General features: G+C 31.2%; 5 protein-coding genes across 7 annotated transcripts in view; 3 read left to right on the top strand and 2 right to left on the bottom strand.

Annotated features, from left to right (window-relative positions):
- Positions 1 to 12840: 12840 nt before the first annotated feature.
- Positions 12841 to 21920, top strand: LOC129898852 (uncharacterized protein YKR070W). Of its 2 annotated transcripts, XM_055973560.1 has the most exons (12): positions 12841 to 13211; positions 13295 to 13398; positions 17043 to 17078; positions 18239 to 18312; positions 18499 to 18539; positions 19367 to 19438; positions 19534 to 19735; positions 20449 to 20544; positions 20636 to 20703; positions 20911 to 21106; positions 21183 to 21266; positions 21519 to 21920. In XM_055973560.1, exons 1-12 carry the CDS (start codon positions 13099 to 13101, stop codon positions 21576 to 21578), a joined length of 1146 nt encoding a protein of 381 aa, XP_055829535.1. In that variant the 5' UTR covers positions 12841 to 13098; the 3' UTR covers positions 21579 to 21920. The 2 variants fall into 2 exon arrangements, with proteins under 2 accessions (XP_055829535.1, XP_055829536.1); XM_055973561.1 differs by lacking the exon at positions 19367 to 19438 and having other exon boundaries at positions 18499 to 18535; positions 19611 to 19735.
- Positions 21921 to 26609: 4689 nt separating this feature from the next.
- On the top strand, positions 26610 to 30260 carry LOC129898854 (probable serine/threonine-protein kinase PBL7). 2 transcript variants are annotated; one of them, XM_055973563.1, is made up of 5 exons: positions 26610 to 26881; positions 27854 to 28104; positions 28295 to 28484; positions 28575 to 28966; positions 29822 to 30260. In XM_055973563.1, exons 1-5 carry the CDS (start codon positions 26761 to 26763, stop codon positions 30095 to 30097), a joined length of 1230 nt encoding a protein of 409 aa, XP_055829538.1. In that variant the 5' UTR covers positions 26610 to 26760; the 3' UTR covers positions 30098 to 30260. The 2 variants fall into 2 exon arrangements, with proteins under 2 accessions (XP_055829538.1, XP_055829537.1); XM_055973562.1 differs by having other exon boundaries at positions 26611 to 26881; positions 27851 to 28104.
- Positions 30261 to 31884: 1624 nt separating this feature from the next.
- Positions 31885 to 34412, bottom strand: LOC129900423 (uncharacterized). Its single transcript, XM_055975398.1, has 3 exons — positions 33405 to 34412; positions 32329 to 32871; positions 31885 to 32247 (listed from the first exon to the last, which is right to left on the bottom strand). The coding sequence occupies exons 1-3, from the start codon at positions 34272 to 34274 to the stop codon at positions 32149 to 32151; spliced, it is 1512 nt and encodes a 503-aa protein (XP_055831373.1). The 5' UTR covers positions 34275 to 34412; the 3' UTR covers positions 31885 to 32148.
- A 29673-nt stretch (positions 34413 to 64085) lies between these two features.
- On the top strand, positions 64086 to 65540 carry LOC129901232 (WUSCHEL-related homeobox 3-like). The gene is made up of 2 exons (XM_055976361.1): positions 64086 to 64491; positions 65233 to 65540. Exons 1-2 carry the CDS (start codon positions 64183 to 64185, stop codon positions 65428 to 65430), a joined length of 507 nt encoding a protein of 168 aa, XP_055832336.1. The 5' UTR covers positions 64086 to 64182; the 3' UTR covers positions 65431 to 65540.
- A 3756-nt stretch (positions 65541 to 69296) lies between these two features.
- The window catches only part of LOC129900278 (putative respiratory burst oxidase homolog protein H), a 4633-nt gene continuing 1840 nt past the window's right edge, over positions 69297 to 72089 (bottom strand). Inside the window, exons 6-15 of the mRNA XM_055975212.1 lie at positions 71695 to 72089; positions 71431 to 71523; positions 71219 to 71334; positions 71030 to 71132; positions 70703 to 70794; positions 70467 to 70614; positions 70106 to 70240; positions 69887 to 70015; positions 69584 to 69662; positions 69297 to 69471 (exon numbers count right to left, since the gene is read on the bottom strand). The exon at positions 71695 to 72089 is cut by the window's right edge and continues 412 nt beyond it. Coding sequence (XP_055831187.1) covers positions 69362 to 69471; positions 69584 to 69662; positions 69887 to 70015; positions 70106 to 70240; positions 70467 to 70614; positions 70703 to 70794; positions 71030 to 71132; positions 71219 to 71334; positions 71431 to 71523; positions 71695 to 72089 — 1400 coding nt within the window. The 3' untranslated portion in view covers positions 69297 to 69361. The remainder of the gene's footprint in view (positions 69472 to 69583; positions 69663 to 69886; positions 70016 to 70105; positions 70241 to 70466; positions 70615 to 70702; positions 70795 to 71029; positions 71133 to 71218; positions 71335 to 71430; positions 71524 to 71694) is intronic.

Below are 72089 nucleotides of genomic sequence, written 5' to 3' on the forward strand. Positions count from 1 at the left end.
AAATAAATGATGAAAGAGTAAAAGTTGGAGTAGCCTGTTTACTGGAATAAAGAAGAGGAAGAGAGGACAGTATAATTGAGAACATTAATTAAATGACTTTTCAATTTTTTTAATAATGCACATAAATATGGGAAACTGAAAAAAAAAGTAATGTACCTTTTCAAATTTTCACTCAATAACGTAGAAAGCTTGCAATGGTTAATTCATGTACTAATATGTATTTAATATTTAATATTTAATATTTAATTTATTAAATAATTTATAACAGTTTAATTTAATGTAGGGGTAAAATGGTAATTCATTTTTTGTCGAACATTCTTCCCACTTTTAGTAATATATGATGATTTAATGAGGTTCTTAATTATTTTACATTTTTCATGAGAATAGTTTAAGAATAATCAAAAGGGTAATAATGGAAAACAGTCTTTGATTTATGTCTTTAAATATTTTTTTGCTTAAGCGGTGTGTCATAACCTCAAAAATTCACTTAATATTAACTAATATATTAACTAAAGAGAGTATAGATTATCGTGAATAATTTGACTTAGTGATTTACTCCCTCCATCTCAAAAAGTGTTTTTAGCAAAATAAAATTATCTTAAAATAAGTGTTGCTTTAGAAAGTCAAGACAAAAAATAGTAACCGTTTCCAACTATATTCGTATATTAAATAACTATTTTTTAATAGTGCTCAATTAATAAGAAACATGTAATAAATAGGGCTAACTTAATAAGCTGTACCTTATAATTCTTGTTTTTTCTAATGGCCGTGAAATGAGTTAAAGCTATGCTTATTTTGGAACAGCAGGAAGTATGTTATTATTATGATTTGATCAGTTCTTCAATGAATCTGGAATTATTAATTAGTTTTGAGAGTTATATCCACTTCTGCACTCAATAATAAGAAATTAACTCGATAATTATTAATAGTTAACTTCTTTATTGAACTTTTTATCACATGCAAGTGAAAATGTATACAACTCCGATCCAAAGGATAAATAATCGCAAGGCTTTCCAATCAAGTGATACTATGGATCTGTAAATATTTAAATTGTATTGAATTTAAATTCGTAAATTAATTTGGACTATATTAAATTCAAGAAAATAATCCAAATGATATGGTAATTCAAGTCAAATTAAATGAGTCACTAAAAGCACCATGTGTCAAAGTTATGTAGCAATCCAAGTCAAATTAAATGAGTCACTAAAATTACACCAAGTATCAAAGTTATATGGCAATCCAAGTCAAATTAAATGAGCCATTAGAATCATGTCATGTGTCAAAATTATGTGGCAATCCAAGTCAAATTAAATAAGACACTAAAATCATGGCACGTGTCGAAGTTATGTGGTAATCTAAGTCAAATTAAATGAGCCACTAGAATAATGTCACGTGTATATGTAACATGTTCTGACCAATCAAATTAAAGTTCTTCACCAAGAGAATCTGATTGGTCAGTTTAAACCGACCAATCAAATCACACCAGCATACTACTCCCTACAACTATAAATAGAGGTCCTCATTATTTTCAAAAAAGGAGGGGGGGGGGGGGGGGGGGAGGGTTTGAAGAATAAGAAGCAAGAAGAGAACTCATGGATCAAAGGCCGCAAATCCTCTACAAAGCTATAAAGTTCAACTAATCAAATTCAAGTTCAAGTTCAAAATCAAGAACGAAGGCAAATATTAAAATTAGTACTAGTACTTCAGGGAAATTAACTGATCGAGACCTTGCTATGAATCAATTAATAACTTGAATGACCTTTAATTTCCACACGGATTATAATTTAGTCAACTCCCACTTCAATATTAATTATACTCTATCAAGTAACTATAGTACACAAAGAAGAATGATCGATGATGCTTCTTTGTTATCTTTACTTGTTCAGTATATGATTCGATACACTTCTTATTAGTAATAAATAGAATGATAGTTTTATTATATTATTCTTTAAAAATAATAAATTTAATATTTTAAAAAATACATTTAGATATGACTATAGTTAATAATAAAGATAAATTAGGAAGTGATAAATTATCTTTTGATTTTTCAAATCAAATAAAACAAAATAGACATCTATTTTTAATATAATGGAAAAGTAATTAAAAACGAATGACGAGAGTATCAATTTTCTTTTTCCTTCAACTTTATCCCTTAAATAGAAAAGAATTGTTATGAAAGACATGAGTTATGCCGAATTTTTCCTTTATATGACGATCTCTTTTTTTTAATTATGGGGATGTTAATTGTATTACCTACATAATTTTGTGCTACATATATAAATATCTGATGCATTAACAGTTAATTAATTTAAAAATTAACCTCTTTCGTAGTAAGAGTGTTAATTGAAACTAGCTTAATTAATTCCTATGACATTTCTATAACAACGTACCAAGAATAAATATACTAACTGGTTGGACGTTTCATTTATTAAGCAAATAAAAATAAAAATTGGCTGAAACTAAAATATGAAAAAAAAATGTTGCTACCTGGGTGTTCGAACCCACAAAGTTTGCTCCAGAATTTGCAATTTCATAAAAACCTTTACTGCTGGACCAAGTCTTTGGCTTGTGTATAAGGGGTTCATTATTAAATATATACTCATAAATAAACAAATTGATTCTATACATACGGTGTAATTTTTCGACGAAGGGGGTTCAGATTGAACCTCTAGGCTGCATGTAGGTCCGCTTCTGCGTCCAACCCCAATATTGTATTATTAAACTGTATTATATGTGTTTAATTATTTTACATAAATATTTTAGAGCACAACATAAAATGAATTACACTTTACAATAATTTTTTTTTCTATTTTTATAAAATTAAGAAAAAGTTATAACTTTTTTTGAGTTTTCATATTTAAAATTAAAAAAATAATCTCTCATACTCATTTTAAGTCAAACATTTAATTTTTATTTGATTAAGTAATAATATGATTATAAGTAAGATTAAATAAATAGGATTGGATTTTGGAAGTATTCTCTTATCCTTCTACTACATATTAGTGACCACAACTTAAGAAAAAATATGCCTTTAACGTACAAATCAAGAATTAAGAAAATCCTCATTATTACACTTTCATTTAATTATTTATCTTATTTTAATATATTTTTTTGGATAGTATAATCTTTTGTGTTCCTTATTTAGTTTCATTGAATAACGTATATATACAACAATGACGGCGACAGAACCCATAATTAAAATTTTAAAAATACTTTTTCTCATATTGATTTTAATATTATGTCAAACATGTACTTTCTCTATTTTATTGTCAGTGTTGAGCTAAAGTTGAATTTTATTTAGTTGCTTATATTTGATCCGATCCGTTCATATATGACCCGATCCGACCCGCTTATTTGTAGATACTATTAGCGTGCTTACTTATTTTTTTAAACCCACTCGATGAAAATCCTGGTTCCGTCACTGTGTACCAAGAATAAATATACTAACTAATGGATGTATGTATTAATCTTGATTTTGACTTTGAAGGATACTTATAGACTCATAACGACAACTTAGCTAGTCATGTCTTTATGGAAGTAATTTCTTCAATTAACTTGATCTAATGTAATGTTTAGCATCATATGAATAGAAAAAAGACGTGTACTAATTTATGACTTGCAACCTTGCAAGACATCAATTTTCACCCCTTTGCTTTCTTGTAATATCTTGTCACCTCTTCCTTTTCTACGCGGAGTTAGGGATTTTGGAAGGACCAATAATGATGTAGATGGCAAATTCTATTTAATGTTTTCTATGTGTTCATATTACCCAAAACTTCCATGCACTTACCTGTAATATTATTTTGGCGTGTGGGACCTAAGTACACTTAGTTTACAATGTAGATAATATAGTGAATTATGTATTTTAGTATAATATAATTTATTGACACCGTGCAACAAGTCTACCAGAAGACTAAATAATACACTTAAATTGAATGTTGAATTATTTACCTGGAGGATTAAGTATCAATTCCCACATAATATAATTTATTTATTTTTAGTAGTGCACCCACAACAAATTTTAGATTTGCCTATGGACCTTTTTTGTTTTTGTTTTTGGGTTATTTTTATTAGATTTAAGTTATATACCTCGATAGAATTTAATTTATGTTAGCATATTAGTACTTATTATCCATTTTAGGTTATTATTTAATGTTATTAAATGTAGTTACTTAAAGTATTTTGAATTTATAAGTGACATGATTAGGTAAACAATTGTCACCAACAGTCTAAGAGTTAAACTCATTTTTGTTCTGCATGAAGACGACTTTCTAGATAGTTTTTGTATAATAAAAGCTTTGTCAACGTTAGGCATTGTCCTAGCCTCCCAGGTTCGGTGAGTGAATGATGATACTTCGGAAGTTCAGAAAGCAGAAAAGGACAATATGCCAGAATTAATGATTTTTTTTTTTTTTTTTACGGGAACAGACCCTACACGAGGCTCCCACCTCTCGTGCACAGTCAGGGGTTAAGCAACACCCCCAAGCCTTAACATAAATAATCAAAATAAAATACAAGGAGGGGGACATAAACCTTACCTCCGATCCTATGGTGGTTCATAAGTCGGCTAACCTATTAAGGTCGGCTAACTCATCCCCGATACAAAAAGAGACTAACTATAACTAGAAAGCAGTAAACCTGTGAGAGGACTCCTCCCGGTACAATTCAACTATGAAAGCATAAATGAGGGAGACTCTCCCCTTCCATGAGAAAAAAGAAAAGTAACCTACACTAGTCCTATTCCAACTATGCTACGTACCAGACATAGCTACATTGAAGAAGAACAAGTATACGAAACTTCTATCTCGCATGGGATGGGAAATTCTTTTCATCTTTGCTTTTTTTAGTCTTGTCGTACCAAGAAAATCCAGGTAAAATATGCCTTTGTATCAGTATCATGATTACCAGCTAAGGAGGCTGAAAGGATAGGAAATATATGGAACTATAGTAGCCAACAGCCTTTGAATATTTTCCTACAAACAATATTCCAATTATAATGAATATTTTATTATAATATTCATATTAATTAATGTCTAATATTCAATCTTACAAAATAATTTATAAAATAAATAATTAATATTAAAAATAAATTATATTTCAAATAATTACCATTTTTTAAATATATTAAAAATAATAAGTAAAAATTAAATAATTTTAAAATATTAAATAAGTAAAAATAAAAGGAAGTATTACTTTCCCTCCGTTTCTATTTACTTATCAAATATTTTCTAATTTGATTTCTCTTTTTAATTGTCATTTTTGACAAATCAAGAAAGAACGATTTTTTTTATTATACCCTTAATTTATTATTATGGATTTAATATCTTTAAAAAATATAGTGAGTAAATATATTTAAGACTCTATCAATTAATAGGAGCAAAATGATAAACTTATATACTAATCATTATTTTTTTAATAGTTATATTAAATTAAAATTTGATAAATAAAAAAGAAGGAGTACTATTTAAGGAGATTCCAGATACTACAAAGGGTCCTACATCATACCCTGTTTTTGTGTGGGGGCCATCTTCATTATGCACGAGGATTGACTTTTACAGTCTTTCTTTTTTAAAACTCTTTAGCTTCCTCCGATCATATTTATCAGTTCACTATATTAAAAATATATATTTAATAATATTTATTTAATTTATGAAATTAAGATTTATTTTTATATTTAATTTTTAATTTACTTTCACTGTTAATTATAGTCATTTCTCTATTATTTTTTTAAGATATTATATTTATTATATTTAAAGTGTGATATGGTAAAAAATTTCTTTTATTTATGACTTTTTATAAAGTGTACAAAATCAAAAGTTGATAAGTATTTTTGTTGGACGGAGGAAATATTATGAAAGGTAAAAGTGAATGTTGAATATTGTAGACGTTTATTGTCCGAATTTTCGACAATTTAGACCGCAAAGTTCTCTCTTCCTCGTTCGTTGAACTGAGAATATTGAATATTTGTAGACGTTTATTGTTCGAATTTTTGAGAATTTAGGCCGTAAAGTTCTCTTTTCCTCGTTCCTCGATCTGAGAATAAGTTAGATAAAATTAGAAAAAGAAAATAAAAAAGAGGAGGAACACCAAAGAGAATAATTGTGATTTAGTTGAATTGCCATTATGATTATAGACACTATTTAATGTTCAATTAACCTTCAACAACGCACATTCAAATTCAAATGCAGCTATGCCTTTTTCAAAACATGTTTTTAGTTATTCAAAAGCATATTAAAAATGTTTAATTAGTTGTTTACCACTTATTGCACTAACTAATCTACATATATTTTACTCATGTTTGCATCAAGAAGGCGGAATATTACATGATTTTAATTAATTGAGGATATATCTCATAAATAACAATCGAACTGATAATAAGAAATTGAGAAAAACTTTATTACATGTCTAGCAAAAAAAATGGATGCTAATCTTACACTTTTGAATCCACATTTATGTGAGAATAAAAAAATGTGTTAGCTGATTTAGAGGGTGGTCATCCACACGAATGATCCGATATCGACCCCTCTGTTTAAAGGGTAGTCATCCAAGACTTGAGATTGATTTTCTTATCTTCTGAGTCGAGCCTATCGCATATGCTTGCCTAATGCAGTGGATTGTAGAGTACTCGTCCAAAAAATAAAAACCGTGGCAAAAACTGCAAAAGCAGAGCTATTTTATAATTTCAAAATTAAAAAAAAAAAGTGTCACACAACTTATTTGTCATGCGAGACACCTAATAAAAAAAAATTCCGAAAATGAAAGCCTAAAGATCGCTAAACATAAGTAACAAAAAGACAAACTTGGTGGGAAAGTTATTGCAACTCCAAATTTCTTCCCCTCAAAAACATTACTATAAATTTCACTCCTCTATCGTTATACCTCGCCTCACACTTTCTTCAATCTTCACAAAAGCCTTAAAAAGCTTCCAAGTTTTTTCCATTACTTCTTCAAAATTACTAAACCACCCCATATATTCCCCTGCTCCACCCGAATTCCAACCTCTGTTTTTGCTCTGCGATCTTTCACTTTCCAGAATTCTTCCAATTCATAAAATCGACACGAATGGAAATTCCCCCGCCGAACAATAAGATGAACAGACGGCAAATAAGACCCCCGCCGAGACGAGGAGAAGTGAAAGCTGCGATTTTTAAGAAACTGTTGAAATCAGCAGCTTCGGGTGTCATGATGATCGGCGATTATTGGAAGAGATGGAATATTAGCCCAGATGATGATATAGTGGATGGTCCTCAGAAAGCTAAGCCTAATAAATGCTGATTCTTATCATTTTCGAAAAAATCAACCTTTCCCCCCCCCCCCCCCCCCCGTCTATTTCCAGCTAATGAACATAGCTTAAAAATGGAAACTCTCTTTCTTCCGTATCTCAGTATTTCTCAGTATTATAGCTCATTTATAGTTTATTTTGTTTGCTGTGCAGAGTATATTGTCATGTTGTACCACTTTGTCCGTCTCGTTTCAGTTGTGTAAGCAAGATATAAGATACACTACTTATTTTTCTCCTTTTTTTTTTCTACATTTATTTTACTTACATATATTCCCTCCGTCGTGTGATCCCGTTTGATCGACCGCGGAGTTTAATATATAAGAGGAAATTTTGTTATGTTTATCAAATTATTTTTATTAAAATTATTTTAGTGCTAATTTTTAATTAATTTTTCTTTATAAAAAATTGTTAAGTGTGATTAATTAAGGATAAAATAAGGATGATGTCATTAAATAGTTGTCAAATTAGAAAAGATGGTATTCTTTTTGAAACAAATTTAAAAGAAAAGAGGACATATGGAGTAATAAGCGTGTACTCCATTCGTCCCATATTAGATGGGTATATTATTAAAAATATTTATCTCATATTACTTGATCACTTACTAAATCAAGATATAATTAATTTTATTTTTTCGTTTTACCCCTATAATTAATATGTTTGAAAGTTTAAACAAATTTTAAAAATCTAAAATTTTTATTTTTCAAGAGGCTAATTAATATAAATAAAGCGAAAAATAATAAAATTAGCCAATTTATTAATGATTTTTTAATTACCGTGTAACATAAAAAATGTCAATTTAATATGAAACGGAATAGTAACTTTGATATTATTTTACATACTCTCCGAATTTATATAACAATCACTATTCAAAAAGTAAAATCTTACGTATATATAAAAAGGAATTAGAAGATTTTCGAATTTACATCGAGTTTGATAGTATAATTTTAATTTAAATCGAAGATCTATTAAAAATATTTTTTTTTTTATAAAATAAGGTTAAAATTACGTATATCATTCTTAAAGTTTACTTATGAAATTATTAAACTTTACTTATGAAATTATTATACCGAGACACTATTATTCTTTTATCGAGCTTACTAGATAGTCATTTGTTTTTCCAATAGGAGTAATAAAAAAAAATTAAAAAGAAAACTACTATTTTTAGCTTTATCAGTGTGAACTAAGTTGAATTGAGTTGACCAAAATGTGAGTAATTTTCTATAGAAACTTCCTTGGACTTACTTCAGTGACTTTTGTACTATGTGGGGACGGTGAGCCTTATAGTCCATCTGCCGTGGCAGCATAGCACATCACCATGATATGTCAAAAATTGCTTCTCGAAATCGAATTCTCAAGAAATAAGGTGTCGTTGACAAGTAGTTTTTGAAAAAAAAATTGAATTTTTTTGAGAATTAGTATTTATTCATATAATTTATTATTATTTGGCAAACATCCAAAGTTTCTAAGTTTTAGAAAAAATTAGAATTTAAAAATTCTGAAAGTTTTTAAAAATTTAAAATTATTATAAATTTTTAAATTTTATAAAAACATCTATCATTTATTAATTTGAACTAATATTTATCTACCAACTTGCTCCATTAACGAGGTCAATCAACACAATTAAATAACATCTCTATCTATTAATAAAAAAATAATTTGTTACTACATCCTTTGAAAAAAAATAGTTTGAGTGTGACAAGATTGAGAAAAAATAATAATTTATTTTTAATTAGATTTATGTATTGCTTTTTTCCATATTGTTATTTTGTTTTTGTTGATTGTTATTAATTATGTTATAAGATACTTTTAACAGAACACGTTCATTATAAATGATAACACAAATTTATGGGTATTTTTAATAATTTTTAAAATTTTAAAATATAAAATAATATTTTTTGAAATAGTCAAATATTCTTAAAAAATTTATGGTCAAACGGATGATAAAACTTTATCGAAACTTCACCTAAAAATAATTTGCCAAAAATATTTAGAAACTTGGGCCAAACGCTTACTAACTGGACAAGATTCTTTAGTGATTTAGAAGAATTAATGGAGCAACACAATTTTCTAATTCCGGACCTTGCTGGCGACTTCACTATTCTAGTAAAATTAACATATGAAAATATGAGTCGTTTAAGTCATTTAAATTTCGGTATGTTCTACTGCGAACAAGGTAAATATTAGCTTAAGTTGATTCATGATAAAAATATTTTTTATTTTTTAATTTTATATGTTTGATATAATTATTATAAAGAAAAAATACATTTAATGATTGATTATAAGAAAGAAAAAAAAAGATTTGGTACAAGTATGATAGACTGATTTTATAATCCATTATTTAGCTCATTGACTTAACCTATTCTAGCTTAAGTAATATTTAAATTGGTTAATGGATACTCTTTTGTCCTTTTTTATTTGTCAGATTTTGACTTGATACATCTATTAAAAAAAATAATGATTGGTATTATGAGTTTACCATTTTGTCCTTATTAATTTATAGAGTTTTAAACATATTTACTCACTATATTTTTCAAAGACATTAACTCAATATTAATAAATTGAGGATATAATAGAAAGAAAAAATTGTCCTTTCTTGAATTATCAAAATTGACAAATAAATCAGAAAATATTTATCAAGTAAATGAACTAAAAAAAAAGGATGTAACATAAATCGGGACAACAAAAATATTAAATTGAACCTAAATTGCTCCTCCGTTAACCATGTGAAACCACGACAATAGACAATCACCAAATCAAAAAGATTGTTTACGATTTAAATTGGATTTTAGTTACGTTTGTTTATATGGATTTCAATCTTAAGAAATGGACTTTGAAGGAGTGATAAATAGAATTTTGTGAAATTTTTTTGAATGCATATTCATCTCCACTGTTTTGTATATGTACAAGTAACTATTAGTTAAAAATAATAAATCGAAAAAATATAAAACTATACACTTGTCACTCTCTAATTTGTACATCTTATGAGAAGATTATCAACTAATTAGAACATGTAAGAACTCATCCTCTCAATGAATATGGAACTGAAAATCCCTTCACACATCCAAAATTGAATAACTCGAGCGTGAATATAGACTATAACCCTAGAATTTAATATTATGAAGTTCATAACTTTATTTTGATATCATATTAAGAAATAGACATAAAACCTAATTAATCATAAACATCGACTCATATAAGAAAAAGAAAACAACAACTATTCCGTCAAGAAATGTGAAACTTAACATTAAAAGCTTTCTATAATGTGGAAGATGGAAGTCAGCGCCACAAGTTCTTTATTGACTTGTTGATATGGTTTTCAACTAAATGAACCTTTTCAAATTTTGAACTTTCCAACTCAATGAACCTTTTCCTCTCAAATTATCAATATGTCTTTTCATCTCTATAAACCGATCTTTTCACCAACTTAACATGTGGTTTTTAAATCTGAACCTTTCAACTATATGAACCCTTTAAAATTTGAACCTTTTCAACTCGGTTTAACAATTATTTTTTCTTAATTCAACAATTTGTTTTTCCATCTCTATGAACCTTTCTTCTTCTTTTTCCAACCTAATGAACCTATTCAAATGTAATACTATAATCTCTGTATTTTAATTTATGTGAGATATATTTATTTTCATCTATTCCAAAAAGAATAATATTTTTATAATTGTAAATAATTTAATTTTAAAATTCATCATATAAATGGTTAAGGAGCGTTTCTAGACCACAATTTCAATAGTGCTTTTGTTTAGATTTTTTTTTTTTATCAAGTTAAATGATATTAAGTAAATTGACACAAAAGAATTAAAGGAAAAAAAAATAGGTACCAGCTTTTGTATAGTGTCCACGTAAGCACTCCAGATATGGAATTCTTTCAATATCCACTCCACAGCCTTGGGAACCAAGTAAGTAGAATTTGCAATTTGGTCCTTTTTTGAACTGTTATAAAGGTGCCCTTGTCCACCCTTTAACGCATTCATTCAATCTTCAGCCTCTTCATTTTAGATATCCAACTTCAAAAGCTCTGTTATATTCTGCCCTGCTCAACACAAAATCCTCTTTTCTTTTCTTGATAATTGATCAGAACCAAAAATTTGTAAATGGAAATATCGATGACCAAGTCAAGCCAGAAGCTGTGCTTTCCTCCAAAAAGGGGACAAGTCAAGATGAAGATTTTGAAGTCTATGGTGAAATCAGCTGTTGAATTGGCTTCTATGGGAGGTCGATCAGGAAGGAAGAACAGAAGTGGAGGGTCCTCAACCTCGACCTAGACGCCATCATTAGCAACCCCTTGTGGTTACGATTCCGATGCTGATTCTGACAGGTGACTTTACACAAATGATGATGATGATTAGCTCAAATATTGCAAACTTGGGGACGTATTTGCAAATATTTCGATGTGGGAAATTTCATTTTCCCCAATTTTCTCCCCCCTTTGGGGCTTCCGCTTTTAATTTTTTTTTTTACCCTGAGAGCACGAGAGGTGCGGGTGGAGATGGAGGTGGCTTTGTGTTCGATTTTATATTTTCACTACGTTTGGATTTAATTAATGTAATAGAAGTGAAAAAGAGCCTGTATTTGTGTAATGAAACTTTTGATTATTTTTTAATGATTGATCATGGTCATTTATTAAGGAGATTGAAGATTTGCTTTTCTCATGAATGGTATATGCCATAGGCTCTTTGTTCTTTTGGTGAATGCCAAAATTTAGTAATTCTTTTGATTTTATATTCCGTTTGTTTTAAGTTATATGATACTCTTTTTATTTTGGATATTTTAAAATTTTTAATTATTTGACACATGCACGTGTAATATTAATATTTTTAAAATTAAATTTTGGGTAGCTAATTACATATCAAAGAATAAAAGATAAATTTCTCATGGGTGGTTGCATTGTCGTATGGTGACTTATTTATTGAGGCTAAAATATTTGCATATCATTTGAACTTACGAATATAAACTATAAAATAGATCAAAGAAATTTTAAAAAATTATGCCTCAAAAATTTTAAACTCAAATAAACATTCATCATCTTTATATATTACTTCCTTCATTTCATATTAAGTGAATTTGTGAGGCAATGTATACATATTAAAAAAAATAATTAAGAACATAATTTGAACCATATTTTCCATTATTGTCCTTCATAAAATCATAAATATAACTTTAGAAATAGTGTGATTTATCTCCTAGAAAATATAAAACCTCAATAAATAAAATGACAAATATGAAAAAAGTTTCAAACATCTATCTTGAATTTTGAACAATTCAATTATTTTGAACAATAAAAAATTCTTCAAAAATTTATTTAATATAAAATTGAGGGAGTAACATTTAACAATTGACGTCATTTTATTTCTATCTGACTTTCACATTTTTTTGTAAAATGAAAACCCTTAAAATATGCTCAACATCATTTTATTTTATCGATTAATGTGTTTACTTTAATTTTCAAAGAATTATAATATTATTTTAGTCAATCTAAATCTTCGTATGAGTTGAAATGAAGGAAATTATTAGTAGCAATTAATAAGTAAAAGAAGTAACATGAATTTTCAACAAGCTTTTGCGAATTTGATTGTCTATCATGCTTAGTGTAATATGAAATGATTAGCCAATCAATTCCCCCCTTAGCCTTCATGGTCTTTATATTTTTCGAACCATCACGAAACTAAACTCCATATATTCTTCAATTGGAATGAAACCAGCTCCAATAAAGCAGTCGGGTTTTACTGTTGAAAAGATTCTGGGCAAAGGCGAAAAGAGGAATAGGAGCTTCTTCTCCAATACTCCAACTTTCGATCACAGAGAAGATGAGAATTCTCCAGATCTTAACAAGAAAGCTTTCTTCTTCGCAGATTCGAAGCACAGCTTCTTCACTATCTTCAACTTTCTCCTATCGTCAACTTCACTCCCCTTCCAATCCGTACTCAATTTCTTCTCTATCTCTTATTACTCTATGTGTTTTTGCGATTGTTTTTATGAGAATTCATAGTCTATTTGATGCAGAACCTCATTCGGCATTGCGTTCGACATTGACGGCGTTTTGCTCCGTGGCAGCAATCCTATCGGCGGCTCTCCTCGAGCTCTCAAACGCCTCTATGATGGTTCCGGTACGACGTCGTTTTGACTATCACATTTTGTTTTATCTTTTGTTCTTATTTTATCTTTCTAATAGAAATTTTATTGATGTTCGTGATTTTGTCAATGAAAATGAAATTAAGAATCTTTAGAAGCTAGAACTTAGGAGTGGTAAGTGCCTACTTATTTTGCAAAGGCCGAGATAACAATCTAAATAGGCAGAGGCCATCTATCGCTCCTTAAAGTTGCCCCAAGTATCACTCAAGACACATGGGAGTGTGATACACTCATTAGCTGCAAGTGAGAGCCTCATTTTGCCAATTTTTATATGATTTTTTTCCTTCTTCTTGTTCTTCTCCATTTTCTAGCTATCATTTTCCCAAGCTTAAACTCTTTTCATGGTGAAATAAAATTTGATGATGCCACAGACAAAGAAGCAGATTCAAGTGCCCAGAAATTTCAAACTTAACACCTTTTCTTATTTTGTTGCCCTTCTTCCTCTTCGAAATAGTTTGAGAAAAATCGACAGAAATTTTTAAAAGAGGAGAAACTCAGAAAGGGAAAGAAAACATATTTTCAATGAACAAATCCTGCATTCACATCAAACAGTTTTAGCATTCCAATCCATTTGCATGCGTTCTCACATCATAATCACAGAAAATCTCCAAATCAAATAGAAAGCCATATAATTTTAGTACAAAGATTAGGACTCCATATTTATGTATTAAAGCATTGATTTTTGACTTGCATAGACTCAGAAATCCAACAAAAAAGAAAACCCAGAACAAAAAAGAAAACCCAGAAAAATGTCAAGCAAATGCACTACCACATTTACCAAATCAAGCATTCAAACAACTTCTTATCTCACAACACTCACAAAGTGACAAAAACAAACAAAAAAAGTTTTCTCGTTTAACACATTTCGGAGGGGGAGGTTGGGGTGTGAGGGTGGGTGGTGGTGATAGAGAAGATGATCTGGGTGGGGAGGGGTTAGGGTTCGGGGGTGGGTGGTGGGGGTGGGGGTAGTGTAGAAGACGATTTGGGGTGGGGTTGTGCTTCTCATATTATATTTTATTGGCGGAACGACCTGGGAGGCCCTTATACTTGGTTTCGTTTGTAAGTTGGACCCTTATACTTACGACTTTGCCAACTGAATCCTTAAACTAATCGAAACACAATATTTTAAATCCCTTTCTCATCCGATTTGTGTAAGTGTAGTACACTCTTTTTACACGTAGAATTCCACGTCATTTTTAGTGACACATAAGATATTAAATATTAAAAAATAAAATAAAAAAATAAAAAAAGGATAGTTTTCTAAATTCTGGAAATGTTGAACATTATGTTCTTCATATTTGCTCCCAAATTGAGAGCCAAATTCAAGCTAAATAGATCAAATTTTTGTGTATTTGACTTGAATTTTACATTACAAGTTTACAAATACAAACCCAACAAATCCTCATCACAATTTTGAATTAATTTCATAAATTAACAACAACAATAACAACAACCCAGTGAAATCCCACAACGTGGGTAATTTCATAAATTAACAAAATTCATTTATTGTTGTTCAAGCTTATCAATGAAGTTTTTCAATACCCAATATCACCCTTCACATTATACAAACAAGATTCAAAAGATACTCACAAAATTAAAACTTTTGAGGATGAATACTGGACATAACCACTCCCTTGGTTGGGGGCTGTGCCGCCCTGCCTTTCGTGTCTGCCAGCTATGAAGTCTTGGTGCGTTGTCGTACTTAGAAAAGGATGGTTCTAAAGTAGGTGCCAAGCTGAGAAAAGGCGGAGTTCCTTTCATTACGGTATTTCTGAACAAGGCAGTAGACCTATATGAACTGAATAAAGATAGGGATGTCGCTAATCGCCTACTCGATTGACAGGCATAGCTTTGATAGCTGCTTTATCTGAGAATCTAGCTTCGCTAACGCTCGGCTAAGTCTTGAACCTTCGCGTTGACCGTTCGCTTTCTCAGTAGCATTTGGGATTTCCTCTCTAAAGCACTAATTCCTAGCGTTCATTCCCTTGGGCTAGCTATTCATGCTAAGGGCAGTAGGTGAAACCATTTCCTCACTTCATTCTTATATGATATTTGTTGAGAACGAATTGGGGAAGGGTAGTACTATAAGGCACAAGGCGCATCCACTTCGTCATCTCAGACTCTTTTTGTGCAAAGAGGTAGAAAAAGCTGCGATTGCTCTTGCTCGACTCTTCATGGCATGGTTGGCCGGGAATGAGAACAAAAGGAGAAAGTGTGGCGGAACAAAAAATGGCCAAGGAAGGCATTGATTTGTAGAAAAATAAAATAAAATTTGAGAGAGTATTTAGAGATAGGAATAAAAAGCTTAGTTGGGGGAGGGGTGGGGGTGATGTTAAGAAGAAGAAGGGGATGGGTATGATGGGTGGATCCATAGAAGAAGAAAAAGTGGGTTGGGAAGATAAAATTAAGGGCTGTAGGTGTGTGTATGAGGGGGGAGGGGGGGTGGCGGGGGGATGAGGGGCTGGAAGAAGGAGGTTCTTCCTTTTTTTTTTAATTAAATTTTTTTAAAATAATTTTTAATGTAAAATATTTAACCTCACTCGCTTTGAAACGCGTGTAATAACACATTTTTTCAACTCAACAATATCAGTGCCACGTAAGCTCGATCAATAGTCAGAAGGGTTTAAAATATTGTGTTTTGGTGAGTTGAAGGATTCAGTTGGTAAGCTCGTAAGTATAAGGGCCCAATTTACAAACGAAACCAAGTATAAGGGTCTCCCAGGTCATTCCGCCTATTTTATTTTGAAAAAGTAGTTAAATTTTTTTTTTACTTATTTGGATTAAAAAAGATGTCACACGTCGTTGAGTCATTGACCTTTATTTTCCTACTCAAAATTCATCACTTTAGAATTATTTTTAATATTTATATATGCCACATGTCTTCATTTAATTCGTCACTTTTACACATCACTGGCGAGTGTGTTACACACACATTACATATTTGATGATTGTCAAAAAGTGTCGAAATGACACAGCGGAACCCGACAATAGGTATTTAAAATGAACAAAAGCCAGTTGAGATATCTAAGTGAAATTTGGTGCCAACTTTAAGAGGCCACCAATGGCTAAAGAAATAAGAAGGATAAATGTTCATTTTTTTTAATTTTTTAATTTTTTTGTTTTAGCTCCTCTTAAAGAAATTTTTGTAATATTCATGATCTTATAAGGCCTCAGGGTTAATGCAAGAGCAAATGAGAATGATATTCCATAATAAGCTCTAGCCACTCACTCATTTTTTTCCCGCTTATTACCCCTGAACTTAACATGTTTTCTTCATCGTTGATGTATTTGGCATGATAGAAAATGCTTGAAGAAACTATATTTCTTAACAAATTCATTTTTCAATGTTCGGTTATCAAGAATTGTGGGAAATTTCCATCAAAAGGGGGAAAGTGATATGCACTGGAGTCATTTTTCCTTTCAAAATATCTGATATCCCATGTTTTAATAATATTTGGACAATGTTATCAATCTTCTGATATGAAGTTGTCCTCTTCACTGTGATGTTGTAGCATTACCATCTAAATACTACTGATTCATACTTTTATGGGCTTGGAGCTCTGTAAAAGCACGTAACCATGATTAGGGAGGTTAACTTGAGTAGCTTTTGATTGTGCAGGTACTCTGAAGGTTCCCTACGTATTCTTGACCAATGGTGAGTGGTTTATGTTACCTGTTCTTGTCCAACATCCATTTGGTAGCATTGCAACTGGTTTTTGTGCTTTCGTTCTTTAGCTACTTAAAGTAACAGCACCGTAAATGCAATTATTTAAGTTCTATGTTGCAAGTTCTGGAATAGGATGGATCATGGCTTTTGAAGATATCTATCTCAACACATTAACTCGCTAAATTTACAGCTCAAACTATCTCTTTTGTGCCAGTAAGTAATCTGCTCTGAGAATGCGCTGTACTATCTTATATGTGATTCCTAAGTGTTGCCTGAAGTTGACCATTTCCTGAAGTAATATGAAAGCAGAAGAGAACTTCTCAGTTGTCAGAGGCATGGAACTGGGGTATATACACTTGTAGTGTCCTGTAACGTTAATTGGGGTTTCACTGACCTATTTTTTTTTCCAAACTCTCATACTTAACGGTAATATGTGAATAGTGAGAATCCTTGTTGAAATGAGAAAAGTTAGTACTGTAGAATTGATCTTTTAGGTGGTTGAAGTTGTTGATACCAATATCCCTTAAACCATTGATGATTCATAGGATGTTAGTTCTCTCCCCAATGAATATGTTTTGGCAGTTCTATGAACATATTAAACCCATTGTCATCGGTTAGTATTTGGTTCCTAATTTCATAGGGAGATGAGTGCAGGGTTTGCTTCAGAAATATCTCTTCGTTTAGGACATTCCACAGTCGATCAGCTTCCCTGCTGGTTTTGCACTTGCACTCATTTTGTCTTGGGTTTCCGCTTTTTATACCTAACAAAATTGAGTGAAATCAAAAAGACATGTTCTTTTTTATGTGTTTTATGCATCAGGTGAACGTGAACTAGGTCTATCGATGAACTTATTAAAAAAGAATTAGGTTTATTGTTGGAGATCTTTTATTGGATCTAATGATAGATATTGCGTGCAAAATAATGCCAAACAGGTGCCGTGGTATCTTTCACTTAGTAGAATCACAGTCAATATTCATTCATCCTAGACTAGTTCTCTTATCTAAATGATTCATTTTTCCTTCTATGAATCATTGAGACAACCTTATTGTAACCTACTGTTCTGAACTTTGGAGTAATAGGCGTGCATTTTGAGAGTCTATTACTTATCAGACGAAAGGGGCTTAATGTGGTCTTTTATATTCAATAGGAGGTGGTGTTCCTGAATCTAAAAGAGCAAAGGAGTTGGGAAGATTGTTGGATGTTAATATCTTACCTTTACAGGTATATAAATTCTGAGAGACAGTGGTGAAGTTCTTTCTGATTATCCAAAATTAGTATTGTCTTGATCATAATCTGCTCCTTTTCTTCAACAATTGGATCTTTCCATGAGTTGGTAGTCCTATTATGTGCTGCTTGCTCCATGCTTAAAGCCTCTCATGTATTTTGTTTGCTTGAATGGATCTGCAGGTTATACAGGGGCATACACCCTTCAGACAGTTGATGAGTAGGTAATCTTTTGTTTGTTAGATCTCATTCCCCACTCTCCACATTCAATTATAATAAAGAACAGTTAGTAAAAGAAAAGAAATAGCCATTTCTTTTGTGCCGGTGTACTTGTACAAAAATGTAATGCGAAAGGATGCACCTTCTTCTGAACTGAAATTAACTGCAATAAACTTTGGAAGCACCTAAAAAGCATGAGGCATGATTACCATTATACCAACACCACATAGTTTGAAGTAGGACATAGCTTAGTTGATAGAAGGACAAGCAGGTCTTTAATAAATTGATCACTTATGATTCATCTATATAACTACAGTTCAAAAACTTATTATCTTATTTGAATAAAAGAAAGAAAAGAAAAAGCTTAGCAAATAGTTATCCATGTAATTAGTCTTCCAGAGCTGACTTTGGAAGTGCACGTAAAATTTTCTCCTGTTCCAAATTGGATGTCCAGAAATGGTTTAGTATGGACATTCGGTTTGAAATGAAAATAATGCCTTAACTAGAAAATATTTGTCCCATTTATTTTGATTTTATGCATTAATTTTCATGACTTGCTAAAGCTAAAATGCTGAAGTTCCTAGTGTTTGTCGGTGCATTGAGTATGAGAATTGAGAAGTGTTAGATGCAGACACAACAACCAAACTTAAGAGCCCAAAGTTTAAGCATGGGGTTCAACCTATGTACTACAGATATAGATTTGCAGGATGGCACAATAGGGTTACAAGGCTTTATTTGCTGGACCTAAAGCTGTTTACATTAATTAGGAATCAAGTTTGAAAGATCAAAATTTGCTTTGATTGTCTTTAACAAGTTAAATCCATGTTAACAGATTTGAGAATGACCTTGTTGTTGCTGTTGGAAAAGGAGAACCTGCCGAAGTGATGTCTGAATATGGTTTTAAGTATGCTCCCTGGTTTTGCATTTTATAGATGTAGGTTGAGGGTGCATTCTTCAAATACTTAACAATTTCATATACTACTATGCTTTAAATTTCAGAAATGTTCTCTCCATAGATGAGTATACATCTTATTTTGACAACATTGACCCATTGGCACAATACAAAAAATGGACAGACAAGCAGGATGGTAATCAGAGTAGCAAGTCTAAGCATATAGCTTTGAGCGAAGATCCGTGCTCGCAGAGAGTGCAGGCAGTCTTTGTTGTTAGTGATTCTGTTGATTGGAGCAGGGACATCCAGGTATTCTTCTTTATACTCTAATAGGCTTAAACTTGCATTTGCCTGGCAAGTTAGCTCTGAAGTTATATGTAAAGAAATAAAGATTGATTGACACTTCCATGCTATACTTTTTTTCTCATGCTTTCTCCTTTTTTCATTTCATTTTTTGGTTTGGGGTAGGCATTGATGAATTTTCTCATATAAGAGACATATTTTATCTCAGTTAATTTTGGCTGATAGAGGGGTCAGATAGTATTTAGTGCATTTGTTGGTAGCTTGGAGATTAAAAGCTTGACTCTTGCTTACAAATTGGCTGTTTTTGTGCTACTTCATTAAGTGGTGTTCCTCTCCTTGTACCTTTGAATCCAGAAGCACTTGGCATATAATTTGAAGCTAGTTGGATGTACCTTTCAACTAATTCAACCAGACGCCAAGTGTATTTGGCTTTGTGGATTTCTATTAAGGAATTAGTGATTTGCAGAAGCAACTTGTCAACCAGATCTATCCTTCAATATTTCATAATCTATCTTTCCCTTTGATTTTGAAGTCTTACTGTAGAGTCCCAGTCAGGTTCATCCAACTTCCAGAAATCTTGTCTGTTCCTCTTGTTTCTTGATTTTTTTTGTGCATTTGCATGCATCTCCATGTCTTGCTACATGGAATTAATGTGCTCAAATTTGCCTCATCTCCACCTATTGTAGTTTTGCAATTTTAACTAGAGAATTCAATTTTAGGTTCTCTGTGACATTCTAAGGACTGGAGGGCTGCCAGGAAAAGAGATTGCACACCAGCCACCACTTTTTTTTGCGAATGACGACCTCGCCTATCAGGTTTTTCAATGCTAACCAGATCTGATTGTCTTTGCTTTCCTCAATATATTCATAGAGAATGTAACCTTTGCTATCTAACTTTTGACTCTAGGCCTTGTTTCCATCTGAAAGACTTGGCATGGGTGCTTTCAGAATTGCAGTAGAATCCGTCTTCAATGCGTGAGCCTCATTTTCAAATATCTTGAGACTTGATATTATATCTGACAATTGAGAAAGTAGCTTGCATATAGTGTCATTATCTTGCTCTGATTATAGATTAGCACAAATCTTAATATTATGTGAAATATATGTAAGATGGATATAGAGATGATGTAAAAGAAACTGCACCTTGCTGTAATGCACTTCTGAGACCCGTTTTTGTTACAGTATCCATCCTGCTGCTCTGAAGTATACGTCATATGGGAAACCAAATCCTTCTGTATTTAAAAATGCAGAGACAGTGCTGATGCATGTTCTACAATCATGTCACAATAACCATCAGATTGATGGTAGAAAGCAGTTTTTCAAAACCTTATATATGATTGGTGATAATCCCTCTGTTGATATCAAAGGAGCTCGACAGGTTTGTTCTCTGATTTATTTATGCTGCTACTCAGCTATTTCATGAACTACATATAATTCTGAATTATACCTTTTAGGCTGGAATTCCTTGGTTCTCTATTTTGACAAGGACTGGTGTCTTCAAGGGGAAAGAAAATCATGACGATTTTCCAGCAGATCTGGTGGGTAAATGACATCTTTGACCTATGACTGCATCTACTTTTTTCTTTGTACAATAATGCATAACTGCTTTCTCTTTAATTCCCTCTTCAATCACCCACTCGACCTGGAAAAGTAGTTTGTGAAGCTAATAAGTTGATAGATGGTATCCACTCACACATTTACAGTATGGTCCATTTCTGCATCGCCATTAAGGAAATATAATAAGGTTCACTAAGGACACATTGCCCAAACATGATCTTCATTTGGCGCAGGTTGTTGACACTGTGGAAGAAGCAATAGACTACATTTTGAGCAAGGAGTGTATCTCATGACGCACAAGTTTCACCATATTTTTACCTTAGATGCGTTAATCGGACTAATTTCCATGAGGAAGATGGTGGACCTCCTAGCTTTGCAGATAAACATTTATATGCCTCTTTTTGGCGTGTTTTTTTCCCACCTTCAAATTTGTTATTATTGCAATAAAACATTGGTGAGAGCTCTGCACCTGTTGAAGAAACAAGTGCCGCAAACCTGATTCTTGGTTCTGAGAGAAAAGTACATGAACATTTTAGCATGTCACTCCCAGACCCCAGTTGATTCCTAGTTCAGTTCTTTCTTGTTGTAAACGATCGTGATATCTATTTTTGTCAGAGGGTCATTGTTAAACTTCAGGTAACTTTTTTTTATGGATTAGGCTCTGGCTTCTTTTTTTTTTTAGGATTTTAGTTTACAAGTTATCTGATGGATGAGTTTTGCAGAGTAGACATTGCTATGTTATACCTTCATACATATATACATTTACTGTTACGATTAGTGAAGTGTTAATAAAGTGACATTTAAAGAGAGAGGGTGTTTAGACTTGAACTCTTAATGATTAAAGCTTATAAATATTTACTATGGGTGTTTAAAAATACAAATAATATAAGACCAAAAGATGGTATTAACATTAACAATAAGTATACGACGCCAGCAAGTTACCACAGCTGGTTGGAATTAGAATACATTCACTATAGTGACATCAAAGCTCATTGGGCATGACTATAAAAATGTCTCGAGTGGTTTGTATCAGTAAGATTTTTTGAATTCCTATCAAGTGGTAACTATTTTATTTTAATCCCAACTCCTTTTTATTTTAGAATAGCTATTGATTTTTGACTTATGTCTGAGATTTTTGCAGATCTATTTTTATTTTAAAATAATAATGAAAAAAGATTATGGGGTGACAAAGCTGCTGAAGTTATAATCTTGGTCGGAGAAAAGTCTGAAAAATCTAGGAGATAATAATATCATATTAATTCACCGATAAATCATAAGACATTTGGAGTGTTATAAATATCTTCCAAACCTATAAATACGTAAGATAACAACTTAATATATAAACAAAATGCATGGCGCAGCATCTGAATAGCCATTTTTGCATTTAAAATTTTGATTATAGTTTTGAGTCATTTTCATTAAAAAAAAGGACATTCCATTAGTTGCAGCAATTTTGTCTACATAATTTGTTTGACTAATGCCCAGTAGCTTTGCTAACAATTAAAAAAGATAAAACAATCACCCTCGTTTCAGTCTTAATAACAACTGTCTATCTAATTAAAAAAAAAATGTCCGGGAATTTGTAAACTCGACGCAACTATACGTGCACTCTTATTTGTCACTTCATTAGTAGTTAATCAGTATTAAAACTAATCAAATTCCTTTCTTTATTATGCGAAAGTGTTGGGTAAATAAGAAACGATTATGTTTTCTCCTAATTCAACTACCATTGCATATCGTTTGTCTCACTCAAAATGTTTTTTTTTGAAACCCCGAAAAATCCGTAAGGTCTTTCAGAACCTCTGCTTTAGACCTTTTCAAGTAAAGTCCGAGACGAAACTTCCAATTCCTACTTCTCATCATTGTCCTTCGGATCACCTGTATGACTGTATTTATAAAACAACTCGCAAAATAAATAAAAGATGTAAATTATACTAAACAAGTACGACAACTTGACTAAAAAAACATTAACAAGAAAAATCGATCCTGAATCCTCCTTATGAGATATCATATGATGCACCAACCTAGCTACCTTAACGATTCTCACTCAATAATGTTACTCCATATTAGTTAGTTTAATGTATGTTGTTTAGGTGATCCACTTTCGGTACCAAAAGCACACCAAGTGGGATATTACTACTTATGCTATTTAATAACTAGACACGTGGAATATGGACAAGAAGTGTTCGCACCAAATTTGAGATTAATTTAATTTCAAGAACCAGTTAAACTATTAAAAACTAATTTTTATTGATTATTCTTTAAGTTCATTTTGTTTTCTATTTCTTCTTATTGGTCTTGAATCATATTATGACATTTTTAAAGAAGTCTTACTCTGATGTTTGAAATTTTAAAAGTTATAGGGAAAAATTTCTTGAAAATTTTGCTGTTAAATTTTTCGAAAATCACTTGTCAGAATTCACAAGCCAATTTTACGACATTTGATTCTTAACATTTTCATCCATTTTATATTATATGTAAGAATGAAAAGATTCGAATGAATTGTATGTGGTTACTTTATACATTCATTCAATTTGTGTTCTTTCTTGTCATGCAAATTTAAAATAGTCAATATATATCAACAGAACAAGACTATACCAAAGACGTAGGGAATTGAATATCGTTTTTATCTTTTATTTCTTTCTTATATTTTTATTTTACACCTTGGCGGCGGCTGGCTGTTTTTTATATATTAAATAATATAGTAATGTACAAGTCCTTTTCTTGACAAATAGGAGTACAGTTGGTAGAGACTTTTTTTTTTTAAAAAAAAACAAAATAATATGAGGGCAAAACAAATTACTAGAAAATAACAAACTGGCATATATACGTTCATAATTCATTTGAGGGGTATTGGAGATAAACCAAAATAATCGAATCATAAAATAAAACATATTATGTGGTTTGATTTGGTAGTGAACTTTAAAATAAATTTGGTTTACTATAAAAATCGAACCAAATTCAAATATATATTGAAATTTTGTAATTATAATTACTTTATAAAAAATTTCTGTTCTTTCATGGATTTGGATCTTTAATTTGTGGTTTGAGACTTACTCATGAATCATGATGCTTGCTCCGCTCTTTTTCAATGTGATTTGTTTAGTATATATTACAAGTACGTTTTGGTAATAATCAAGTTTAATTTGTTTTTTTTTCTACTACACGAATAATAATTTTAATTCTGACATATTGGTTTATCTTAATTATTTTTCTGCTGGTGGACTTATTAATTCAATGCTGATTTTTCCCTGTGTTCTCTTTGAATCCTTTCCCTAATATTCAGCCAACGTTACTGAAAATGACAGGTTTTGGTCAAAACCTAACCTACAATAATAAACAACTGAGTCACTGATAGGTTTCACTCGTCGATTAGCTCTAAAATGAAAGCCGCGTCTGTGAAGCTGAGCCTCAAAGCAATGATGAAGTTATGTTCATGAAATCTATAAGTTATGAATTTGAGCCATTAAGATAATTCCTAATGGTTGCATTAAATAGGTCGTCTAAATTATATTTGTTTCGTGGTGGGACACTTTTTAAAATCCCGCTAACGCGAGATGCATTGTGCATCAGATTACCCTTTTATCCTTTTTGAATAGCTGCATTGGCACATAAGTAACTGTTTCACTCATAGTATAATATTTTTAAAATATTTTTAAAGGATATCATTCTTTTTGACGGTAACGAAAATTGAGATGAGGTAATATTGGTGACAAATAAGAAATAAAATAAAAGCTAAAAAAATTAAATAATTCTACCAAAAATATTTACACAATTAGATTACTTAATAAAAAAAATACTATATTGTATATACTCCTAATATATCGATAAATTGAAATAAATATCAGTAATTTGCTATAATACTTAAAATTACACTTTTAGGGTGAAAAAGGGTTAAATTTTTTATAAATATACAATGATATAGCTTCATTTGCACCAATATAGCCAAGTATTCATTTATATATAAAAAAAATAGTCCAAAATAAGCGATATAATTAAGTACATACAATAAAACTATTTTTAACAAAATGGCCACACACAAACACATATATATATATATATAGTGTATACTTATGTATAGATGATGTATAACTATATTTAATTGACGTATATACATTATTGATGCAATAAAGTATACATTGCATATACATTGTTGATACAGTAAACTATACATGGCAGATTAATTTTTTTTTCAATCACAACCAACTCAAGTCTCTTCTAAACAATTTCAAAATTTTGATATGATCTCCTCTCAATTTTTGGGTCTTTTGATATATTATTCATTCAAAATAATTCACGTTTGTGGCACGTCGATTTTTAAAGTCAAGCTTTGAACATGGAAGAACAATAAGAAGGAAGAGGAGGAAAACAACGAAGAAATAAAGGAAGAAAAATAATCCATTAATGGCTGACAGAAGAAGATCCAAGAAGACGAAAAAGAAAGCGCGAACAGCATTTTGCTTGCGATTGAAAAGTGACTAACAAACATGGGTTGTCGTGGAGTGGTGGGCTACTTCACCGTTAACCAGAGGTCTCAAGTTCGAATTTTGGGTATGAAAAAAATTCTGTTGGAAGTACCACCACCAAATAAGCCCTATAGTGCGTGATTCGAATTTAGTTGGAGCTCCGATACGGGCTCGGACACAGGATGGAAAACCAAAAAAAAAAATGACTAATGACCTATTTTGATAAAAGTTGATAATTAGATTATTTTGGGTAAGTATTTATAGCTGAAGGCTCATTTTGCTTAATTAAATACTTCGCTACTACATACTCGGACATTTTCATTTTATTTGACAATTTTTTAGTAGTTCATTTAAAAAGAAAATACATATTTATATTTAGAAAATAAGTTAAATTTGACGATATACCTTTTAGTTGTGATAATACATTTCAATTATTTTTATATACAGTAAAATTATATCACACATAACTTAAAAATAAGGGATGGATCGGAGGAGGATGACACTAAAGGCAGATCGGGACTAAATTTTTATAAGTCCAATGTTTAAGAATTTAACTTTATAAGTTCTTATTTAATATTTTTTACAATTTTAATAAATTTTACGTTCAACATTAAAAATAGTGATTATGAACCCGATATGAATTTATTGAATCCGCCCCATGGGCGACACAGCTCACGTTGGTAGTAGATGAGTCAGCTATGATAAGTTTATGTCGACGAGCTATGTTGATGTGACTTTGTAATATGGTTTGACCAAAAAAAATCTAGGTATTATTACGTGGTATTTAATGTGAGGATCAATTGTACCAGAAAAAAATGTTACCCATTTGCACCACAAACACAAAACCCCAGAAAAAGACTACCAATTAACAAAGAGGACGTATAAAAAAGGTTAAAGCTATGTGTTCTCTCTTTCTCCATTCTTCTCTTCTTATTTGAGCAAAAAGAAGAGGAGAAGAAATAGTTACTAAGAAAGTGAGAGTACATATATAGTTAAAGAAATTAATATCATGGGGTGTTTCCCTTGTTCTGGAGATGGAGATGCATCAATAAAGAAACCAGAGAAAAAGATATTTCAAACAAGTAGTAATCATAAATACAAAAGGGTTGATCACCCACACCCTAAACAAGGTATATATAAGATTATGTACAAATGATTTGATTAAATTTTGATTTTGTGAAATGGAGGGGGGCTTTTTTGGATTTGGAAAATTTCAATCTGGGGTTGTTGGAATTTCATCAAATGTTGAATTTTCCAAAATCAATTTTTGTTTTTGTGTCCTGTTTAATGGATATTCGGTGGGGCTCATCTCATCTCGAGCTATTATTGTTGCATGCATCTACGATTTTGTTCTTTTCCATAAAAAAAATGACTTCGTCTTACCAAACATACCTTATACCCATTTTTTTTTACCCCTTTTTGGAGCAAATAATTTTTTGCTGACTCGAACCAACAACTTAAGGATGAAGGTAAAGGGTGTTTACTATATGAGCAATCACGTTTTAGCTATCTTATTGCCATTTGAATTTCGTTTCAAATTTTCTTCTTTACAATTTTTTTAATTACATCGAGTTAGGAGAAGGAAAAATGAGTAAGGAGATTATCGGGGAATGAAACTTCAGCAACAAGATAAAAGTTTAGATAGCCGAGATTCCTCTAGTTTCGTGTTTCCAAATGATGTCTCCCATTTATTTATGTGTCTCTCTCTATGCCTATTTCTTTCTTTCTTTCATGTTTACAGGGGTTTGAAACTTTTGATTTTTTTTATTTTTTTTTGAGATTTTCATGGAAGGAATTAAAATTCGTCGTTTTTTCCTGATAAGAAGGAGGTTGAATATTCTGATTTCTGATTCAGGGTGTTTTCTAGTGTAGCGGATTGACAACAATTTGAGAACATCATTTCTTGGTTCTTTGGACTTTTCTTTGTATATGTTTGACTTTTTCAGAATATTTGGTCCTTTCTGTGTATGAATCATTTTTTTTTTTTTGCTTCTTTCTGTATTACAAAATTTGGGCATCTTGCTGGAATCAGTATTTTTGGCCAATTACTATTAATGGGCTCCTTCATTTAAACTCCCATCTTTTTTTTTCTTGTTCAGTAGATAAGCCGGTGGCGAGCCAATTTAAAGTTGTGAAGAATGAAGAGGCTAAAATTGCAAATCGATCTACGTCTAAGAAAGATGGGGGTTATAGTAACATCCCTCCCGCAGATGGAAAAATAGGTGGTGCTAAGGCACAGAGGTTTAAATTCGATCAATTAATAGCTGCAACAGAAGATTTCAAGGAAGATTACTTCTTGGGAGAGGGAGGTTTTGGCAAAGTATATAAAGGTCATTTGGTGGATACTGGTGAGGTCAGCTCAACACCATTCTCGTCGTAAATTCTTCAATAAACAACAGGATTGTTTGAATATCTCTCCTCTCCTTCTATGAATTTATATTCCCTCCATCTTTGCAGGGTCATTTAAAGTAAGTGGGTGGTTTAACATTAGGATTAATTGGTCACCTGAGTTCGTTTTTCTTTTATATTCTATTCTAATGCAGATTGTAGCAATCAAACAACTCGATCCAAATGGATGTCAAGGAGTTAGGGAATTTGTTGTTGAAGTACAGACACTAAGTAAGGCTGATCATTCTAATCTTGTTAAACTAATTGGTTGTTGTGCTGAGGGAGATCAGAGGCTATTGGTCTACGAGTACATGTCTCTTGGTTCATTGGAAGACCATTTGTTTGGTATGTTATAATTGTTTAGTTTTCATGTTTCTTCCAATCTTAGCCTTCTCCATCCTGATACATTTGCTTTGCTTCTTTCAATGTGTGCAGACCCCTGGCCAAATCAAAAACCTCTTGATTGGAACATTAGAATGAAGATAGCTGCAGGTGCCGCAAGAGGCCTGGAATATTTACATGACAAGATGACACCTCCTATTATTTACCGCGATCTGAAATGCTCCAATATTCTACTTGGTGAGGGATTCCACCCCAAGTTATCTGATTTTGGTTTGGCTAAAGTGGGTCCTAGTGGAGACAAGACCCATGTTTCCACCAGAGTGATGGGCACATATGGATACTGTGCACCAGATTATGCTATGACTGGCCAACTAACATTCAAGTCCGATATCTATAGTTTTGGGGTTGTTCTTCTGGAGATAATCACAGGCAGAAGAGCGATTGACTATACAAAATCTGCTGCTGAGCAAAACCTGGTTTCTTGGGTATGTTTCTTTGATCTCTTATTGTTGCCATGTGATATATTTTTGTGGTTATGCTGTGGTAAGACCTGATTTATCCTTGCCTCCTAGATACTGAATTTAACCACCATTCTCATTTCTGCACCCTAAATGGATCCAAGAAATTGATGTCACTAAATTACTTCCAATAACTGTTTTTTGAACAAGTCTTTTGTCATCGTTTATCAGATTGGAGGTTGTCCGTGGTTTAAGAGGATGATATAAGAGGCTCTTAACCTTTAAATATACAGTTTCCTGTCTGTTCTTTTCCTCACAAACAAAATCCTGGTAGTTATGTGGAGAAGGTTAAGGGATGACCCTTTATCCACCAAGTTTCGAACTGTGCCCCCTTGGAGATTTCTCCATCATCAAAAAGATAATTACAGTTTTCTGCTTAGAAGAGTCGATTTGCATTTACCAGAATCATCCTTCCTTTTTTGGTATATTTATGGTGTCATGTACTGTTTGGGTAGTAACCTTAGATTTTAATGTCATGCTGTCTATATTGTCCTAAATGTCTCTGTTTGTATATACCAGCTATGGTTTAGTTAAGGACTGCAGCCACACTTCCAGAATTCAGTGCTTACCAAATTTTTTTGGTGTAGATGTCAACCTTTTACCTTTTATTTCCACTATTTTCTTGTCCTTTCCGTTTCCTCCATGGGTTCAATCAGATGGTACTTTCATACTTTTCCTTGAATGGCATCTCGGCCTATTCATACAAGGATCAGTGATGTGCAGGTGATTCTAGTTCAGGGTTCTGTTGAGTGATTGGAGAAATACAGACTTGTTAAGGATAAACATTGTGTTTCTCTGGCTGATGTGCATTTTGCTTTGCAGGCAAGACCATTATTCAAAGACAGGAAGAAATTCTACAAGATGGCAGATCCAGCACTTGATGGTCACTATCCAATTAGGAGCTTATACCAAGCTCTTGCAATTGCTGCAATGTGTGTCCAGGAGCAACCTAATATGCGCCCTCCAATTGTTGATATCGTCACTGCTTTGAACTACCTTGCCTCCTTAAAGTATGATCCTGAAATCGAGCCTCCTATCCGGAAGTCATACAAAAGTCAATCTTCTCAGAAATCTATAAACGATGAAGAAACCTGGTAATGTGGTGATGGAAACGATACAACAAAGGTGAGGGGAAAAAAAGAAACTGAAATACACACCAATATAAGTGGTTGTCAACTTTTTTGTGTCACATATGTAAATTACAGGTGCAGCTTTAAAATCATAGATTGGACATAATAAAAAAAGCAATGCCTCTTTTGCATATCTGGTGCAAATGCAAGCTCCAGTGCATAGTATATATAATATGTAAAAGCTCTACGCTTCTATGATATACTGAGAAAAGTAATCAGCGTAGAAGCATTAGCAAGAAATTAAAGCCAATATACATATATTTTCTACTAGCTATTCCCGTGCAGTATAAAATGCTTGGCGATATGCGTGAGCTAGCAAAAGAACCTAATGGAAGAAAAAACAGCTTCTAGGACAGTCACCAAATACCATTTAATGGTGCACACTTTTGAATGTTGTTGATGTTATTTCCAGAAATGAAATTTTAGCATAAAGTTGGGCAATTTCACACGACAGAAGGAAGAAATGGATCTCACATAAATGTATAGAAAAATCCTACTTTATGCTAGCTAAGCTAATGAATGGAAGAATCATATTGAAAATTTAAAGAAACATTTCCATAACAGATGATGAGATAGAACTCATCAGGAGTTATGGTTTCTTATTAGTTACTCTTGAGATCTCCACAGTTATGAGCTTGCCCCCAACTGACATGGAGATCTCCATAATTATACTCTTAACTAGAAAATTGTCGTTTTGGTTAACAATCAAATTTGTAAAATGGGGTTAAAGAAGAGTGAGATTATGTTCATTTCATTTTAGTCAAATTTCCAAGGGAGGAAGTGAATACAAGTATGAGAATTGGTCAAAGGAGTTGAAAAATACAAGAAAGGAGAAGACTGAGGGGTTCTTCTATTGAATTTCTAAGAAAAGAAGATAGTAGGTTTCTGGAGTGAACTCTGGATTTTTTCTTATGCTTCTACTCCTATGAGAAGACTATTTTACAGGCCAAAAGCCAATCCGTCACCTCAGTGTAAAATGACTACACGCTAATACTCTGAAAAAACTACCTAGTAGGGCGTGCCTGGCACTGCGTCGAGATAACACCGGCCCAAGTCACGCCAGGGTTGCGCAACGTCTCTCCGGTTCAAATTCAGCCGTGTGTAGCCGTCTGATTTTGTCCGGTTACCAAGATCGGATTTTCCCCCGTACAATACTCAGCCACGTCCTCTGTACACGAATAATAATCATCTTGATTTTATAATTGAATGAACCATCAAATAACCTTTGTTTGTTTGTTATTTTTGCTTCTTGGTGTCTGGTATGGTGAATTCATTTTGAAATAGTTGTTTAGAGTTTCACCATGTTTTTTTTTTCTTTTGAGTTGTTCCGAACTGGACAAATAACATGCAAGCAGCAAGGTAAAGTAGATCGTTGTAGCAAGGCCACTTTGCTACAATGAATAGGAGTGGCAGGGATTAAATTTCTTCTTTTTCTTTTTCTACGAATCAGAGCAATGGCTAAATCTTAGCGGATCGTTGTAGCAAGGCCACTTTGCCACTTACAATATCCGTCGTCAATAATCAACTACTATGAACAGTTTGAGGTTATGATTTCATAATTTGGAAACATCAATAACATTATTAAGGATGTTTCAAACTACTGACTGTTGTCGATATCTTTTAACTTTTCATTAAGGGGATGGTGTAAAAGTTAAAAAGGTTGAGGTGAAGAAATTCATGTTATTGTCTCTATGCTTTAAATTCCGATAGTATTTTCTAGAGCATTTACTGGACCATGCTTCGATGGGAAATTAGCTTTTCATGCGGTTTACAGCCTTTTGCAGTGAAAAGAAAGAACATCTATATATGTTGGTTAAATTTGTATTGCAAATACTAGCCACTATCAGTCTAGACTCCAGTGTGGGCTTATATGGGCTCTCTAGTAATAGTACCATTTCTGCAAAATTACTAGGAATCTTCTGTTTCTCAACTTTTGAATAGAGATTCTTCCTATCCTAATCAACATCTATTGATACAAAAACAGAAGTGAAAAAACTATAGCCTCCCTTCTTCCAACAGCTACATTTCACTCGTTTCGCCTGCTCTGCAACTGCCTACCCAAATGTACAAATAGGAGTTGTTTGATGGTAGAACTTTACAGCAATCCCTTCTTGCTGCCTGCAAAACAGAATAAAATCCACTTAGTAATAGTACTTTTCGGATCAATCTTCAGAAATGGAGTTGTTTTAACAAATTTACCGTCTGCCAACGGTTATTATCTGGCCTTTTCAGCACAACAATTGCATTGATACTCTCAGGTGACTCAATTTTCCATCTGCAATAAGGGTACGACTCTCTATGACGATGATAAATCCCAACGATCTGATTCTTGCTTCGGTCATATTTGGCTGCACCTATGTAGTACACGAAAGGCTTCTGGCACGGGTGCTTTGTCACAGGCCTAGTGTTGAATGCATAGGCTGTGTAATCAGCTCTTTTGTACCAGTTGAGAAATGTTCTTGTGGGCATTTCTAATTCTCTTGGAGAGATATTACCCCTCGTGATCTGAACCACGTAGCCCCACGACACTGAAATAGACCAGTATTTCTGCTTGTCGTAGCAGATTGACTGCTGCATTATGCTTGAAGTGTCATATTTCATTGATTCAAAAAGGCGTCGGAGTCCATCAACTCTGCTCATCCTTGGGATTATAGGATCCACTACATCAAGATGGTGAATTGATACTAGAGGTGTTACAGGATGTGCTCCCAATAGGCCTAGCAAGTTCCCATACACATCATACTATACTACCACAAAAGAAAAATCCATTAAAATCCAGTCAGAAGTACTTTTAATTGAAGATGCCACAGTAAAATGATATTCTCCCATTTCAATTTTGTATGTTTTACTTTCCTTTTTCGTCCTTCTTGAAAAAATGTCTATTTCCTTTTTTGGTAACTTTATAATTTCAACTTTCCACCTGACATATTTAAGATCACAAGATTAAAGAACATTTTGGTACATTCCACATATCCTTAGCTTAAGACCAAAAGATTGGTACTTTCTTTAATTCCGTGTCAAGTCAAAATCATGCTAAAAAAAAATTGAAATGGAGGGAGTAATAGTTATCACAATATTCATGGCTCCTGGACTAAATATTGGAGCAGCATAGTACTAGTAATGCATGTAACTTTTTCTATAATTTTAACATGTTGTAACAGATAGTTGACCTAATAATCCACATTACTTATCCCACTTTTGTATGAACTGTTACCTGTAATTATCTTTTTAGGTGACTACGGATTTAACTTCATTCATTTTTAATGGACGATTACCTGATGAAATCCAGGTTCTCGCGTAAGGGGGACCCCGAGCTCAGCCATGCAAGCTTGAATTCTGTCATCACTACCGTACAATCCAGGATATCGTTGAAGGCATCGATCTTGAATCTTCTCTAATTCTTTTGCCAATGGATAACTTATAGCAAATCCACCTCCACCATATGCCATTGCATATGAGAAAAAAATGTTCTGAATATGACTTTCTGAAGAACTCCCAATGTAATAATACTGATTATGATCATATTTAGAAAGAACTCTAACAACATTGTCCACATTAAACACTGTATCATCATCTCCCATTAAGAACCATCTCACATTTTTAGGATCCAACCTTATTGTCTCCGAAACAACCCTGGAAATCCTCAGAGCCGATCTGTTCCCCTGTCTATTCGTGTACAAAAACTTAGTCGTGTTCTCCGATATTCGAATTTCAGGCAACTCTTCATCTTTCTTTATTGTAACATTTTTATCTAACCAAACAACACCTCTCATTTCCCCTGGTCTCCACCATAATTTTATATACTCTTTTCTTTTATCCCACAAGTTGCTAGACGCGGCGATCCCAAATACAATGTGTTTGAGCCCTGTTTCAGGCTCCCCTGTATTTTCTTGAAGAGAAATAGAAGTTGAATTTTTGGAATTATCAGATGGTGGAGTTTGAGGGAATTTTGTGGAAAATGATTCCTTTGTGGATAATTCTGATGAGGAAGGCAAAGAATTGGTACACTCAGGGGAATCTTTATTGAGAATCAGATTAAAAGAGTAAAGAAGATAGATGATTAACAGTGTGATGAATAGCCAGGTTACAGTTTTGCGAAGATTGCTTAGGCCAAATGCTGGTCGTTGCGAAGAAGCAGATGTCATGATTATTATGGGTTAAATGTCGAGTCATTAAGTTTGATTGTTTTTCGGAAGTTTCTAAGTGTTATGGTAGTACATGCCATGTCTCAGTAGTACTTGAGATGAATTGCGGTAGAGTAGGAGGAAGAAAGAAAGTGAGTGATGGAGAAAGAGGTTCAATTGATAGGAAAGGCGGGATTTTCTCAAGTTTACTTGGTATGAATTCGTTTAAGTTTTACTTATTGCCGATATAAAAAATACTATTTAGAAGATAATTATAGATTTATGATAAATATGTTAATATATCGTCAATGTACTTAGATCGTTTCCACTGGCTTAATCAATTCATTCAAGTTTGTTCTGTTAGCCGTTGTCTGAATTGTATACTCCATAATGAATTCATCACTGTACAATTACTAAAATAACAATTGTCTCATCGATTAATCAGAATTTAAGCATTAACATAAAGAATATTGGTAAATTTCGTATAAGAAAGATTGTGTACACAATTTAAGAAAAGGAAAAGTAATCTGATTGCAAAACGGAATCAATTGCGGTACATGCTATTTATATGTACATATTTTGTATTAGGAGACGTAGCATAGTGTGGCGCTTGTATGTCGACTTGGACGGAGGCTTAAAGAAAACATTTAACGACAGATTAAAAAGAAAAATGTGTCACATATAATAAGTCAAATAAGATATTTATCTATAATTACGTTAAAAAATTAAAATTGTGCAAATATTTTTACCCCTTGAAAAACTACCAAGTAGTAATATTATCTTTATGTTGAGGTGGATTCAAGATTTAAAATTAGTGGTTATAAAACTACCAATTTTATGGTTACTTAGACTTATAAGATATCATTCCACTTTCAAATTATAAGATACTTTGATAGTAACAATAAGAAAGTCTTTTTTTTTAATTATTATAATGTTTACGTTTAAACTAAGGTATAGATTTATTTTGGTGCGACATGTTTTTCTGAAGAGGGAACTTATATAAATTTTACTAGTTTAAGAGCTAATTATTTAAATAACTCTAGTTTGCAATATTATATATTGTACTCTATGTTTGTGCATTCAGATACATCCGGATACACTATGTCCAAGTGGATTCGATTATATCAGGGATACATAAAAAATCTCGCTGACCTCCCTCGCCTCTCTCCTATCTCGCTCGCCACTCTCGCATATATCTGGTATCTTAGATACATGTGATTCGCAAGTATATGGGATACATACATATCTCGCTCGCCTCCCTCCCCAATCTCACTAGTCTCTCCCCCTATTTTAGTGTTTTTTGGTAGCAAAAATATATGTATCTAATACAAAACTCCTAATTAGTGATAAGATACATAATATTTTGAATAATAATAATAATAATAATAATAATAATAAAAATGATAGTGAAATATGTGTAATTAGATAATTTTCCCTTTTTGAAATATGTCTGGAGTCCATTTGAACTGGACCACGGCCCAAACTCAAATTCCCTCGAGTGAGCTGGATATGCCTATTAGACAACGTCCTAACAAAGTTAATAACAAAAAAAAAAAAAAAAACGATTATACTGGAAAAATTATAGCACTACGCAACATTAGTTATACAACATTTGTTATGTATTGTGAGTATAACCCGTCGCAGCTACTATATATTTATTACTTTTTTTATTTCATATTAAGTGAATTTGTAAAACAATACATACATATTAAGAAAAACATTCAAAGATATAATTTGAATCATACTTTCCACTATTATTCTTTGTAAAATTATAAATACAACTTTGCAAGTAGTGTGATTTATCTCTTAGAAAATATAAAACTTTAATAAATGAAAGGACAAATATGAGAAAAGTCTCAATCATCTATCAATTATTTTGAACAATAAAAAAAATTCTTAAAAATTTATTTAATATGAAATGGAGAGAGTACTGGGAAGCAGAATTTATCATTTCTGTATAGAGAATTGTAAAAGGTGTTTGAGTGAGATAGACTTACGAGGATTTCATCATTCATGCCACTCATAACTCTTGACTTTTGAAATAAATTTACTATGATTGTCATTTACTTTCATAGCTAGAAAATAATTCTTCCAAATTTAATGATTGGAAGCTAACGGAGTCATCTGTGGAGCGCCTTACTTTAATTCCCGGGATATGATTGTCAATTTGATTTAGTTTTTGAAATTAAATTAAATTAATTTAATATTTTAAATTTTAAATTTAAATATTCAAAAATTATATGAAAAATATTACTTCATCCATTTCAAAATAAGTGAATTATTGGGCATTTCTCATAGGTCAAAATATGTGAATTGTTCAAAATTCAAGAGAATTATTGAATTTTTTTTCATTTTTATCCCTCGTTTCATTTTTTAGGTGATAATTTCAAGAGAGTTAATTATCATTATAATTTTACTTTTTATTATTTATATTTTCAAAAATAATTTGAGAGTAATTTAAAGCACAAAAATGAAAAATAAAAAATGGCGTATGAATCTCGTTATATTTTGTTTGATGTGCCGCACACTAATGGAGGTCCGAATTACAACTATTTAAACCTCATATTATTGGCTATAAACTATCTACTACATATTGTCAGTGAATAAAACAAGCCAATTTATTGACAACGCGTTGTACATTAACATTTTTTTTGTCCAATTTTTGTAAAGTAATATTATAGTAATACTATTTTACTTGAATTTTATATTTATTCATAAAACCTAATTATATGCATTCAAATGCTTAGAAAATAAACAACCATGATTATTTATTGTTCAAACTTAGAGATAGTAATAATTTAAGAATGAGCTTACTTATATACTTGTCAATGTCAATTAAGTAAATGATATCTACAGGTAAATCTCTTTAAATTATGATATTTATAATTTTAAAAATAATACATATTACTTAATTATAATAGGTAACAATGACTTGATTGTGTATAAAAGTTTCAAGCGTTAACGGTGTAAATAACTTAAACTTCTTAATAATTAAATATATATTTTGATTTACGAGTTTTTAAACTTAAAAAGGAAGAAAAAAAAGTTAAAACTTAAATAGTTTTATTTAAGAAGAATAGTACAGATACCGGTGATTTATTTATGGCGCAGTAAACCTTTTTACTGTTACTTCAGGGCAATGACGTGCTTGCTCAGTCCTTTACAGAGAGGCTTCTTTTTTACCTTCATTTATTTTTCAACTAATAAATATGCCCCTGCTTCACGTGGTTATACAAATAAATTAAAAAACTGATAAATAAATAATTTTATAATTTTATAACTGAAGGTTAAATTCACTTTTTAATCATCAAATAAGTGATCAAAACGAGAGAAATATAATTTAAAAATTCGATCTCGAGGTAGTCCCTACAATTAAAACAAGAGCAATCATCTCTAAGATTGATTAGTGATAACTTTGATGATGGAGTCTTGTTAGACGACTATATGAGTCAAGACGAGTTAGACGAGAAGAACTAATGGAAGTTGAAGAAACGAGAAGCTGCAGGTGCAGCAGAAGAAAGAAAAACAGAGAAAGTTGCAGAGAAGAAGAGGAGAAGGGAGAAGATTACATTGCTATCCAAAATGATCACATTATGCATATGCACTCACTCTTCATGTGGTGTGAGTGAGTTGTATTTATAGAGTTAGATTAGTTAGTTACAAGTCACTATCAACCTACAACTAACCTCTAACAACCTTCAACTAACTTCAACTAACTTCTAACAAACTATTAACCATATCTAACAAACTATTAACCATGGTAGCTTGCATATGGTTAACACTCCCCCTCAAGCTCATGGTTTGAACAAGTTCATGACTCCAAGTTCCTTCACCAGCAGTTGATGTTGGCCCTTGCCAAGACTCTTGGTGAGCAAGTCGGCTAGTTGATCTTTGGTATGTGTGAATTCTGTTTTCAGCATACCTTGGTTGATCTTTTCTCTTACAAAATGGCAATCAATGTCTATGTGTTTGGTTCTTTCATGGAAGATAGGATTGGCAGCAATTTGAATAGCTGCTTTGCTGTCACACACCATGGTTATAGGAAGCTCAATGTGTATGCCAAGTTCTTCAAACAGCCCTACAAGCCATGTAACTTCAGCAGCACAGTGAGCCATGCTTCTAAACTCAGCTTCAGCTGAGCTTCTGGATACAGTGTCCTGTTTCTTAGATTTCCAAGATATCAGTGCTCCACCAAGCTTGACCAAGTAGCCAGTTACAGATCTTCTTATTTCCAGGCAACTTCCCCAATTTGAGTCACAGTAGGCTAGAAGCTTGTTGGTGTCTTCTGCAGGCATTAGTAGTCCAAGACCAGGGGCTTCTTTTATGTACCTAACCACTCTCAATGCAGCTTCCATGTGAGACTCTTTGGGGCAGTGCATGAACTGACTCAGAACCTGAACTGAGAAGGCTAAATCAGGTCTAGTCATGGTCAGATATAGAAGTCTTCCTACCAGTCTTTGGTACCTGCTGGGATCCTGAAGTTTGTGATCTTCATGTCCCTCATTACCTGTACCTCCAACACACTCATCATATTGTGCAGATGTAAGCTTTTGATTCTGTTCCAAGGGAGTTGCTGCAGGTTTAGCTCCCCCTAGACCACACTCAGCTATTAATTCAAGAGCATATTTCCTTTGAGACATGTGGATCCCTTTGCTTGATCTGGCACATTCAATCCCTAGGAAGAATTTGAGCTCTCCTAGATCCTTCATTTTGAACTCCTTCTGTAGGTCTTTTCTGGTGTCTCTGATGATGTCCTGGTTACTACCAGTGATCAAAAGATCATCTACATATACCAGCACAATAAGTATATCATGCTTATCATGTCTAGTGAAGAGTGAGTAATCATAGTGACTTTGATGGAATCCCAGCCGAAGTAAAGACTGTGTTAGCTTAAAGTTCCACTGCCTTGGTGCTTGTTTGAGGCCATATAGAGACTTGTGAAGTTTGCAGACTTTAGTGTTCTCCCCCTGTCTAGCAAACCCAGGAGGAATGGTCATGTAGACATCCTCTAACAAATCACCATTAAGGAAGGCATTGTGAACATCCATCTGATGGATGAGCCAACCCTTTGAAGCAGCAAGTGCAATAATAGATCTCACAGTAACCATTTTAGCCACAGGGCTGAAAGTTTCCCCATAATCAAGCCCCTCTTGTTGGCTATACCCCTTAGCAACTAGCCTGGCCTTATACCTCTCCACTTCACCTGTAGATTTGTATTTTACTTTGTAGATCCATCTACAACCAATAGGCTTCTTACCAGGAGGGAGATCCACCAGACTCCAAGTGTTGTTGTCCATCAAGGCATCTATTTCCTGCTGCATGGCATGGATCCACTGAGGGTCAAGAGCAGCTTCATGATAAGAAGAGGGCTCTGAGATAGCTGAGAATGTCTTGATGCATGAGCTGTAAGATGAAGACACATGTTTGTAGCTAACAAAGTCAGAAACTAGAAATAGACAAGAGTGGCTTTTGGACTTAGTAACAAAATCCTGAAGCCAGATAGGAGGTTTGGTTGATCTGGAGGACCTTCTGGGAGGAGCTGCTGTGGGAGATGGAAGTGGAGAATGGATTTCAGGAGTAATTGGTAGCTGAGAGTCTTGAGGAGGATCATCAGGTGACAGGCTAGTAGGTGGAAGATCATTATCAGGTTGTACTAGAGTTAATACACGAAAAATGGGATTGGATGAGGTTTGAAAGTCTTTAAAAGGGAACATGTCTTCTTTGAACACAACATGCCTGTTCACAAAGAAGGACTTAGTATGTAAATCATACAGGATATAGCCCTTTTGAGACAAGGAGTATCCCATAAGTACAGCAGGTATAGCTCTAGGAGAGAACTTATCAGTAATGGCTGGGCAAGTAGCATAACATAGGCAACCAAAAATTTTGATATGAGAGAGGGATGGAGGATGCTGATACAGTATCTCAAAGGGAGACTTATAAGATAACAGTTTAGATGGAAGTCTATTAAGGATATAGACAGCTGTGGTAACACATTCTCCCCAAAATTGCAAGGGTACTGATGCCTGGAACCTCAAGGCTCTTGCCATGTTTAAGATAGTTCTGTGCTTTCTTTCTACTACACCATTTTGCTGAGGAGTGTAAACACATGTGGTTTGATGACAAATTCCCAGAGTTGACAGCATGGACTGAAAGGCTGTGCTCATGAATTCAGTCCCATTATCAGTTCTAAGTACTTTAACACAAGTTGAAAACTGATTATGGATTTGAGCAAAAAAATGTCTCATCACAACTATAGTATCAGATTTAGCTGTGAGAAGAAATAGCCAAGTGAATCTGGAGTAGTCATCTACTACAGTAACAAAGTATTTCATTTCATTATGAGTAGGTACTCTATATGGTCCCCAAATATCACAATGCACCAAGTCAAAGAGTGCCTTTGAAGTGTGAATGCTTACAGGAAAAGGAACTTTTGTTTGTTTTGCTAATGGACACACTATACAAGGTGAGCTGTTAGAGATATCTACTCCTGAGAGACTAGGGGACCTTCTTATTACATCAATAGGAGCATGTCCTAACCTGCTATGCCACAGTGTACTTGACTCAGAACTACTACCATGTACATCACTAGTAGTAGAAGACACTTGAGCTGTAGAGGTACTGCATCTCCTCTGAGTAGAATCAGTATGGTGAAAGCCTTCCTTGAGGATGTAGAGTCCTTCATCTTCTCTACCAATCCCCTTGACCTGTCCACTGTAGAGATCCTGAAAGACACAAAAATCAGGAAAGAAGGCTGCCATGCATTGAAGCTTCTTAGTTAGTTGTGACACAGATAAGAGGTTGCATTTGAACTCAGGAACAAAGAGAACATTGTCAATAACTTGATCTCCAAAGACTTTTGTGCTGCCAACATGAGACACTAATGCAACATTTCCTGTTGGTAGTAGTACATGCCTTCTTTTAGGCTTAGACACTGAGGTATAATTTTCTAGTGATGACAGCTGAGATGTCATATGGTTAGTGGCTCCTGTGTCAACTATCCACTCCTTATTTACATATTTGGACACTAGAGTTGACAAAACTCTACCTGTTGTGGCTGCTTTGGCTGAATGCTCTCCACCAGTATCACTACCTTTAGTTAGTAGCTGCATTATTTGCTGATATTGTTCTTTTGTGAAGAAAGCTGCAGGTGGCTTGTATGCTGCACTAGGCTCTTCATTGTGTGATAAGCCTGCACTTTGAGCAACTATAACTTGATTAGCAAAGGAACTAGAGCTAGGTGTAGAACTACCAGTTTTCTTCTTGGATCTCCCGCCAACTGGATATCCTTTGACTTTGAAGCATTGCTCCTTAGTGTGACCTCTGTAGCCACACACCTCACAGGTAATAACAGGTTTTTGTAGTTTCTGAGAATTAAACTGAGCTTCATAGTGACTTCTAATTGAATTACCACCTCCACCAGATTGATGACCAGAGTTCCCATTACCAAAACTATGACCACTCCCTTTTTGGCTAAACAATGCAGTACTTTCCATCAGTTTAGGCAGGGGTGATTCATAGTTAGTGTGTGCTATGTTCCTTTGACTTTCATGATCCATGACAAGGGAGAAGGCTTTGTTAAGAGTTGGAGTTGGAGACTGCATCAAAATTTATCCTCTAACTGCAGAGTAGGTTTCATTTAGTCCCATTAGGAACTCTAGTAACCTTTGATACTCATAGTGATCTTGAAACTTCTTAGACTCAGGGCATGAACAACCTGGACAAGGCATAATTGAATCATATTCATTCCACAAACTTTTGAGTTTTGTATAGTAATCTGAAATTGACATGGTTCCCTGACTTAGACCATGAATTTCTTTATGGAGTTGACACACATGAGCTCCATTTGTCTTGTCAAATCTTTCCTTTAGATCACACCAGACTTTGTGTGCATTTCCTCCATACACCACAGTTCCCAGCAATCCTGGTCGAACTGCATTCATAATCCAAGAGAGGATTACAGCATTACACTTCTCCCAAGCATCAGACAACTCAGGTCCAAACTTAGACTTAGGATATCTACCATCAATGAATCCAAGTTTACTCTTGCCTATTAATCCAATTCTCATTGATCTACTCCAGATCGCGTAGTTCTCTGAACCAACTAGTTGAAGAGAAATTAATGAGCTACCTGGAGTATCATTTTGATACAAGAAGAGAGGATGATTGTGATCGATGTTTGGTATTACCAGCTCAGATGCTGCTGTGTTTGAGTTGAAATTCTCAGCACCTCGTCTTCCAGTTGCAGCTTCACCAGCTTCATCTAGATTCACCATTGAACTTTCTTCGAAAATTGAGAATGCTGAAATGTTGAAAATTTATTGTGACTCAAACTCCTTTCAAGACGAGCACCTGCACTTCTCGGTTTCCAGTTCTAGAAACTTACCAAATGCTCTGATACCATGATAACTTTGATGATGGAGTCTTGTTAGACGACTATATGAGTCAAGACGAGTTAGACGAGAAGAACTAATGGAAGTTGAAGAAACGAGAAGCTGCAGGTGCAGCAGAAGAAAGAAAAACAGAGAAAGTTGCAGAGAAGAAGAGGAGAAGGGAGAAGATTACATTGCTATCCAAAATGATCACATTATGCATATGCACTCACTCTTCATGTGGTGTGAGTGAGTTGTATTTATAGAGTTAGATTAGTTAGTTACAAGTCACTATCAACCTACAACTAACCTCTAACAACCTTCAACTAACTTCAACTAACTTCTAACAAACTATTAACCATATCTAACAAACTATTAACCATGGTAGCTTGCATATGGTTAACAATTAGAATATAATTCTTTTTGTATTTTGATGTTATAGAAAAAATACAAAGATTATGTAACTGTATTTTACCATTTATTATTTTTTTAAAAGGCAAAATTTCAGATCATAACACTATTTTCTCCTAGTTTACATAATTTCACTTTTTACAGATTCATTAAATTTATTTAGAATTTTTGCAATGGTTAATTTATTTTTATTATCTATATGGTTACAATATATTTATACATACAAACATATGTTGAATAAACGATTTTTCTCTCTTGTACATTTAATAATATATATTTTGTTTGTGCCCTTAATTAGAGAGTCAAATTATGGGTTTCAAATTATTGTCTTCAAAGTTTTTAGTTTCTCTTTTCTTTTTTTGTTTCCTTGTTCTCCCCTTCTTCCAGGATTCTTCTGTCCCTTTGTTCCTCTTTCTTCTTTATTGTTTATTTGAGCTAATTTTTCGTGCGATCACTAAATAAATAATTTTATTTTAAAAAATTATTTTATATTGTTTATAAAAATAAAAATTATTAAATTAATGATAATTATCTCAAAAAGTCATTCAACTTTATTTTTTAACAAAAAAATCAATCAACTAATGAAAATTATCTAAAAAAGTCAATCAACTTTATTTGTTATCAGAAAATCATTCACATAATGGTAATCATCTTAGAAAGTCATTGAGTGACTTATAGGTGAAATGACAATAAATGAGTGACTTTTTAAGATAACTATTATTAGTTAAATGACTTTTATGTTATAAAATAAAATTAAGTGACCATCTGAAATAAATTATTAATTGAATAACCGTATAAGAAATTAACTCTCATTTATTCCTTTTTACCTCTTCTTTCCTACTTGTTCACCCACTGACCACTAAATAACCAAATCAATTCCTCTTTTTTCCTCATAATTTTATGCTAATAAATAATAAATTATCTTATTTCTTTGAATAGCTCCTCCTACCATTGCATTAGTCATATCCACCAAAACTATTTGTGAAAATTTTAATTGCATTCATTATTTTCATTATTATAATTCTTTCACTTTCCTCTTGAAAAGAAGAGGAAATACATTTAATTTAATAGAAATTGAGTGGAAAAAGACCAGAAAATGTAGATTAAGAATATAGTATAAAAGCTTGCATCATCACAAATCTAGTCTAAGATGCCCGATGCAACTCTCTTAGATAAACTTTATGTTTGTAAATTCTGTTGGTATAACACTATCAACTGCTTTTGAAATATTTAATCCCTTTTTTAATTAATTTTTTTTGATGTGTTTATCAAGCACAAAAGTTCCATTATCGTCATATGATACCCCAAGAAGTTATATGTAGTCATTATGTGTTTCAAAATAAAAGTGTAGCCTTCCAATTTTTTTTTGATTGAAATTAACTTTTGTTTCAACAGCATATATCATATGAAAAATGATTAAACAAAGATTTAAGTCTTGTTCGTACAAGAATATATAAGTAAATATAACATATGTTTCATATGTAATATAGCTATGACAGTGCTTTGAAATTGAACTTATGCAGAAATAAAATAATAAGGATCATTGAACAGGGTAAAAGATAAGTTAGGTATAATGAAAAAAATACTCTAGTACTTAAAGAGAGAATAGTCATCATTGTGTATCATACAATTATTTTGGCTACCCAGGTTACTGCTATTACCTATTGTGATAATTGTGAGTTTTAATTCTAACATTTGGCTTTCTATTTCTTGCTCCTGCTATATTTATATTATTATGAAAACTATAGGAAAATCATATAAAAAAATCGGATAGAATTAAAAAAGTCAAAGAGAAATTGTATCATGACAATAGAAAATTCTAAAACTTTACTTTTAAATGGCTATTAGAAGTACTAATCTGAAAGTCCATTTTGCAACCCCTGAAAACTCGTCACATAAATACCCTCCTTGAGTTTGACATGTCTTCTGTTCGTTAAAAGTATCACTCCCACACTCAGTGACACTTTTTCTTCCAGCATGAAAAAGCATTGTCCGTTGCTATTGTTTTGCTTTACCTATTTTTGACACAAATGTAGTGAAAGTAGTATGTAGTGACTGCACTTTTTGTACTATGTTGAAAGAAAGGAATCGATTTCCAAAGTTTGATGCCCAGAAAACTGTAGACTAATAAGACTCAGTTTTCATTTGAATCAAATTTCAAAATGCTTTGGTGTATGAATGGGCAGAGAATAAGGAAAGAAACCTGGACACAAAATTAAAGCCACTAATGTGTGTGTGTCAATTTTATGCGATTTTCTGTTTTTTCACATTACACCATCTATATTTGTGAATAATTTATTTATATAATCCCACTGACTGTCTGAACGGTTGCAATCCCACTTACTATCCGAATGGTTGCATAGTTAATAGTCACTTGGGGATTGTTTTTTCATTGAAAAGACACAATATTTTGGGTTTTTAATTAAAGTAATTAGAATAAAAAATAAGATGAAAGGGAAGAAAAAGAAAAATGTGTTTCCACATCACTAGATCGAAGATCTTCTTTTATATATATATAAGATTTAATCATCATGTTATCTGCCAAATACTGTAACCGTAAATATTTTGTTATACTGTCAAGCAGTGGCGAGCCCCATTCAAGTAAAAAGATATTTGTAATGATATCGATCCCTTATTCAATTTTTTTTTATCTTATTATAAAAAAATCGCTTGATATAACCTATGTTTATAAAAGTCAACAACTAAACAAGTATTGTTGAATAAAGCAAGTAATAATTTAACTTTAAAATATTTATTCTTAATGAAATAATTTATAACTATAAAAATATTTATTACTTATTTTAAATCATAAATTTCAAAATTCTTCTTCTCTTTTTAAAATTGTATGACTAAGTCAAACTATACAATAAAGCGGAGGGAGAAATATTTTTTACTGTATAATAGATAATAATAACATAACAATTAATGTAACTATTATTTAGGGTGAGGTAATGACATCATGCATATGCTTGACTAATTCAATAGTGGCTGCATATTTACGAGTGAGAGGCTTGAGGAAAGTGAGGCTGCCATTCAGATACATTTATGATATATGTCGCATATATTTGCTAATAGGGATATCCTGCATGCATGCCACAACCTTGTGCTGCCAAATGTTCGTCATACATCATCATCAATTCATTTGATGATATCACTCGTAATGATTTATAATAATAATAATAAAGAAAATTTGCTCCCTCTACTCTGTCGTATTTGATTGAATACGAAAATTTAAGAAAAAAATAATTTGTGGTTTCAATGTCTATGTCAAAGATATTGGTAGTTTATAAATTATCGTATTAAGGAATTATATTGTACTCTCAACATTTTTCTGGAGACAAGACTAAAATACAAATGTCACGTTAATTGTAATTTCGTCCTATTTTACTTGGTTATTACATTAAAAATAGTTGTTCATATTGGAAAATCAAAATACAATTTACTATTTTGTCTATTTTATTTCGATTATTGAATATTATATTCATTTTGTAATATATTTTTTAAAATATTAAATTTATTTTATTTCAAAGACCATACAGTAAAAATTTTATCTCTCTCGAAGCGGTGTATCAAGTTAATACTGAATAAATAAAATGAATGGAGAAAGTAATATAATGCTTTAATATTTTTCGTCTTTCTTTCTTATTTTTCTATTTTAACCTTTGTGGAATTTTATGGCAGACATATGTCACAATCTGCTCTTACATTCTCTAAAGCATCTCCAATCCATTCTCTCTTTTATTCTCTAAGTAGAGAGAATAGAGAGTATTTGAAGATAACCAACTCTAACCCAATTTTTTATTTTCTAAAAATAAATTTTTTTCTCTCTTCTCAATACTATATTATTATTTTTATTTTCTTATTTCATAATATAAATCCTTTTTTTTTTCAAATAATCACCATATATAATTTTCATGTAATATAAGTTTTTTAAAAAAAATTCTTCATATTTAATATAAAATTATTTTTTATTTTAAATTTCTAAATAGCATAAATTGAATGCAAATATTAAATAATATACACATTAATGGACAATTCAAATAAAAGTGATATCATTAATGAAATACAATTACGTAAATATTACATAAATACTTAACTTTCAAGATTATTGTGTTGCTCTCATAAATGCTTTATTAATGCATTACGAAGTTCAAAATGAGCATTTTTGTCCTTAATTTATTTTATGTCTAGCTAAAAATTGTTTAAACCGGAGATCTTCACCTATCACCATTTCTGTCGTTGGGGTTGGAGCCTCTACGACATCTTTAATTGGTGCATTAAAATTACGTTCATCCTCGATTATCATGTTGTGCAGTATAATATATCATGTTCCGCATAATCCAATCATATCGAATAATATATTTGAAATATTTGACGAAAATTAAAAATAATATATTTGAAATATTTGACGAAAGTTAAAGTGACGAAGATTTTTAAAAAAATTAAAAATATTATTAATACGGAATGATAGTAGTATATATTAAATAATATATTTTTTAAAATATTGTATTACATTAAAAAAAGAATTATGAATATTGGAGATTTAATTAATGACATTTTATGATTTATAAGATGTTAATTACAAATATTGTATAATAAAAAGTTGAAAGATAATATAATAATAAAAAAATATTTAAAAAGTTAAATAGAGAGAGAATAGTAATTCTCCAAATATATTTGGAGTGTAGAGAGTGAAATAAATGGTGGTTGGAGTGCCCATTCTCTATTTTACTCTCCAAATAGAGAGAATAGAGAGTAAAATAGAGGTGGGTCAAATATGTTCTTAGCACGAGCATGCATGCTAACAGTACGCAATATTTTTAGGAATTGATGTTCATGGATCATAGACGACATTCAATAGTCTAGCACGAAATTTCATGATTTTCTTAGTAAACGTTGCTTTCATGATTAATTTTCTCTGCAAAAATAAAAATAAAAATCCAAGAATAATTATTTTCTAAGATAATTATAAAATGAGAATCTCGTTTCTTTCATTTCAGCTAAGTTCTTGATTTACACAAATAGGATGATTTGATGCCACACAGGTTTGCAAGACTTTTCAATGGAATTAGAGGAACAAAATGAGAGTAGTCTATAATGTATTTGTCTTCATCTCCACTTTTATGTTTGAGAAGCATTTCTTACTGAACCAAACTATTTGTTAATGGACTTTGGTAAAAGGTGGGCAAATTTTCTTTATTTAAATTGTTTTTTCTTAAGATGAATATAGATACCGGTGATTCATTTATGCCGCAGTGACGTTTTACTGCAACGGCAGAGCAATGACGTGTTTGTTCAGTCATTTACTGAGAGGCCTTCTTTTTTACCACCATCTCTTTTCTTTTCAATATGATCATCATATGGCAAATACTGTCACCATAAATATTTTTTTGACACTGACCACCAGTGGCAAGCAGCATTCAAGTAAAAGGATATTTATATATTGCTTGACTTGAAATAGAAGCTTGATATAGAGTGTGTTTGGTATTTTCAATTTTTTTTATTCTTGTTTGGTTTAAATATTTTAGAAAATTAATTTATTTTCTTCAAATTTAAAGAAAATAACTTCCTTCTAAAAATTAGAAAAATATTTTTAAAAACTCTTATCTAAATTCAAATTACAATATTTTCTTCATATCTCACTCCTATCATGCCCCCCCTCCCCCCCCCCCAAACAAAAAAAAAATTCTTTATTAAGAAAGAAAAAAAAAATTAAAAACTTTATTTTTTTAAAAAAATATTTTAAATTTTAAATTTTTTTTACCCCACGCCTGTCCCTCCACTCTACCAGCTCCACCCCCACGCTCATTGCCCCCCCTCTCCCCCCCACCCCAAAAAAATATAAAAAATTATTTTTGAAAAATATTTCAAATTTTAAAATTTTCATTTTTTTACCCCCTCCCTATCAACCCCCCCCCCCCCGACACACACAAAAAAATATATTTAAAAATCTATTTTTAAAAAAAAATTAATTTTAAAAATTTAATTTTTTACTCCATTCCTACCCCGACCCCCCTAATAGCCCCCCACCCCACCAATCCGCCCCCAACCCACGCACTCTAAAATTTATTTTTAAAAAATATTTCAAATTTTGAATTATTTTTTTTTATCTCACTCCTACCCCGATCCCCCATCCCACCAGCCCCTCCCCCCTCCACACGAAAAAAAATTGTTTTTGAAAAAATATTTCAAGTTTTAAAAATTTCATTCTTTCACCTCACTTCTAACCCCGATCCCCCTGTCAACCCTCCCCCCTTCCCCACCCGCCCCACTCCCAAAACAAATTAAAAATATTTTTTAAACAAATCAAATTATTTGAAAGTTAGATCTGGAGTTGGGTCAGGTCAGATTTTCATTCAAAAGTCAGGATTGAGTCTAAATTTGGAAGTCGAATCTTGAATTGAAATTCAAGTTGAGTACCACATTAGGTGTCGGGGCCGGATATTACTAGGGTTGATTTTCATGTCAGAAACTTTTTTCCTAAAAAATATGTTCTACTCTCTAGCCAAAAATAAAAAATATTTTTTGAAAAATATTTTCATTCAGTAACTAAACAATAAAAAATATTTTTCAAAAAAATATTTATCAATCACCACCCAAATATAAAAAAATAAATTAAAAACCAACTTATTTTCTAGGAAAAATGTTTTCTACCAAATACACCCATAACTTATTTTTATGAAAGTTGAACTCTTTTAATGAAATTCACTGCCGCTGTCACTGATATCAAGTCATCCAAAGAATATTAATTAAAAATATTCCTTTTTTAAATCTGAAAAATATATTATAACAGGTAAAAATAACGTGATGATTTAAAATTTATTTACGCCGACGACATTATGCGTATTTACGAGTGAGAAGCTTCAGCCATTCAGATGCTTTTATGATATATTTGTCGCATATATTTACTACAGGGATATCCTGCATGCATGCTACAACCTTGTGCTGCCAAGTATCCGTCATACATCATCATCAATTCATTTGTATGTTTATCAAGTTATACTAGATAAATAAAAATAAATGGAGGGAGTTGTATAATTATTTTCTTCTTTCTTACTTACTTTTTGGAATTTTATGGCAGACATATGTCACAATCTGCTCTTCCTTTCTTGAGCAAGAACAGTAATTTTATGTTCATAGATCATACACGACATTCAAAAGTCTAGCACGGAATTTCATGATTTTCTTAGTAAACGTTGCCATCATGATTAATGATCTCAAAAAAGAAAAGAAACTTCAAGAATAATTATTTTCTGAGCTAATTATAAAATGAGAAACTTGTTTTTTTTCATTTCAGAGGCGGCTCAACAAATCTAAAAAAAACAGCTGTCTAAGGCTCCCTGATTTGAGAGAATTACTAAAAGTTTGTCAAATCTAAAATATTATATTTGAAGAAAAATTAAATGGATTGACTATAATGAACTTCATTAAAAAATAATAATTTAAGGCCTTCATTCGAATTTGACTTTAAGCCACTGATATATTTGAGCCCCTTACGATTTCAGTTGATTAGTTCTTAATTTGCAAAAATAGACTGATTATAATTAATTTGATTTTAGGCGACGGATGTGGTTGAGCCGCTCCTGATTTCAGCTAATTAGTTCTTGATTTGCACAAATAGAATGATTTGAGTCCATTGTGTTTATTTTGATCGTCAAGAAAGTTTTGAAAGAATTAATAATATTCTTTGGCTACTTGCCGGAAGAATGAACAAATTACGTTTCATCAATAGTTTTACATGTTTTGCCGGCTGGCATGGTATAAAATTTGATATTATTTTTGTTCTATATATTTATTTTGTTCTATTATTTACGAGTTTTGACATATTTATAAGTTTTATCAGACGGATAAAATTTAATAGCATAGTCAACCTCTTAATAACCACCTTGTTTATTTCGATTTTTTTGTTTATAGCAACTACTATCGGTGGTATAACAAGGATATCTAGGAATACAGCACGATTTTAAATGCGAGACACAAGAGCGATACCAAAATAACAGTGAGTCAATGTCGATTGATGAGACATTGAGGAATATATAAGTTTCATCGTCTAACAATATGTGTCGTAAATTTTAATTTTTAATGTTACAAAAACTATCCAAAAAAGTTTTTTAATATTATAAAAAAAAAGAGTAAGTGTCAAAAACACATCTAAATTATTCTCTTTTTTTAAAGCTTCATACCTAAACTATTGGGAGTGTGAGTTTCATACCTAAACTATCAATTTTCTCAAACTAATAAGTGATAGTTTAGGTATGAAACTCACGCTTCCAATAGTTTAGATATGAAATTCAAAAAACATGGATAATTTAGGTATGTTTTTGACACTTATCTCTAAAAGAAATAATAGATATATTTAAATTCACTAATTTAAAATTAAAGAAAGCTAGTAGCGTAATACTTTATTAATAAAACCATTTGGATCCTAACAAGATGGAAATTGTTATCTAAATGGGATACAAATATTTGCAAATTTTTCAGTGCAAAAATCTTTGATTACCAAAGTACGTGTTGATGTTATATCCTTTATCAAAAATACTTAGTATATTAAAAATTCAAAATATCTTGTTGAAAAGTTGGAGACTTGTTATTAGTTATCTTAAAGATTTTATATTTTTATATTATTTAAAAAGAGAATTGCGTGAGGGAAGTTGTGTTATTTTACATACTTTATCCCAAGATAAGTTATCATGAGATTATTATTCCACCCTCAGGGAGAGATAACTTATCTCAGTAGTAATTGTTAATTCTGGGATAAGTTATTCCAACCTTTGCAACCAAATAATGAATTAAAGGGCACTTAATAACTATGTTGGGATTAACCACTCTTATCTACCACGCCAAACGACCCCTAAAAGGCACTCAAAAATTATGCTGAGATTAACCACTCTTATCCACCACACCAAACGAGCCCTAAGAGTATTATATTGAATAATAACTATTATAAAGGGGTCCGATTGTATGTTCATTCTACTCATATGAGTATAAAATTGCTTACCAGTTTTGTTAGATTTCAAATCTTGCATGATCATGTTTGTTCAATGACATCATAATGCTCAGTTCTTACGTGGGCACTATAATTAATTGTGATTTATATGCCTGAAAAAGCTGTGAAGAATGCCGTATATGTAGTAAAAAGAATGGACGATCTTTTTATATATTTTGGATTTTTTAAAATTCATTTTAAAATTGAGTTAAAATTAAAATTTGTTTTTTTCATATGATATTAGATTAAGATCCATAGTACTTATTTTTCTTTGTTGGCTTTGCATATTAAAAGTTATTGACACTTTAGATATTCAATGTTGAATGTGATCAAGGAGGTGTCATGCATGTCCCACATGAATAGCAAAAAAGATATGATATATACACACTCCAAAGCAAAGAGAGTTTAGTTTAGGAGATAATATTAATTTTTATATAGGAGAAGAAGAGCGTGGAGATGGACATAGTGGACTGCTAATGAGTGACTTAGCTAGGGTGTGTTTGGTGTGAAGGAAATATCTTCTACATAAAATATTGTTTAATGTATTATTTCAAAAGTATTTTTATATTATTTAGAAAAATAGCAGGTAAGGCGCCAAGGGGATTAGGGGTGTGGGGATGGTGGGAGTGGGACTATGCGGGTGGAATATGTTGAAGGGTTCGGAGAAAATAATCGATATGGAGTGTCATTTATAAAATTGTTATATAATTTTTCCTAATTTATATAGAAATGTTAGTTTCGTTAGAGCAAAAAAACTTTTAACGGATCAAACATCATTTTCTTCATACCTAACACACCGAATCTTTCATAAACAGCTGGAAGAGATTCTAAGCGAGAAGCAGTACTGAACTGGAGCCACATAGAGTTAGTTCCCCTCAAAGCCTTCTTCCGAACTTGCCAACAAGTGCTTATGAAAGCAGGTCGGTGTGAATGATAAAGTCTTGAGTCAGTCTTTCTGCTCCTGATTACGAATCAAGAAGGCTTTATCACTAAGAGTGAGTTCTTCCTTTCGTGAAATTTGGAAAATAAAACGAATCAAACACACCGAATCTTTCTTTTATGAAATATAATTTAAATAAAGTTACTTTTATAAAAATAAAAAATAGAGTAATTTTAAAGACTCTAAAGATAACATTTTAGGTGTTTATCAAATTTCAAATACGTATTTAAAATCTTCATATAATCAAACGCTAATTTTTTGAAAAAACAATTCCAGGAAAAAATATTGGGAAACTTACGTAAATATACAATATTAAGAAAATATTTACTAGTTATAGCAATAAGAAAAAAAATTCAGTGAACACTTATAATATATTTATAATACAGTTTTAATACATATTACAGAGAACTATTTATAAAACATATATAATACAAGTTTTATAGATTGATAATACATTTATCACATACTTTAATAGATTTATAATACATTATGTTAGTTTCTTACTACACAAACATAATATATATTTTAAAACACTTATAATACATTTATATTGTATGTATAATTCACTTTTAATACAAGTATAGATTTCTCATAGTATTGCTATGTATTGCTATAAATAGTAATAAATAAAAAATATCATTAAAATCAGTAATTAATTTTTAAAAAACACTTAAGTAATTTTTCCAAAAATATTCATGTCCAATGGGCCCTAAATATCTGCATATAATAAGGCCATTAATATATATATATATATATATATATATATATATATATATATATATATATATGGTAATCTTACCTCTTAATTTTTGTTTTCTATTATAGTAGTAACAACCTCAGTGGCCCAACGGCCATTAATTCGACTGTTGTTTATCTACCTGTGATCAGCTTTCAATGCAATAATCTCTTAAAGCTCGCAGCCGTAAATTGACGATACGTACAAAAATGCGAAAACAACAACTATCAACCATCTTTGTCGGCCGAAGCGTTATTATTTCCGATAATTCAGATTGAATTTTATCATATGTAAAATTAATTTCAGTCTCTAAACAGATCCCATATTGACTAACTTATTTTCTTGTAAAAGATATACAAGCATTCAACTGATGTAAATTATTTAATGCTATAATATTATTGTATGATGAAATCAATTGATTTAACGGATAAACACAAATAATTAAAAGCCTTGATATTACAAGATATCTTTTATAGATATTCCTTCATATGAAATTGCATAAAAAAATATTTAAAAAGCCTTGCATATTGCATTTTATTTTAATTAAAACCACGCTTATTATTATTATTTGTGTAGTTAAATGCTCTAAGCCTTTATGAAGGATATGAATTGCTTTTCTTCAGTTCATATTTACATTTCTATAGACCGATATTCTTTCAATTCATTTCCACTAATTGATGTCATCTTTCTGAATATATAATATGCATTATTGCTAAAAATACAAAATCGGAAATTTCATATTTTCTTTCAACAGAGATTTCAAAGAAAAATATAATGCAGATGATTAATGAAGTATATGGACTGTTTTTCTAATTCTCCTCCTCCTCCTTCTCCTTCTTCGTTACTTTCCTTCTTTCCTTTTTTTTCCCCATAATTTCTTCAAAATTTGATTTTAAATTTTGACACGCCATAAATGTAAATCGTTCAGAGTGAATAATATATCAAAAGAGGTCAAATATCGAAAGGAGCTCATATTTAAAATTTGAGACTATTTAGAGAAGATTTGAGTTGGTTGGTATTGAAATAAAAATATAACTCATTGATCAGGAAGATGAATTGCGGCAATGTATAACTATTGTATAAAGAGTGTTTATAAAATGTATATACATCTTTGATACATAGTTATACATCATATACAACACAATTATATACTATTTATATAATATCAGTACATTTTATATAAATTATATTACTATTTATATAATATAAATTTATTGCATATACAGATGCGATCGTTTTATTAAAAATTCTATTTATCATACATGCGATCAGTTTATTAAAATTTCTATTTATCGTACATGCGATCATATATACATACTCAAAAAGTAATTAAAACACCTAACTCGTACAAGTGTAGAGTCTATTATGTATGTACTCCTATATAACTTGATTATGATGTACTATTTGCTGAAAAATATGTATTAATAAAGATATTAACAGGTACAAATTACAATCTCATATCTAATCGATGACAGCAATATGAAACGTCGCAATAGTTATAAAGTAACATGGTTACCTGCAATTAATGCCATGCTGGAATATGTTTGGCATCTTTTTTCAAAAAAAAAGAAGACAAAATTGCACCATGAAGAATATTGAAAATTATTTCTTGTCACAGAAATAATAAAATTAAAATGCATTATTTCGTTTAGCTTTATTTGTATTTCGGTTCCATAAACGTATTATTACGTTTAGCTAATTTTGTATAAATTTTGATTACAATATATTTTTTATCATATTAATCTGATCGAGTAAATTATACTTTCTTCGTTTATTTTTATTTGTTCATAATGGACTTTAGATTTTCTTTAAGAAAATAATCAATAAATAGCGTATTTTACTGTAATAACCATGACTATTACTAGCATTTTAAAAAATCTTGAAAAATAATTCAGGAAAATTAGTTGTTAATGTTAAAATAGTAAAAAAGAAAAGCTTTCTCATCTTATATAGTTTGTCTTGGTTTGTGTCTCTGTCTTCCTAGAGGAGTAAGTGAAAAAAATAATACTACAAAAGAGTAAATAGTGCTTTTTCACCACACGGCTTAATTCGATCACTCCCTAAAAATATATATATTTTTAGTAGGTTAAACTTTTAAATGAGATGATTATAATTTAATATGATACACAATTATATATGAGTTTTGCCACTATAAATAAATAAATAAATCGTAAAGTAAAATTCATGAAGAATATTAGGTTCAACATAAAGAAACTTGTTGAAAATATAATTAAATAAGTAATATGTTTTTTAATATTTTGATCTTTTTAAGTGAGACGATGATATTCTTCAACAAGACACAAGGACATTAATTGGGTAGTTATATTTTACATAAATATACATCAGAAATCATTAAGATAGAGTTTCCTGTGTATTAGCTAGTTACTAGCTAGGACCATGTTACTTGAAACCCTCTCATGACAAATCTAAAGAGCTTCATTTAGCTTTCAGGTCTAAAATACTTCTGAATTATTGAAAATGGTATAAAAATGTTCACATTTATCTATTAGGCCTAAAATATCTTTGACATCCACCTTAAGATTCAAAAACAACATTTTTTTTACGAAAAAATGGCATTTTAGGCCCAATAGATGGATGAGGGACATTTTTGTACCATTTTCAATAGTTCGAGGATATTTTAGGTCCTTTTCTGAAATTAAAATTCTGTTAAATAAATTTTGATTTATAATTAATTTTTAATAATTAAATTGTAATCAATAGATGCCCGCCACATGTTTAAAAAATAATTCAAATTATTTAATTAAAATTCTGTTAAATAAATCCTAACAGAATACTAGATATAACGGAGCTTGTGCTAGCATGGGCCCAATATATGCTACTCCTTTTGTTTCAATTATGTGACATAAATGTTATTTGGAGTCTACCAAAATTTTATATTTTAAAAAATATTTTTAAGTTATTAATTATTGTGATTTATAGTACTTTTAAAATAATTTTCATATAATACATTACTCCTTTATTCTCAATTTATGCGGCACAAGCGGAATTTCGAGGAGTCAGTCAAATATTTTTATAGATATTTTAAGTTGTCAATATTGTAATTTATAATATATATATATATTTTTTATGTATTTTTCACATAATATAAGTTACTCCATCTGTCTCAATTTATATGACACAAATAAAAACTCAAGAGTCAACAATTTTTATTTTTATTTTTTAAAATATTTTAAGTTGTTATTATTATGATTTATAGTCTTCTTTACGTAATTATCAAATGTATAATAGATTAAAAAATAAAGTATTACAAATGAATTAAAACGGAGAAATTTTCAAAAACATTGCTTCTAATCACTTAATAATAATAATAATAATAATAATTAATTTAATCATTTCTAAAAATTTATTCGAATTTAATCAACAAATTCTTTAATTTTAATATTGAGAAAAGACAATATTAAATTCTATAAGAAAAAAAAAACACATTAAGAAAGAAATAGTGGGGATGTTTAGGGACGTGACATGTGAGGGAATCAACTTGGGTTTGGCTATTATGTGGTGGAAGAGTGTGATAAGGAGGTGACATATGCAGAGGGCTACAGTAAGATTTTCTTTGGGTGCAATTATATTGCTTTATTTTAAGTGAAATGACTTAACTGTTCCTTATAAGCCAAGCATGCATGTTGACAAGGTGTGTGCTTATTTCCATTTTACCATATAGTAGAAAATTTGCATATAATCCAATTTATATATAAAAGATGGGGTTGGAAAAAGAGTGCGGACAGAGCCGAATCTAAGGGGACGGGAAGGATGTTCACCTCAATTTCCTTAAATACAAATTACAATGTATATATAACTTATAAGATAGTAATTTTTTTAGTTATATTTATATTAGTTATTTGAGTTTCTAAATTGTTAACTAAACATCGTATTAATTTTACGTATGAATAACTTATTTTTTATCTAACTCTAAACTATGTATAAATTATACAAAATAAATAAAAAAATAACTTATTTCTTATTCAGCTACCAATCGACTCCTTATTAGATAAAGAAAATCTTATATATTTCTGAATAAAAGTTTCTTACTTATAATGACCTATAATGTTGCATAAATTAAATGTCGAACGTACGGCGTAGTCTCTACTCAATTCGTAAGTGAATTATATAATTTGATGAAGTGTGTCTATCATATATTATTGGCTTCTGCTCAAACGCATTCAAGTTTCACCTCACTTATCGTACAAACCCTTCAATTATGTGTCTCCCCTGCTGGTATTTATTAATTCACAAATCTTAAATCAATCATGAAAGATATAAGATACGCTATACTGCTACAATATTAATTTCTTGGGAAATCAAATTACATTTCTTTCAAGTACGTGTACAACTGATTTATGGCATTTTAGGATACCATTTTGTACCCGAAATGAAATAAACAAGAATATCTTATGAAATTGTTATTTTTTTATTTCATCAATATAATCAAATATAGCAAAAATATTTTATCTCGTAAAATTTGCTATTCCATATCGCATACCTAAAACGTCTTTTTACTTTTTAGAATTCTTTTAGTTACGTACAAACTGGTTATTTATGATGTCCACTGATAATATATAGGGGCATTTTAGTTTCACAATTATTTGGCTTAAAGTTGATTCCCTGAGCTGAAACAACTCCTTAATTTTCAATTCTATGATATGATGTATTTTTTTAGTCTGTCCAAAAGAATATTAACTTTTTTTATATTTAAAAATAATTTAATTTATTTTTTTCATTTTGCTATGAATTATAAATTGATTTATAACAACACCAATATATATAACTCATTTTAAATCATATATTTTAGTATTTTCTTCGTCTATTTTTACCTTTTCAGTATTGATTAGACATAGTACCCCTTAAGGAGCAATAAATATAATGACAATTTTACTATATCACTTTTTAAATTTCTAACAAATTTAATACTTTGAAAAATGACTATAGTTAATAATATGATTTTTTAAAATAAAAAATTAGGGTTAAGGGAAGGGAAAACAGGGGAAGGATTCCAAGTTGGGAGAATCGAATCCTTACTAACAAATTGAAAGTTCAGGTTAATCAATCAATCGAGCTAATAAAATTTCTCAATATACAATAAGGTTAAACTAAAAATTCAGATGATAAATTAATTATTGTTTTTCTAAATTGTATAAGTAAAATTAAATATTTATTTTTATTTAATATAATAAACATGTAAAAGGAGACGCTGAATTTATTTTTCTTTCATAAAGTGTGTGTGAACGGTGGTGTAGTAAATATTTTTCAAAAGGTACTGAATTGATGGATTGCATGCCTCCTGATGACGCTAACATCAGTACGATGACCTCTTGAGTTCCCCTTTTTTTTCCATCCATTACTCATATACTATTAAGTATTAAATGCATCTGCCACTTGTCGACATTATTTTCCTCTTCTTTTTTTTATATATAAAAAACGTACATAATTTAATTTAAAAAAACAATACTCCTAATTATGTACTCATGCTATACATAATATAGTTCATGGACTGTTTGGAGTAATGTAAGAGTTAAAAGACTGTACACATCATAATATAGTTTATTAATTTGATATTTGTAGCTCAAGTTTTACTATACTTATCTTCTTGATATGGATTAATGTTGTTTTGTTTTTGGTGGAGGTTAGATTTACACCTTCTCGAGATATCTTTTTATCTGTATCTATATATGAGGTAGAAATAACGGTTATTCTTGTATTTATATATAAATAAAAGTTATAAATGATTTCTTTAAACTTGCACGTATTTTTCTCTTGAACACCTAAACAAGACTGTCCTCCTATTGAATGTCTGTTCCATTCAAAAAGTGTACCTATTAGACATATCTGGCTGACTTGGCACTTAATTTGAGTGTTAAGTAGAGCGCGTGTAATACACATGCACATGATGTGGAAAAATAACAAATCAATTGAAGACATGAGGCATTTTAATTTAAAATAATTATAAAAATAATTTGAATATAAAAAATTTTAAAGGTAAAAGAAAAGAATTTCAACTAAAATAAAAAAGAAAGAAAAAATCTACTTATACACCCTTACCCCACCCCACGGCGGCCCACCCCCCTCTCCCTTTCTTTTCTTTCCCCTAAAAGTCACCTTGTCCATCATTATTATTCTCCATTTTAAAAAATTGGAGATTTTAATATATACTAAGTATAAATTCACCAATTCTATTTATGTCTTCTTTCTTATTCTCATTTTAAATTGGTAATGTTTTTTTTTAAAAAAAAAAATGTTCTTTTTTAAAATCTGATATCGATTACTTTTTTTTTTGTTTGTTTCTTCTTAGTTTTGTGGGGGAAGAAGGGTTGTGGGTTGGGGGCGGGGTTTGTGGGGGGAGAGGTGAAGAGGGAGAGAAAATATAAAATTTGAATAGTGATCTCTATTTTTTCCGGCGAAGAAGACGTGGATGGTGGTCTCTATTTTTTTCGGCAATGAAGATGTTGTTGATTAATGGCGAAATTTTGTTGTGGAGGAGACAAAAGAAGAATTTTTTTTTATCTCTACTGATAGCAATGGCGAAATAAGGAAAAGAGAGTGAGGGAGATGAGAAATAAAAAAGGGAGACGAAACTAGGGTTTAATAAATGAAAAAAATAAAAAATTATCATTATAAAATACACATGAGCATCTATTTTTCCATTTCATGCGCTCATAAAAAGTGAAACACACGTTAAGTGCCAATTCAGTCAGGTATGTCTGATAGATATATTTTTTGAATGGAACAAATGTTCAATAGGAAGACAACCTTATTTAGATGTCTAAGCGAAAAATACGTACAAATTTAGGGGTCATTTATTACTTTTACCTTATATATAAGGTAAGGGTTAATATCTAACCCTCGTCACCATATAACTTGGGTACTGAGGGCTTAGAAAAAAGAAGTATTTATTTTTCTTTAAAAATGCTTATTCAAGAAAAAAAATATTTTTAAAAAGTAGCAAAAGTTATTTTCTAAGAGCTAAAAAAATACTTCTTTTCTCTTTTTTTTAAAAGTACTTATTGAAACACTGGTCAAATATAAAGTAATAGAATTGGTTTATTGTGCAGTTTTCAAATTAATTAGTTTAAATACAAATTCCTACTTTTTACAAGCATTATGACAAACACCACTTTTCAACATAAATTTAAAAGTTTAATCAAACAGACACATCATGTTTGAGATAAGGGTTAGTACAATTTGTCTATTTTTAGCATTTTGACCGGAATGACAAATGAATGATGGAATACAAAATTCAGCTTAGGTGTGATTGAATAAACACGATGATTATTAAGGTTGTTAGACAGAGAGTCGTTGCACTTAGGATTTATGTTTATACCGACATTTCTGATGAAACAGCAATAAAACGATGTATTATTTACTAAGTAATTAAAAAGTGATTTAATACATGTTGTACGGTAACTGAATCCAGTTGAGTGCATAACGTAATGAAAGTTAGCTATTGATGAGGGACAGTAGGTATTTTTTCTTAAGAGGTGTCAACTGAGCATGTTTTAACTGAATTTGGATCGGTTAAAATAGGTTGAGTTAATAAATGGACGCATTGTTCAAAAGTTATTTGGACTGAAATAGACCAATATGCAAGTCAAAAATTAACCCACCCAATTCTTACTATATTTGCTTTATGAGAGAAGTGTTGAAAATATTCTTAAACTCGGTATGAATTATTAGTTTCATTCTGGACTATTAACAGCTCTAAAAACACATAACTAATTGAATTTAAATACACCACTAAATTCTTCTCAAATTTGAGGATGTTTTCAACACTTCTTTTGGCTTTTTATTAAGAGCTTCATGCTTCTACAAAAGTTTGAGACCATTTGCTATGTCACGTGACAGAGATCGGGGTATATCTAAGTTTACTTAGTCAAGTAGAAGAGTGTTGTTTTTAAGGATGTCAATAGTTTCGGGACGAAACTAATAATTTGTGCCAAATTCAGGGGCGTTTTCAATACTTCTCTCTTGCTTTATTTATTCTTTTATAATTTTTTAGTACCCATCAATTTTTTTTATTATGACTTATATAAGACATATCAAATAAATAAAATATCATTTTAAAAATATTTATAAAAAAATTCATAAGTCAATTTAGAGTATATATGAATCAAATTTTTAATGGGCTGAAATGAGCAAGACTAACAAACAAACGGGTTATTTAAACGAATTGAATTGATTTTATCATCCCTAGTTTTTTTCTTCTATTTAATTTATTTTTCTTTTGAGAGGATTTGCAGTTAACAAATTAATACTACTACTACTCACATATATATAATGAGCCGCCTATGGCTGCCAAAAGGGCGGCTTGATGCAAAATATGCTATGTAAAAGTTAAACAAAGCAGTACTAAATTAGGTGTGATTGAATAAGTACTGAATTTCAGAAGTGAACGAATTATTGGCTCAACAATAATTAGATAAAGTACTCCAATAATTACTAATAGTCGACTATAGGTAAAACTTCAAGTAAACCATAAATTAAATGTGAGAAGATAACTAGTAGTAATAAAAGAGATTGAGCTTTGTTTAAAATTGAGAAAGGTTTCAACTTTCAAATCATGGGTAGGATAATTGATTATTTAATAAACTAATTTAAGTTTTCTTTTGAAGTTATTAGAAGTAAACATTACACCAAGGATAGTTAAATGAATTCGCTATATTTTGGAATAAAAATAGCATTTAAAAAAATTACTACTATTTAAAAATAATGAATTAAAAAGTTAGCATCTCACAAAGTTAGATGAATAAACTTCAAATAAAAATACGAAGCGATATTTATTAAATAAGTTTAAGATCTTTATTAAAATTGGACTTTAATAATAAAATAATACATCATAATTTATGCAAGTTGGACTGCATGCTTTTTCTATCAACAGTAGACCTGATCCTCTTATGAGATCAATTTTCTACCTCAGCACCACCTTATGAGAACAAAAGCCTCCACTCAAATCATATAATCTTGTTACAAATTAATCACATTAATAAAGCTGAAACAAACTTCTTTCTTTTTGTTTCCCGCCCGATTTTCGAAGCCTGTACGGGAGTCCCACTAAATCTAAATCGTGCAGTGCATGAGGCTCCCAACAGGAGCTCAAAGAAACTTCATCTGGGGTACAACTACCACTACCAAGAAAATCTACCTCCTGAGTTGGGATACAATCACCAAGCCTAAAAGTAAAATAAAAGGCTCAATTGAAGAATAAAGCAAAATAAATGGTGGTCTAGAGAATCATACCAGTTAAAACCTACTTTGTATTTATTCTGTAAATTGTAGGAGTTGGTAATTCTTTTTGCTTATCGTATGTGCCTGTCCATTGGGTATTTTGGAGTGATGCCCTGCATCTATATGTCCTTTTCTTGTAACATGCATGGTTCTTTTTGGGTGAGGATAAAAAAAAAATACCAGTTTAAAACGAAGTTGAAGATGCAATTAATCCAGTTTTCATGTACGACATTATACATCATTACATAAAATTATAATAAATGTATAATGTTGTATATTAGGCGTGTAAATATTGTTATACAATACTGTTTATCGTTTTTTCTTAACTTCCACCTCAGCTAAATGCAAACCTTGACGCGGTAAGTTTATACAAAGTTATACATCATTATAAATGTATTGCACATGTGAAGTGTTTATATGTTTTCTTACTTTGTCTCGAACAATATATGTATAAATCGACTTTACTTGTTGATTTCTATGCCAAATCAATTTTTAATTTGAATTGTTATACCATTTGGAACTGGAAAAAAGAAGAAATCTTATGATTTTTGAGTTGTATTCTTTCTGAATTTGCATTTGTTTTAATAGTTGGAATAGAATTTGCAATCTCTCTTAATTAATCAGGTGAACAAAGAAAAAACCGTACCAAATGATATATAGGAGGAGTAATATGTCCTCTATCTAATGCTGCCTACTAATCCAAACAGGCCAAATGATAAGAAATGGATCTAGGTCCACATTGTATTTAAGATTTTGCGTGATTCGTTCAGTAATAACACGGATCATAATGCACAGAAATGAACAACCAACCTAATTAAATGACTTGCCCCAACTTACTCTCCCTGACGAAGCTAGAATTTTAATTTTTTAAATATTTTTTTTTGACAAAAAAAATAAATAGATTCTAAATTTAATATTTATACATATTTAATAATAAATCAATCAACATAAAAATACATTGTTTGAACAAAATTTATCCAAAATTTATTGAGTTCGACTAAACTTTCATGCAGGGTGCTAGCTTCACCCCTGTCCTCTTATCATTGTATGACACCAGCATGACTACTTATTTCACTCTACTTGACATCTACCCTTCTATTCTATTTATAGTACTACTACACACTCTCCCCAATAAAAACACACATTTTTACTACTTTGAATTAAATCCCTAAAAAAGGGAAACATCAAGAATCTTTTTTAATTTGTCAGTCACACGCACACACAAAAAAAAGAAGAAGAGGAATAAAATGGCTCGAGCTAGGTGGAAACCAACTCCACAACAACTAATGATCTTACAGGATATGTACAGAAAAGGTTTGACAAATCCAAATTCATGTCAAGTACAAATGATTACTTGCCATCTTTCTATGTATGGAAAGATTCAATGGAAGAATGTGTTCTATTGGTTCCAAAACCACAAAGCTAGAGACAGGCAAAAAATGAGAAAACAGCAGCAAAAGCAAAACCCTCCACCTTCTCCTTCTTCTTCTTCTTATGCTTCTGCGCCTGTGAATTGTCAACTATACCCTAACTCTCCAACTATTTTTCTTCATCAGGTACATTAATGTTATTTGTCTACTAGTGGTCTACCACGTGCATATATATATATATATATATATATATATGTATATAGTCTCTTTTTTTAATTATTGTGACGTCCATGCACGCACATGCAAAATTAAATAGTACTACTCTAAGGATAATGTAATCCGGAAATGAATTTAAGATTTGAAGTTTATGTATTTTTTATCGTGACCTCAATAGCATAACTTAGTTTACACTTAAATATTTATAAATATTTAATTAGTAGATTTTCTTGAGCTGGGGATCTATCAGAACAGCTAGCCTCTCTAGTTTCTACCCCACAATTTCACAAAGGTAAGGATAAGGTCTGCACAAGTATATTCATCCTCCCTAGATCCTACCTGTAGGACTATATTGGTTATGTTTTTTTGTAATGATATTTAATTAGTGAATTTGTACATATACAGGGTTTGAGAAAAAGTTTTCGAATTCACGGGAACACACAAGTAGTACTTCCCTGTCCCAATATTTATACAACTGACTTAAAAGAAAATAGTGTCATATAAATTGGGACGAGGAAGTAACATATATAGATCCGCCTTAGTCACTTAATCACAGTAAATTCACGTGGTTTAGTAAAATTACCAGGTGCAAGTTTCCTCCTCGCTTAAATATCGCATCCTAATAATTATTTTCTCTGTACCAATTTATATGGCGATATTAGTATTAAAACTTGTGATCTATCTTTTTAATTTTTGTGGTCCTTTATGTAGGTTGAAGGAACAGATGCATCACCTCATCAAATGATGAAGTGCCTCTGGAAGAATGGCATGATGAGAACCAACGGTAGGGATTGGATGTTGATGACAGATCACGAAGGTTCTTCTAATAATATGGTCCATTGCAACAATAGCAGACCTCTAAAAACATTACAACTTTTCCCTGTCACAACAACTGGCTTCAAGGATTAGAATTTGCTTAATTTATTTATATCACTAATAATTAGCAGCTAGTACTATATATTATTTGAAGTGTACTTTAATTTGATTCATGTATTGTACGTGTGGCAGCTTTTATAGTAGTGTTATGTGAGTTAGAAACATCTTAGCTACTTTCTAATATTTTTACATGTTCTTTTATATATATATATATATATATATATATATATATATATATATATATATATATATATATATATATATATATATTACATACTTGGTTAATTGGTTTGATTTTCTCCTAAAATAAATATGACATTGTTCAAGACTTATAAGGAGATTACAACAAATAATCTCGAAATTAAATAGGTATCTCTGATATCATGTAAATATAATATTTTTGGGTATATCTTTAACTCTAAAAGTTAGCAGATAAAAGAGAGAATTGTCTGATACCATATAATAAAATACCAACTTATTTCATCAACCAATATGTGGACCTAACAATTTCTATTAATGAGAACACTTTGAAATAATCACTTTGGACCATTTTAATCATTGTGCTTATTAAAAAATGATCGGTCCAAAATATTTAATTTTATTTATTCTTTATATTAAATTTTTTTTTAATTATATGTCCATTTTAACATATAAAAAAAATAACAATATTTTTCTTTTTATTATATACTCAATAAAGGGGTTAATGATCAGTATAGTTAACTAGTTGTGATATCATGTGAATATATTATTTTTGGGTATAATTTGACTATAAAAAAGAGAATTGCCTGATGCCATATAATAAAACACAAACTTATTTCATCAACCAGTATGTGGACCTAACAATTTCTATTAATGAGAACACTTTGAAATAATCTCTCTGGACCATTTTAATTATTATGCTTATAAAAATGACCACTCCACAATATTTAATTTTATATATTAAAAATATTTTTTAATTATTGTATGTTCATTTTAACATATCAAGAAAAAGATAATATTTTTCTTGTTTTAGCCTCAACATTAACTATTGATTCCCAAAAAAAAAGAACTATTGATCCCCAATCATTTTACAAGTTCATTAAAAATTATACATCAATTTATATGTATATCATGATAAAGTATGTAATTTATTTATTTCTTCATAAGGGATGAGCAAAGTCCATTCATGTGGACAAGGAAGTAATTGTCATTTTTATAAAATAAAGATAAAATAAATTTTTAATTTTTAAACTTTACCCGTATACAATAACTATGTAGAAAGATTATTATATAGTGAAAAAGAGAAACGTACTCACTTCGATCCATATAATAAGTCATATTTTGGCTTTAATTGGTACACCCCTTTAAAAACTACTAACTCCCTGGAAAAAAATAGATATTTTGGCTAATTAATTAGCCTTCGTAGAAATTGAAGTAATTTAAAAGTCTTTTTAAGAATACGTAAATAAGGAAGAACTTGGAAAAATAAAGTTAATTCCTTCTTGATTATATACATCGATAGTGTGACCAAAAAAAAAAATACATTGATACGTATTTTAGATCAAAACGAAAAAAAAATGAACCGAAAATGTTCTTTTTATTCACCGGAGAGAGTACTAAATTGAGATTAAAAATTCTTAAATCAAAATATTTAATTAAATTATGTTTTCAGGATATCTGTAATATGACAAATAAAATAAGGCAGGCTAACAAAATTTTCACTAGTTTGAGAGCTAATTACTTAGATACACTTTAGTTTGCAATGTTACAAATCTTATCAGATTTTCATATACGTCCGTCATGATACATGTATCTCGATATACATGAGGTCAAAATTATGTGTGATTTTTTCTGTATACACTGTATGTATCCAGGTAGATTCGCATGTATCTGAAATATATAGACAAATTTCGCTCACCTCCCTTTCATCTTGCTCGCCACTCTCTTATGTATTTGGTATCCCAGATACAAGTGAATCACACTAAATACATACAGATATATGTATTTAGTGTGTATATAATATGATTCACATGTATATGAGATACATGACTATCTCATTTTCGTCTCATCCCATCTCGCTTGCTTCTCTCCCTATTTTTAGTGTATCTAATAGCAAAAATACATATATCTAGATATATCTTACTTAATATAAAATTCTTACTTAGTGATAAAATATATAATTACTTAAAAATATAAATAAAATTAATATATATCTTATGAATATGAATATATGTTTAATAAGATAGTTTCTCCATAAAATAAATTGAATAGAGTATAAAAGAGAGATTCCATCGGTAAGTGAAGTTGTCTAGCGGAAAAGTACCTCCAACTCAACGACAGCCAAACGGTTAAAATGTAAAACGTAAGTGTGCAAGTAAAGTATTTATCCTATGAAAGTTGGGGATTCAAAGTATGGTGCAAACCGTGCAATAATAACTTATCGCACTCAATATTTACTCCAATTCAATAAATACATTGACACAGACACATATCTTTACATATACTTATACATTATAATTTGACTTAAATTGATTTATCGTCAAACCAAGTTTAAGCCAAATTTGACTTTTAGGCCGTGTTTATTTCCAAATTTTACATTTATTTCCCCATATACTGTTAGTAAACTGTATTGTAAATATTAAAACCAGTAAGAACAACTAAAGGTAATAAAACACAGAATCTGAAAAAATTAATGCAGAAACAGAATCGAGCCCACTGAATGCACAGTGTGTCCTTAAGGAAATTATTCCCCTCAAAGTACCCGAGGTTTTGGAATCTTTCCTCCAGGATAGAACGATTACTCACCAAAGTAGAGGTACTGCAAATCTTTGATGACTGCGAACCACTTGAAGGATGTATATCACACGATTTTAGGAAGTGCAGAAAGAAGAAGAAGAAGAAGATGGTATGTTCAGAATTTCGTATGGAACATTCTGAGGATTAACAGATATATATAGACTGTTTACACCTTTTAAGAAAAGGCACCTATTGGGAAAAGGTTTGCCTGTTGAGAAGGTTTGCAACTTTTCGGACAAGGTTGCAACCTTTCAAAAATCCGTTGGAAAAATGGAGGGAAATTTTAAATTAATCCGGGAAAGAAACGGGTCGTGGGTCAGGATTTTTTTTTCTTTAATTAATTAAATAAATAAATAATATTAATTAATTAAAAATTTAAAGAAAATTTGGTCCAAAAAGATTATCAATCAAATCAATTGACCAAATCCAAATCCAAATCCGTAGCCGAGCGAGCGACGACGACGACGACGGCGCGAGGGGAGACCCTCTTCTTGACCCTTTAGCAACATGAAGGAGTGCTTCTATTTTTAAATAGGAGACTTTTCATTTCCACCACCTATGTGGGACCAAAGCTTATTTAATAAAGCAAGAGTGAAAATATCATTACCTCTCCACTTCTTTTTCCCTCAATTTTTCATTCAACCTATCAATTAAACTCAACATATACTTGTGTCTGTCTTATGGGCCTAGGTCCAAGGTCATAGTATCTTGAGAGATTATACGTATATTATGTCTCTTGATCAATATTTTCTCTTTGCTAATCGAATATTAAAAAATAATTAGGAAAATCACACACCCTTAGACAATTTTTTTTCTCCAGTGAGCTGGGTACATCTAAATAACACAAAGAAAATTGATTCTCATCAATGTATTCAAGTTAAATGTCAAAGATGAAATCGATCAATTTCTAGAAGATGATCGAGTCATTTTTACATTTGACTTAATTGAACCTTCTATTTATAGGTCAGCTGTTGTTCAAGAAGAGTACTTACAAACAATCACAACCAAACTTTCTAAGATAAGGCAAGTGGAAGCGCAACTTCCCAAAATTTATCTTAGTACATACTCCACATATATCAAGCAACATATATATGTATATATTTCAGAAAACAAAAAAACATTTATACAGGAAATTATTATATTTCACAGCTCGGTGAAGCCTCAATATGTGAAACCACTATTTATATATCTAGAAATTTTCTTTGTGGAAATTGAAACGAGTGGATGAATTTAAACTAAATTCTTGACACAGCCTTCGTAGTGGTTTTGTAAGAGTGGGACTTCCGCAGTAAAACACCCCTGCAATTGGCATATCATTATATAATATGAGCGTAACTCATATAAGCAAATCATCCGTCCATAATGAAGTTCTTCCTTAAAATTGGAACATATGTTCATAATTAATGCTTACCAATTCGAGAAGATGGATGAGCTGCAGCCAACCGAGAGAATACCTTTTTCCAATTTGGTCTTGCAAAATGTGTTCTTATCTGTTAGAGTAAGTGTTAAAACCAAGAATTTAAGTTATATATACTGACATAACCATAAAGATTTTTTTTTATATTATCAGTGTAATTTAATCTATTAGAGCAAGCAATGCCTATAATAGATAACTATAATTGCCTTTTCAGGTCATTTGTATCTAATACTTTCGACGCGAAACATAAATTTAAGGATAAAAATTGAGTAAAATTGCAACAAATAGGTGATATACCCGACTGTCGGAGACCACATCAACTCCATTTTTAGCATGTTGTAGTGATTGCACCATTGCAATAAGTGCAGATCTAGCATCACCTTCTTCATAAACACTAGTCAAATAGTTGTGCATTTCCATCATTTCCTGTATAATACAAGTACTGTATCACTTCAAATTATGTTTTAAGTGAGGAAACTGATGTTAATTCATGTTATTTAAAATTAATCGACTCACATTATGGTCATATTCAGCAATATCATCCATAACACCCTTGAACCAGTCAAATGATCCTTGTTCTCTTGTTACCCAATAGAAATATGCTCTGTGAGGACCTCTCTTATTACTTGATGATTCACCAAATTGCTGATTCTGCAGTAATTGGATTTCGTTATGTTTTTATTTTCACATCGTTACTCGTTCTTAATTAGAAAAAGAGTTTTAACTTTTTACACTTAGGTTAGCTAAAAGATAGCTAAAACATAATAGTCTATATAAGTAGGACTAGAGTGTTACAATAGGTAAAAGTATATTGTTAGACTATCGGGTATATAACTTAAATCGTTAGCAAAATATTGTTTCAAGATTAGGAACTTACAGATTGAGATTCATTGTTAAGAAGGTCCTTTAAAATGCTGATAAATGGGGTTGCTCCTATTCCCAAGCCAATTAGTAGAAGGATATCATATTTCTTGTAGTTCTGAGCTGGTGCACCATAAGGTCCTTTGATCATGATCTTCGGAAATCTGCATAAAAAGAGATAAGTGAAATAAAAGTTTTATTATGGTTCATGAACATGAAAATCAGTAGACATAGAACAACATGGCAACGTACTCGGATTGAGCCTGTTCAACATCTGAATATGCTTTAGTTTCCATTCTAACAAGACTTCCCTTCCTTGATTGCGCTACTTGAGGCTCACAGGCCTGCTAAAGGAGAGCTTATTAAAATCAGAAAAAGCTAAAAATAAGTAGAAGAAAGAAGGGGAATCTTAGTAGCTCAGTTCGTTGGCTACCTGAATTATAGAGTTTCAAAAGACGAACGATATGGATGGATCACCAATTTGTCAATTTTTTGTTAGTATTAGCTCATTAGACTTGTAGAACTCATCGAATAGAAAGTGAAAGTGATCTGGAAAAACAAGTTTAACAAATTTATTACCTTTTCAAATCTGGTTTTAAGCTCTGTAGTCCAGTCTCCCAATGTACGTATATGGACACTTAAATAGTTGTCGTCTGGTGCTGAAGTGATTGAGAATGGATGCCTGTAAAAATTAATAAAGTTCCTTAGCGCAAATGGACGTCCAGATCTGTACATGATCATTGCATAGTTTAAGTTTTTTTCGTTTACCATTCAAAGGTTGATATATCTGGACATTTCACAAAAAGGTACATTCCACTCTTATACTTGAATCCTGGAGGTTTACTCATGTATAATGCTAGTACATTCCCTGTATATGTGACAGCCTGCAATTTTTAGTATCAAAACAAAGCTAAATTCAGGAAGTTTTTTCAAATGATAAAAGTTGATGAATTGACATAAAACTTGTTTGAAGCTAAAACCTTTATGATATTGACATTGTAGCTGTGCTCGTAGACGATGAGAATTCTTTCCGTAGCATACGCAAGTACTGGAACTGCAAGATACATCCATGTCTGCAGAACAAAGATATTTCTGATTACTCAATCATCATCACTAGTTTGATTGATTAAATTGATCTTGAATGTCAACAAACTAAATGCCCATAATCATATCGAAACAACATGGTTGATGTTCATTTTTCAAGTTATTCAGTAGTTGGATTTCTTCTAAGTGAACATACATACCGTTTTTTTGTACCATTCTTTTGTAAGGTATATGAAGTAGCCGTGGAGGATCAAGAGGATGTAGACGAGGACCAGAAGATGATGTGCATACCAAAACGCGTTAAATCCTGCTAAATGACGGAATGGCCATGGCAATTTGATGACATTCCTTCTGAACGAATGTGTAGCCAATGTGAAGGAGAAAAGCATGAAAAGTGTCATCAGAATGCCTGTTACGCCTGGAATAGACGCCACCAGGTCCAAGTAACTCGGTTGGTGGTAGTCGAAGTTGCTTCCAAGAAATGTCATAAATTTACTCTGTGGACATGATGTTAGTTTCACAAAATTGCAGCTGGTATGGAAAAGTGCATGAATAAACGTGGCGATAGCAATTCCCAATGCAATTATCTTGTGGA

This window comes from Solanum dulcamara, chromosome 8, assembly GCF_947179165.1.
Source record: "Solanum dulcamara chromosome 8, daSolDulc1.2, whole genome shotgun sequence".
Taxonomy (NCBI): domain Eukaryota; kingdom Viridiplantae; phylum Streptophyta; class Magnoliopsida; order Solanales; family Solanaceae; genus Solanum; species Solanum dulcamara.

Excerpts from the sequence above, each read along its gene's own strand:
- LOC129898852 (XM_055973560.1), top strand. The coding sequence starts at position 13,099 with ATGAGAATTCTCCAGATCTTAACAAGAAAGCTTTCTTCTTCGCAGATT. Across the intron at positions 17,079-18,238 it reads CTACGTATTCTTGACCAATG|GAGGTGGTGTTCCTGAATCT; the intron begins GTGAGTGGTTTA and ends TATATTCAATAG. Across the intron at positions 20,704-20,910 it reads GTAGAATCCGTCTTCAATGC|TATCCATCCTGCTGCTCTGA; the intron begins GTGAGCCTCATT and ends TTTTTGTTACAG.
- LOC129898854 (XM_055973562.1), top strand. The coding sequence starts at position 26,761 with ATGGGGTGTTTCCCTTGTTCTGGAGATGGAGATGCATCAATAAAGAAA. Across the intron at positions 26,882-27,850 it reads TCACCCACACCCTAAACAAG|TAGATAAGCCGGTGGCGAGC; the intron begins GTATATATAAGA and ends TTTCTTGTTCAG. Across the intron at positions 28,105-28,294 it reads ATTTGGTGGATACTGGTGAG|ATTGTAGCAATCAAACAACT; the intron begins GTCAGCTCAACA and ends ATTCTAATGCAG.
- LOC129900423 (XM_055975398.1), bottom strand. The coding sequence starts at position 34,274 with ATGACATCTGCTTCTTCGCAACGACCAGCATTTGGCCTAAGCAATCTT. Across the intron at positions 32,872-33,404 it reads GAGAACCTGGATTTCATCAG|TATGATGTGTATGGGAACTT; the intron begins GTAATCGTCCAT and ends GTGGTAGTATAG. Across the intron at positions 32,248-32,328 it reads ATAATAACCGTTGGCAGACG|GCAGCAAGAAGGGATTGCTG; the intron begins GTAAATTTGTTA and ends TCTGTTTTGCAG.
- LOC129901232 (XM_055976361.1), top strand. The coding sequence starts at position 64,183 with ATGGCTCGAGCTAGGTGGAAACCAACTCCACAACAACTAATGATCTTA. Across the intron at positions 64,492-65,232 it reads CAACTATTTTTCTTCATCAG|GTTGAAGGAACAGATGCATC; the intron begins GTACATTAATGT and ends TCCTTTATGTAG.